Raw genomic sequence first — 72,089 nt, 5'->3', positions numbered from 1 at the left:
TGTGTTGTGTGCTGGAGTAGGCGCATTGTGTTGTGGTGCTGGAGGAGACACATTGTGTTGTGTGCTGGAGTAGGCACATTGTGTTGTGTGCTGGAGTAGGCACATTGTGTTGTGGTGCTGGAGGAGACACATTGTGTTGTGTGCTGGAGTAGGCACATTGTGTTGTGTGCTGGAGTAGGCGCATTGTGTTGTGGTGCTGGAGTAGGCACATTGTGTTGTGTGCTGGAGTAGGCACATTGTGTTTTGGTGCTGGAGTAGGCACATTGTGTTGTGTGCTGGAGTAGGCACATTGTGTTGTGGTGCTGGAGGAGACACATTGTGTTGTGTGCTGGAGTAGGCACATTGTGTTGTGTGCTGGGGTAGGCACGTTGTGTTGTGGTGCTGGAGGAGACACATTGTGTTGTGTGCTGGAGTAGGCACATTGTGTTGTGTGCTGGAGTAGGCGCATTGTGTTGTGGTGCTGGAGTAGGCACATTGTGTTGTGTGCTGGAGTAGGCACATTGTGTTGTGGTGCTGGAGTAGGCACATTGTGTTGTGTGCTGGAGTAGGCGCATTGTGTTGTGGTGCTGGAGTAGGCACATTGTGTTGTGTGCTGGAGTAGGCACATTGTGTTGTGGTGCTGGAGTAGGCACATTGTGTTGTGTGCTGGAGTAGGCGCATTGTGTTGTGGTGCTGGAGTAGGCACATTGTGTTGTGTGCTGGAGTAGGCACATTGTGTTGTGGTGCTGGAGTAGGCACATTGTGTTGTGTGCTGGAGTAGGCACATTGTGTTGTGTGCTGGAGTAGGCACATTGTGTTGTGTGCTGGAGTAGACACATTGTGTTGTGTGCTGGAGTAGACACATTGTGTTGTGTGCTGGAGGAGACACTGTGTGCTGTTCTTAAATTAAGATATCTTCACCAATATCAAGGCAACCTTGAATTAAGAGGAACATGACGCATGTAAGAACACATGGTTTAATAAGAGGAAGATGATACATGTAAGAACACATGGTTTAATAACAGGAAGATGATACATGTAAGAACACATGGTTTAATAACAGGAAGATGATACATGTAAGAACACATGGTTTAATAACAGGAAGATGATACATGTAAGAACACATGGTTTAATAAGAGGAAGATGATACATGTAAGAACACATGGTTTAATAACAGGAAGATGATACATGTAAGAACACATGGTTTAATAACAGGAAGATGATACATGTAAGAACACATGGTTTAATAACAGGAAGATGATACATGTAAGAACACATGGTTTAATAACAGGAAGATGATACATGTAAGAACACATGGTTTAATAACAGGAAGATGATACATGTAAGAACACATGGTTTAATAACAGGAAGATGATACATGTAAGAACACATGGTTTAATAACAGGAAGATGATACATGTAAGAACACATGGTTTAATAACAGGAAGATGATACATGTAAGAACACATGGTTTAATAACAGGAAGATGATACATGTAAGAACACATGGTTTAATAAGAGGAAGATGATACATGTAAGAACACATGGTTTAATAAGAGGAAGATGATACATGTAAGAACACATGGTTTAATAAGAGGAAGATGATACATGTAAGAACACATGGTTTAATAAGAGGAAGATGATACATGTAAGAACACATGGTTTAATAAGAGGAAGATGATACATGTAAGAACACATGGTTTAATAAGAGGAAGATGATACATGTAAGAACACGTGGTTTAATAAGAGGAAGATGATACATGTAAGAACACGTGGTTTAATAAGAGGAAGATGATACATGTAAGAACACATGGTTTAATAAGAGGAAGATGATACATGTAAGAACACGTGGTTTAATAAGAGGAAGATGATACATGTAAGAACACGTGGTTTAATAAGAGGAAGATGATACATGTAAGAACACATGGTTTAATAAGAGGAAGATGATACATGTAAGAACACATGGTTTAATAAGAGGAAGATGATACATGTAAGAACACATGGTTTAATAACAGGAAGATGATACATGTAAGAACACATGGTTTAATAAGAGGAAGATGATACATGTAAGAACACATGGTTTAATAAGAGGAAGATGATGCATGTAAGAACACATGGTTTAATAACAGGAAGATGATACATGTAAGAACACATGGTTTAATAAGAGGAAGATGATACATGTAAGAACACATGGTTTAATAAGAGGAAGATGATACATGTAAGAACACATGGTTTAATAAGAGGAAGATGATGCATGTAAGAACACATGGTTTAATAACAGGAAGATGATACATGTAAGAACACATGGTTTAATAAGAGGAAGATGATACATGTAAGAACACATGTTTTAATAACAGGAAGATGACTAATGTAAAAACACATGGTTTAATTTGAGGAATATTTTGATAAATGATCCTAATCAAGAAATTAAATGGCGGGAAATTCATTATCATACATAAGCTTGTCTTAATCTGATGAAAAGCTTAAAGTTTGATTAATAAGGAAGTTTTAATTGTGTATGTTGCATCCTGTGAACTCCGGCGCGCGCGCACACAACGAATGTCCACACTGTCAATAAATAAACATAGTTAGCTAATTCTTGCCCGAGTATCTGGCCTTCTGGTGTTTATTTCCTCCGCTCTGAGAGTTCTAATGTTTATTTTCTTGGCTCTGAGTCAACACTAGAGACAGGGCTACCACTGGCGGCCATAATGTTTATTATTATATTTTGCCCAATGAAAATATTGAAATGGTAAACTACGTCTTCTCTTCATCCCACAAAATGGAACAATTTAGTCTATAATTTTTGAAGTATGTGACGTCCACTGTAGTATACTGTAATATTGTGCAACATGCTGCTATATTTTGCATCGTGAGACATTTTCTAGCAATATAATGTGACATCTCAGCATACATTATCATGCATATTAAAAGATGCAATATTCTGCATCTGTTAATATTCATGGTAATATATGCTGAAACTCTTCATATATTGCAATATTTACTTTCGTATGTTTCAGTATTTTACAGTAAGATTTTATTTAAGCCTCACACATAAGCTGAAACCTGTACAGTGGCTTTATAAATTATGTAAAATTTTAGCTAGAATAACCAAGTAAAGTCAAACAATGTTGCTTATTTTATTGGTGATCACTGATGCAACGTACTAATATGTTGCCTACTTACATACATATGGTTTAACAAAAAGTCTGTTTTTTTGGTTTTCATTTAGTCATCAAAAATTTCACTTACGAGAAAATAGAGAAAACATTTTGAAACCTTGGCTCATAGATGTGTGTACAGTATCTTTAACATTTAGGTCAATGATATATCTTTGTTACAGATGCAAGCATAAAATAAGCAGTTTCTTCCGAGCAGGAGAGCATCGTGCACAGTATTATTAGCCACTCACATAACATTATTTATAGCTTTCCATTTTTTAAGAAGTATCCTGGTGTTGTTGTGCTAACTTTATTACTGTTTCCCCAGGATCGCTTGTGTTGTGGTGTTGTTGTACTAACTTTATTACTGTTTCCCCAGGATCGCTTGTGTTGTGGTGTTGTTTTACTAACTTTATTACTGTTTCCCCAGGATCGCTTGTGTTGTGGCATCTCTTTCCTCGACACTCACGTGTAAAAACTCATCCAAAAAAGGAACGGGAAAATTCCTGAAGTTCTGATATTCTATATCTTTTTTTTTTTTGGAACATTGGTTGTAGTTCTATTGGCTTCTTTTTCTAGCTTCCCGACATGCTTGACAGCTTCATCACTTGTCACGACTATACGCAAAAAAATTATGCGTTAATTTTTCGATTTTGATATTCAAAGACGTCGCCTAGAAAAAAGATCTTGGAAGCCAGAACTTTTTTTTAAATTATTTGTGTCATAATAGCAGGAAAATTTAAGACACTCGAGTTACTTCTCCAATTTCTAAATACAACAATGTCCAACAGAGGACTCAACCTGTGATGAGTTTCTAAGTGTTTTGGGTTATCTATAATATAGTGGTGTAACAGTGCAATGGATAAGAATAAATATGAAAAACCAAATAAGGCAATGGAAGCTCATGAACCATATTGTTTATTTACGTTTTTGTAGCATGATGCTGCTCTTAGAAGATCAGCCTTACATGTTTATGTGTGAGCAGTATAAAATAATTGTGCATATTACTTAGTGTTATCTTTTCTGTAAGCTTCAATAATAAAAAAAGAAAAAGATGGAAGCTTGCATTTTTCAGTATTTTTGATAAGCACAAATGAAAGTCATATAAACTAAAAAATGACTATTCAGTAACACCTAAGCAAGGCTGGCAGAGGGCGTGTATTCATGCAATACCGTCATGGACCCCAACATACTGACAGAGATTGACACCACGCCCTTCAAGACCAACAGCACTAGCAAATTGGGGCTCTCACATGGCGTCTACCCAAAGTATGTGCCGCCTTCTGCTGTGGTTGATACTGTGTCAGACACAACAGTACACAATGGTGGCCATTTTGACTCAAAGATATGCAATCTAAGTGTAGATTACACAGACGGCCTGGCCACCACCCTTGACACCTCCAGCGTTGTGTCCTCGGCCTCTTGGGAATTTAGTGTGGCCCAAACATGGAACCTCAGCACCTGGAACCTCACTCAGGCAGAGTTGGAGTTAAACTTGACAACGGAGAAAGAAGAAGTGCCTGGGTGGCAGAATTCTGGAGGCTGGCGTCCCCAGGTGGGGCAGTGGAGCCCCGGACTGCTGGCAATGACGGGATTGGCGCTCTACACTCTGGCACTCTGCACTGCTGTCGGCAATGCCCTAGTTATTCATGCTATCAGGACAGAGAAGCGTCTGCAAACGGTATGTCAAGCTTGTTTACTACCTGTTTTGTTAATTTTTCACTTTTCAACATGTAAAAAACAAGAATGGAAGTAGATACAGAGAGGTAGAATTCTACAAAATATTAATTACCCAGTTTTGCAACTTTAAGAATGTCACATAATTTTTTTTACTAAGACAATTAACAAGTACAAAATTAGACATGAAACTAAATGTCATTTAGATATAGCCACAACTCTAACCTCTCATAGTACGGATCCCTTAACTCTGGGACCAGTGCTTTATCAGATGCGAGTTCCATACTGGCGCTGCATTCTCCAAGACGAGTTTGATATACGCTCTTTATAAGGCGGTGAATAACTCCTTTTTTCACATTTCTGAAAGTTACCTTAAATATGCCAATCTCATGTTTACAATGGAGCTTATTGGTTGACGTATACCTCGTGCGAAATACTTTTGGATGCCTTCCCATGGTTGATGCATGGCCCTTGGATGTTACAGTGAGGTGGCGCTAGAAGTAATGAAAATGTTATGTTTGAGATCAAAGTCTGGTTTGCATATTATATAAAAAAATAAGGAGTAAAAAATTATAAGTGGTAATGGTAAGAGAGAGAGAGAGAAAGGAGGGGCTGAGATGGTTTGATCATGTTGAGCAGGATAGGTTAACAGAGAGGGTATATAAATCCAGTGCAGATGGAAGGTATATGAGACATTCCAGGAAGGGTTGGAGGGACAATGTGACGGAGGTTTTGAGTGATAGGCTGTGTATTCTGGTAGTTCCTGCTCTCTGAAAAAGAGGTAGAGACATTGCAGTTCTGAGGAACTGTGATGTATGAGCACTTGTGGCAAAACACCTATTGAATGAGTGATGGTAAATGTGTTTCCTTCTTTGGATCACCTCAGTTTTGTAGGGAACAATCAGTGGTAAAAAACAAGTACCATTCATTGTTGCTTCTTTACCTTGTAATGAAGCTACATCACATTTCCTTAATATTACTATTTTATCAAAACTCTGTTAATGTAATGAGTTGAGATAATGCTTTTCTCATGTAATTAATCTTAAACGGGGTTATACTATTTCCATTATTTGAAATAATTAACAGTTTCATGTTCTCCGAAAGATACCCAAATTTGTTCTGAAAGAATCCAGAGCATATGCTCAGAATATAAAGAAAGGTGTAAATGAATGTTGGGTGCTCGTGTTATTGCAGGTGCCCAAAGAACACAGGTGTATTTACAGGTGCGCAGCATTATCAGATTTATATGAATGTTTCATTCCGCAGGTTTCCAACTTGTTCATCATGAGCCTCGCAGCTGCTGACCTTACCGTGGGAGTTATCGTTATGCCCATCAGTGCTGCCTACGCCATGATGGGTAAGTTCAGCCACTGCAAGAATTTCAAATGTTCACGTCGAAATATTCTTAAAAAATCAATTGCTTTATATTCTAAAAGTTAAAACAGTCAAAAACTGTTGTAATATAACTGTTCTGAGGCAAGAAATGAAGGTAAAGGACAGGCTTTTGTTTTTTGAACTCTTTCACTAAGAGAGCCATATAGTGTCCCAGTGAAAGTTCAACAATGTGTCTTTCACTCTGTTAGAGCCATATAGTGTCCCAGTGAAAGTTCAACAATGTGTCTTTCACTCTGTTAGAGCCATATAGTGTCCCAGTGAAAGTTCAACAATGTGTCTTTCACTCTGTTAGAGCCATATAGTGTCCCAGTGAAAGTTCAACAATGTGTCTTTTCTTTAATATTGTCAGCAGTACGCCACTCAGAGCCAAGAAATGAAGTTGCCAATGTCTGAGATTTTAAAGATGTTAAAATAAACCAAATGTTCATATTAAGATTTAGAAAATCTTAGCTTAGCTCCTTTTAGAATTCTTAAGTGTAGAAATACAAAGATTCAAGTTAAGCTTTGACCTAACGAAGAATAAACGTAAATAATACATTAAGTATTCAGTGGTGCTGTAATAATAGCAGTTAATTAATAATATTAATAACATACGTGTAGTAACACATGTATCATCAGTAGTACTATAGTAGTATCAATAGTTCATCAGTGGTAGTGATAAGAATACATGTAGCATTATGCTGTTGTAGAAATTTAGTTTATTGGTAGAAGTAGAAAAAGTAGTAGTAACTGTAAGAGAAGTAAAGGGAGTAACAGTAATAACAGAAGTAATGGTAAGCTAGGTTCCTGGCTACTGCTGTACAGGAGGGTCCCGCTTATACAGCAGGTTAGGTTCCTGGCTACTGCTGTACAGGAGGGTCCCGCTTATACAGCAGGTTAGGTTCTTGGCTACTGCTGTACAGGAGGGCCCCGCTTATACAGCAGGTTAGGTTCCTGGCTACTGCTGTACAGGAGGGTCCCGCTTATACAGCAGGTTAGGTTCCTGGCTACTGCTGTACAGGAGGGTCCCGCTTATACAGCAGGTTAGGTTCCTGGCTACTGCTGTACAGGAGGGCCCCGCTTATACAGCAGGTTAGGTTCCTGGCTACTGCTGTACAGGAGGGTCCCGCTTATACAGAAGGTTAGGTTCCTGGCTACTGCTGTACAGGAGGGTCCTGCTTATACAGCAGGTTAGGTTCCTGGCTACTGCTGTACAGGAGGGTCCCGCTTATACAGCAGGTTAGGTTCCTGGCTACTGCTGTACAGGAGGGCCCCGCTTATACAGCAGGTTAGGTTCCTGGCTACTGCTGTACAGGAGGGTCCCGCTTATACAGCAGGTTAGGTTCCTGGCTACTGCTGTACAGGAGGGTCCCGCTTATACAGCAGGTTAGGTTCCTGGCTACTGCTGTACAGGAGGGTCCCACTTATACAGCAGGTTAGGTTCCTGGCTACTGCTGTACAGGAGGGCCCCGCTTATACAGCAGGTTAGGTTCCTGGCTACTGCTGTACAGGAGGGTCCTGCTTATACAGCAGGTTAGGTTCCTGGCTACTGCTGTACAGGAGGGTCCCGCTTATACAGCAGGTTAGGTTCCTGGCTACTGCTGTACAGGAGGGCCCCGCTTATACAGCAGGTTAGGTTCCTGGCTACTGCTGTACAGGAGGGTCCCGCTTATACAGCAGGTTAGGTTCCTGGCTACTGCTGTACAGGAGGGTCCCGCTTATACAGCAGGTTAGGTTCCTGGCTACTGCTGTACAGGAGGGTCCCGCTTATACAGCAGGTTAGGTTCCTGGCTACTGCTGTACAGGAGGGCCCCGCTTATACAGCAGGTTAGGTTCCTGGCTACTGCTGTACAGGAGGGTCCCGCTTATACAGCAGGTTAGGTTCCTGGCTACTGCTGTACAGGAGGGTCCCACTTATACAGCAGGTTAGGTTCCTGGCTACTGCTGTACAGGAGGGTCCCGCTTATACAGCAGGTTAGGTTCCTGGCTACTGCTGTACAGGAGGGTCCCGCTTATACAGCAGGTTAGGTTCCTGGCTACTGCTGTACAGGAGGGTCCCGCTTATACAGCAGGTTAGGTTCCTGGCTACTGCTGTACAGGAGGGCCCCGCTTATACAGCAGGTTATGTTCCTGGCTACTGCTGTACAGGAGGGTCCCGCTTATACAGCAGGTTAGGTTCCTGGCTACTGCTGTACAGGAGGGTCCCGCTTATACAGCAGGTTAGGTTCCTAGCTACTGCTGTACAGGAGGGCCCCGCTTATACAGCAGGTTAGGTTCCTGGCTACTGCTGTACAGGAGGGCCCCGATTATACAGCAGGTTAGGTTCCTGGCTACTGTTGTACAGGAGGGTCCCACTTATACAGCAGGTTAGGTTCCTGGCTACTGCTGTACAGGAGGGTCCCGCTTATACAGCAGGTTAGGTTCCTAGCTACTGCTGTACAGGAGGGCCCTGCTTATACAGCAGGTTAGGTTCCTGGCTACTGCTGTACAGGAGGGCCCCGATTATACAGCAGGTTAAGTTAGTAACAGAAATAATGGTAGTAATAGAAGTTAACCTTGATTTAATAAATTTCTGAAATATGTGGCAAAATATGCTGGGTCATTTGATACGGTAACAACACGGTACGTTTATTACAGAATTGTCAGTTATTGTTACTGTTTTAACAAATCAGTCTCATTATGCACCTCAATCACCATTACCAGCCTACCTCTCCCTTTCGTCATTTGTCCGTTAAATCAAGAGTTTACTACTACTACTAGTAGTAATGGTGGTAGTAAGAGCAATAATAATGATAGTGACCAGATATGGTTAAGATTAGTCGGTATCAATAAATGGAAACTTCAAGTAAGGATCTGTCTAGAAGGACATGTAAAAGTGTTTCATAAGAGGAGAAAGTTGTTCGTGTATATTTGAAATGCATGATGATATTTGAAGGTCACTACCAGAGGCTGAATTTTCATTCTATACGTGAATTCTCATTCATTTTTTTCAGATTCAGTTGTATTTATGGGCAAAGCAAATGTGTACACCACCTGGAGTTTCACAAACGACACTCACATTTACCTCAGTAGCAGACAAAAAGTTCTTTTTTCAGTTAGTGTTATTTATTGTTTATATGTGACAAGGCAGTAAACCTGTGAGAGTGTTGCAGTGGTGAACAACACCGTCAACAATACCTACAATAAAGCAAATGTAATGCAAGGGTGAGTGATACAATAATGCAATATATTCTTATAACAAAACAAAAAGGTCAAAATAAAACAAAGTTGATACAATATGGCAATGATGTGAAAAAAGTTATGGTGTAATTACCAAAGTTATTAGCAAGCAATGCCCCTAATAAATAATTTACACAATTTATTTAAAATTTGTTCCAGGTAAAAGCCTACAAATCAGTGAAAAATATATGATTTAAAAAATGGAGGTGATCCTACAAGGTGCAGTCCATGATACAAAAATAAAATTCACCCCATGCCAAAATTTACTTATAATTCAAAGTTTGTGTATTAAGAGTCCCTCACTACCATTATCAATGCACCTTTTTCTTGAAGGATCGAAGTATTCAGCAAGAGTGAATTATAATTTCCCCATGGAACATGTGACACGAACACCTTCATGTACAATGATCTACCTTTTCTCACTAATAATGTCTGTGGGCAATTTACACAGTAAATTATTGCTGCTCTGTGGTGCAAGCGACCTTAATTAGCGACCAACAGATGTTTGAATCGAACATTTCAAGCATGAATATAAAACAATGCAGGCATTAACGGATGTTTACTTCTGATGCACTGATAATCGAAATTCATTTCGCAGGTACGGTATTATCAGTATAATGCATTAAATAAATTAGCATTACATGGACTAATCAAATAATGAATGAATAATTACTCATATCAGTCTTTTGATACAAGCTGTAAATGTGAGTAGAACAATATTACATGGCAACCGCTTGAGTGAGGAACAGTGTGGATGTAGGACAAGTACCAAGTGAGGTACATAGTGTGTGGATGTAGGACAACTACTCATGTATATCAGGTGTTGATGTTTACTTTCCCTACAGGAGAGTGGAGGCTAGGGCTGGCAGTGTGTCAGTTCTGGTTGGCTGCAGATTATACTGCTTCCACTGCTTCCATCTTCAATCTGGTGATCTTGTCATTGGATCGCTACTGGTCTATTACTGCCCCGTTGCGCTATCTGCGGCGACGCACACGACGGCGGGCTTGGGTCATGATCGGTGCCTCGTGGACGGCAGCCACAGCCTGGCTAGTGCCAGTATTGGCATGGCACCACCTGGCACTGGGTGGCCTCAGACATCATCCACCTTTTGTGTGCGAGACTGAATTCTCTAACAGTGCTGCCTTCAAAGCTGTTACTGCAGCACTCAATTTCTATTTACCAACGGCTCTTATGGTGTACCTGTACTGCCGTATATTTCGCGAGGTGCAGTCTCGGCAGGTGCTAGGGCGAGTGGCCTTCACTAGTCACGAGCTGCTAACAGACTCTTGCAGTGAGGCAGAGCAGCGACTGCCCCGCCCCACAACACAACCCCGCAACACGCAGACAACCATGCACCACCTCCCAACCATCACAAACTTTAACCAGTGCACTCAGTTTGGCAGCTTGACTCTGGTGTCTCCAGGAAGGCACGACTGTTCATACTATGCAGGTGTAACAGTGAGTGTGGAATATCTACCTGATGACTCTGCCCACACCTCTCCAACACATAATCACTTCAATCACCAGCAGCCACAGCAGGAACAAGAGCAACAGCTGCCACATCAAAATCAACTGCATCAACAACGACGACAAGCCGGAACAAAGCGATTGGGGCCTCATCACAACCACATTCATTGTTATCAGAGCAGCACACGTCCGCACTCTTGGAACCCCTTAACACCTTCCCCAAACAGAGTGAGGAAACAAAAGTGGGGCAGTAGCTGGCGAGTGAGCACGGTGTCACAGATGCAGAGGTCTAACAACAGCTCTAACAGCACATCATCTACCATCACAACGGCTACTAATGGCACTAAGAAGAAACGGACTATAGCGTGCAACAACAATGGAGGAAGTGGAGGAGGGAGGCGAGTAGAAGGTGTCAACTTAGCCAAAGAGAGAAAAGCAGCACGGCAACTGGGAGTGATTGTGGGGGCATTCATGGCTTGCTGGGTGCCATATTTCACTCTCTTCCCCATTATGGCACTATGTGACACGTGTGTTCCTGCCCATGCCCATACTGCAACCATCTGGCTTGGTTACCTTAACTCTGCCCTAAATCCTGTCCTCTACCCTCTTTGCAACCATAACTTTCGTAGAGCCTTTGCCAGGATGCTGAGGCTGCCAACCCGCAAACCCAACAATTATGCAAGTGCCCAGAGGATGGCCACCATAACAGTTAGACACTGACCTTTAGTGTGTAGGCCACTCATACGACTCGACTCACTGCCTCTGACAAGTTTAAGAATAACTTAAAGCATACACTCAAACAACACAAACTTCAACTGTATTATAATGCTACTGGATAAATTATAATTTAAGAACAAAGTATTCTGTCAACAATGATAGGCATTCATATACTTTCAATAATGATTTACTTTAAAATACACTGAACTTTCTAAACTACAGTGCATATATATGAATGAACATTTCTCTACATTTTGAATTTATAATAGATAATTCTTCCAGCCTAAAATGCCATGGAAAATTATGAAAGTAAGATTGTTGAAAATTATTGTTCTGATTTCTACATATTTTGTATGTTGTAGCAATTAATGTTTACTGTTCTTGTAGAAGAGACCATTTATGTAAATCCACTGTCTTGTAATTAAAAAAAGGACAATTTTTCACATTTCCCATCTTAAATGTATCTGTTGTGAATAGCGATATCTACCGGGCGCTATATTTTCAGTAAGAAGGCTGAGTTTACACCACAGTGTTACTGCCAAACAGGAGGTGGAAATCTAGCAAACAAATTTTGTTGTACATTAGTACAGTTGACGAATTTTGATAATAGAAATGAATGATTTACTATTAATCATTGAGTGTCTTCAGTTGCCTGCCATACAGTGTTTGACATTCCTTAATGATAAGACAGTCATGTAAGTCACTCATTTACAAAATCTGTGAATGATACGATAATTACAATATAAGACATTCTTCTGAGAATATCAATCACTTTCACAAGTTTACATCATCACTGTGTTCTACCACTACAGCATACTGTACAGTATTTAGAATACATTGCTTCTGTAATATAATTTAAAATAAAAGTATCTTCAGAAAAGTATTTTGTTCTTGTTAAAACTGGTCACATGTATGTGTACTCACCTAGTTGTACTCAACTAGTTGTACTCACCTAGTTGTGGTTGCAGGGGTCGATTCATAGCTCCTGACCCCGCCTCTTCACTGGCCGCTACTGGGTCACTCTCCCTGAACCGTGAGCTTCATCATACCTCTGCTTAAAGCTATGAATGGATCCTGCCTCCACCACATCGCTTCCCAAACTATTCCACTTCCTGTCTACTCTGTGACTGAAGAAATACTTCCTAACATCCCTGTGATTCATGTGTGTCTTCAACTTCCAACTGTGTCCCCTTATTGCTGTGTCCCGTCTCTGGCATATTCTGTCTCTGTCTACCTTGTCAGTTCCTCTCAGCATTTTATGTCATTATCATGTCCCCCCTGTCTCTCCTGTCCTGTTTGTGTGAATATAATATATAATGTATGTATGTAGGTATTCAACATGACGGTCGTCTTCCACCGAGGCAGGGTGACCCAAAAAAGAAAGAAACACTTTCACCATCATTCACATAGTATCACTGTCTTTGTAGAGGTGCTCGGTTATGACAGTTTAGATGTCACTTCAAGCAGCCAATATCTCAAACCCTTCCTGTAAAGTAAAAACATTGTACTTCTCGCCTCCAGGACTCAAGTCCTGCTAACCGGTTTCCCTGAATCCCTGCACAAAATATTACTCTGCTCGAACTCCAACAGCTTGTCAAGTCCTTCCCCGAAAACTACTCGTCTCCATTTACTCCTATCTAACGTGCTTACACATGCCTGCTGTATGTCCATGTCCATTGCACACAAAACCTCTTTCACCCTTTCCATCCATCTTTTTTAGGACTATACCTACCCCTCCTCCCCTCTACTACAGATTTATACATCCTGCGAGTCATCCTATTTTGCTCCATCCTCTCTAAATGACCAAACCACCTCATCAACCCCTCTTTAGCACTCTGACTAATACTTTTGGTAACTTCACATCTCCTAATTTCCACACTACGAATTCTCTGCATAATATTTACACCACACATTGCTCTTAGACACGACATCTCCACTGCCTCCAGCCTCCATCTTGCTGCAGCATTTACAACCCATTCTTCACACCCATATAAGATTTAGATTTTGCCACCGAAGTGGCTAGTTTATTGTGTACCCCATATCCATCCTGTGAACGGTAGCGCAAGAGCATATGGATACACATAAGGCCTAGGAACTAGGCCCCAAAAGGGTTAACGGGTGTACATATGGGTTTATATCTACATATCTACAGTTCACTTATCTGTTACAAGCAAATTTAGGAAATTTGCTTAGTATATCTGGTATCTTATTTTCATTAATAAGATATCTTGACATGTCACATAGGTTATTATACTGTCTGTCTCTGTATTTCTCAATAAGTGGACAATTAAGCACATAGTGTTCAAGACAGTGACCATATGCCTGATCACATCATTTTCATTTAGTTTGAGCATCATCTGTGTGTCTCCCAAACTGCCAGAAGTACTTGTAACCAAGCCTAAGCCTTGGCCACTACAACATCAGTCAGTCTGTTCACATTGCAAGTTGCTCCATAAACATACTTATCTACGTTCATGTTATCATAGTGGGTTATAGATCTACTCAGGCTTCTAACTGCATTCCTATAACAATCATTTTCATTATTTACTTGTCTCCTAATATTATTCCTAATGCTAGACACAGTTATACCAAAGTTATATTCTACATTCTCCTTCTGTGTACTCTTCTTGGCTAACATATCAACTTTATCATGAAGGAGTAATCCAATGTGTGATGGGATCCATAGCAATTGGACATTAATCCCTTTGCCCCTGATTTTTTAATATCTATACCTGGCTTCTCCAATGAGCATGTTGGAGCCATTATATGAGTCAAGAACCTTCAATGATGACATAGAATCAGTAATGATGATAGAGTCAAGCTCAGTGTCATTAGAGTCAAGCTCAGTGTCATAAGTTAGCTTTAGCGCCAATAGGATTGCAAATAATTCAGTTTGCAATGTAGACGCCCAGTGCCTGATAAGTGGAAAATGGCAAATGTAATACCTATTTACAAGTCAGGTGACAGGTCCTTGGCTTCGAATTATAGACCAATAAGCCTTATCTCCATAGTGGGAAAATTTATGGAATCAATAATTGCCGAAGCAATTCTTGATAGGCACAGATTGATTAATGAATCTCAACACAGTTTTACGAAGGGGCGTTCCTGTCTTTCGAATTTACTAACTTTTTTCACTAAGGTATTTGAGGAGGTAGATCATGGTAATGAATATGATATTGCGTATTTGGACTTCAGTAAGGCTTTCGATAGAGTTCCACATCAGAGGCTATTGAGGAAACTTAAGGCACACGGAATAGGAGGAGAAATTTTTTCCTGGGTAGAGGCATGGCTGACAAATAGGCAGCAGAGAGTTTGCATAAATGGGGAGAAATCAGAGTGGGGAAGCGTCACGAGCGGTGTTCCACAGGGGTCAGTGTTGGGCTCGTTGTTCACAATTTACATAAACGACATAGATGAGGGAATAAATAGCGACATAAGCAAATTTGCTGATGACACCAAAATAGGCCGTCCAATTCATTCTAATGAGGACACTAGAGCACTCCAGGATGATTTGAATAGACTGATGCAATGGTCGGAGAAGTGGCAGATGCAGTTTAATATAGACAAATGCAAGTTCTAAATGTTGGACAGGAAAATAACCATGCGACATATAAACTAAATAATGTAGATCTTAATACTACTGATTGTGAAAAGGATGTAGGAGTTCTGGTTAGCAGTAATCTAAAACCAAGACAACAGTGCATTAGTGTTAGCAATAAAGCTAACAAAATTCTTGGCTTCATATCTAGAAGTATAAATAATAGAAGTCTTCAGGCTGTTCTTCAACTCTATATATCCTTGGTTAGGCCTCATTTAGACTATGCTGCTCAGTTCTGGTCACCGTATTACATAATGGATATAAATGCTCTGGAAAACGTACAGAGGAGGATGACAAAGATGATCCCATGTATCAGAAATCTTCCCTATGAGGATAGACTAAGGGCCCTGAATCTGCACTCTCGAAAGGCGTAGAATTAGGGGGGATATGATCGAGGTGTATAAATGGAAAACAGGAATAAATAAAGGGGATGTAAATAGCGTGCTGAAAATTTACAGCCAAGACAAGACTCGCAGCAATGGTTTCAAGCTGGAAAAATTCAGATTCAAGAAGGATATAGGAAAGCACTGGTTTGGTAATAAAGTTGTGGATGAGTGGAACAAACTCCCGAGTACAGTTATTGAGGTTAAAACGTTGTGTAGCTTTAAAAATAGGTTAGATAAATACATGAGTAGGTGTGAGTTGGACCTGACTAGCTTGTGCTGCTGGGTCTGGTGCCGTGCTCCTTCCTTGAGTGGAGGCGACCAGACTGGGTGGGTCATTGGGCTAATCCGGGGGGTTGGGGGACATGGACCTGCTCTGCATGGGTCAGTAGGCCGGTTGCAGTGTTCCTTCTTTCTTATGTTCTTATGCGTAACTCAACAAATTTATTATCGTTCTTAACTAGGGAGGTAGCAACAAGAGCAGATGCAGCCCTGCCAGAAAACTCTTGTTTAGATCCATCAGCGTATATAACTAGTGATAACTTATTACTACCAGCTAAGCGAGAAATTTCTTCTTGAGCAGTTGCTTTAACAAGTGATTTAAGGAAGGGATTACTAGCAATGAGCTTCTTGGGAGGGACTTGCAGGTATGTGATATTAAATGAACACATCTTCCATGAAGGGGTGAAATGCTCTTGTTGCCTACAGTGATACAGTTCATGCAGGTTATAAAACTTAATGCAATTGCACGTTTTCACAATCCATTTAGATCTGTATGTATTTACCTCTAGACCCTTGGTAAGATTCATTGTGACAGTGTCTGGTTCATTTCTTAACATTTTAATACCGAGTACAGTGTTAATCTCAACAATCCTATCACTGATACTAGAAATACCAAACTTCTTAAATAACAAAAAAAGGCACAATACCGTGACTGGAACGATACACAAATAACCCGCACATAAAAGAGAGAAGCTTACGACGACGTTTCGGTCCGACTTGGACCAAGTCGGACCGAAACGTCGTCGTAAGCTTCTCTCTTTTATGTGCGGGTTATTTGTGTACCAAGCTCCTTCCTCATATTAAGAACCTTTGTAGATTTGGGATACCCAAGAATAATTCTGAGAGCTTCATTTTGCATTAACTCCAAGGGTCGGAGAGAACTTTCTCTAGCTAATGTCAGCATGGGAGCAGCATAATCAATTAAGGACCTAACATAGGCTATGTACATCATTCTCACGATTTTCACATTAGCACCATAGTTGGGGTTGTAGCCAGCAACAGCTTTGAGAGCATTTAACCTATCTTTGCATTTCTTGTTTAGTTGTGGTATAGTGGATTTGTTAAAGGGTACATCTACACCAAGATATCTGTAAGTTTTAACGTAGCTAATGTTTTCACCCTGCAAATAGATGGGTGGGGGATGTCGTTTGCTTGTTAATATCTTTGTTTTAGAGGAGGATATTATGAGGCCTAGTCAGTTACAAATTGCTTGAACTTCATTAAGAGTGGTACTCATCATCTTATGCCCTGTTGTATGGATCATGATGTCATCAGCATAGCTTATAGCTATATGTTTAGGTGAGGCAGGTAGAGCATTTAGGAGAGCATTAATCAGAATATTAAATAACATGGGACTGAGAACTCCTCCGTGCAGTGTACCTAAAGACATTTCTTTAGACTCGCTTCTAAAGCCTTGGTAGAGGACAGAGGATACTCTATTTGACAGGTATCCTATTATCCAGCAGAGTAAGCTGCCACCAATATTCATTTTGGCTAGTTCATGTAGTATATCTGTTCGCAATATCAAATGCAGATTTTAGATCAAGAAAAGTGGTAAAACTAGTAGAGGTGTGTGCAGTGAGAAAGATGGAAATACAGTTCTGCACACTTTTACCTTTCATGAACCTATAGAGGTTGGGGAAAAGTTGGTGTCTGATTCTGTAGTACAGTCTGTTAAGTATCATTCTTTCAAAAGTTTTACAAAGACAACTAGTTAAGGAGATCGGTCTAAATGTATCAGGCTGTTGGGGCTTAGGGATAGGCACAATGAGACTATTGGTCCAGGAAGTAGGAAGAACTCACTCAATGTAACTGGTATTGTACAGTGCCAACAAAGGGTTATCAGGCACGTGCCTTAAAGTTTTGAGAAGTTTTATAGGTTATACCATCCTCCCCAGGAGCAGTTGATCGACCTTCAGTTAGTGCATTATCTAATTCATACTCGGTGAAGAGGCAATCACTCTCATCAACATTTTGGCTCATAAAATTAATCAGTTTCAACATTTCTTCAGAAGCACTCTCTAAATTTTTTCTAATATGAGATGGAAGGTTTTCATGCCTGGATGTTTTGGACCAGTCATTTATGAGGTCATTTGCTTTTTCGAGAGGAAAGGGATGAGCAACATTGCCAGTCTTTTTCCTGGTTATTTTACTTGTACCTTTCCAAGCCAAACTTAAAGGGGTGGACCTATTTAATACACTAACAAATTGTTCCCATTCCTGTTGCCTAAGTTCTTGCTTTCTATTCCTTGCATTTTTTAGTGCAGCTTGGAATGTTCTGAACAGGTCTGGGGTTCTACCTTCATGGTATGCTTTACCAATCCTCCTAGCTGCATGTGTTAGATTACACCACTACACAGCCTCTCCTCACTTAGCAATGAATTTGTTTACCGTCGGTAAACGAATTCGTTGCTGAACGAGGAGCATACTATAATGGTAGTGGATTTGCATAAACGGTCTTTGATATTGTTTTAATGTCACCTTTACACCATTTATAACATTTCTGGTATACAGTGGTACCTCGAGTTTCAAACAGCTCCCAACTCGAAGAATTATGTAAATGTGATGAATGGTTTAGAAAACTGACAAGTTGAAGAATTGAGACACTTATGCAACACATGGGAATCTTTATTGAAGAAACGTTTTGCCACACAGTGGCTTCATCAGTCCAATACAAAGTAGAAATGGGTAAGGAGAGGAAAAGTTTGAGGTAATCAGTCCCTCAACCTGGAATCGATGTGATCGACTGAACACATCGATTCCAAGTTGAGGGACTGATTACCAAGACTGTAGGCATACTATCGAAGATACGGTACTATGTTCCACAGTCAGCCCTCCTGGCCCTTTATCACTCTCTTATTTACCCCTATCTCACCTATGGAATTTGTGCATGGGGCTCAACAACAATTAACCATCTCAGACCACTAATTACCCAACAAAAGGCTGCAGTTAGAATGATAACAAATTCTCACTACAGGCAGCACACTCCACCAATATTCAAAACACTCAACCTACTCACCATACAAAACATCCATACTTATTACTGCACCTATTACATACATAGAACACTTAACTCTGATATTAACCCTCCCCTCAAACATCTCCTTGCCAACCTCAACAGAACACATGACCATAACACAAGGCACAGATCACTCTTGGTGGCCCGGTGGCCTGGTGGCTAAAGCTCCCGCTTCACACACGGAGGGCCCGGGTTCGATTCCCGGCGGGTAGAAACATTTCGACACGTTTCCTTACACCTGTTGTCCTGTTCACCTAGCAGCAAATAGGTACCTGGGTGTTAGTCGACTGGTGTGGGTCGCATCCTGGGGGACAAGATTAAGGACCCCAATGGAAATAAGTTAGACAGTCCTCGATGACGCACTGACTTTCATGGGTTATCCTGGGTGGCTAACCCCCCGGGGTTAAAAATCCGAACAGAGTGAACAGGCAAAAGGGGGGGGTTGGCCTGTACATTGCAGAGTCACTTGTTTGCACAGAACTGCTTAATGCCTCAAATGATGTAGTGGAAGTTTTAGCAGTAAAGGTCGAGAACCAAAACCTAGTCATTGTGGTAGTCTACAAGCCTCCGGATGCAACATCCCAGCAATTCCAGGAACAGCTGTTAAAAATTGACCACTGTCTGGAAAATCTTCCAGCTCCTGCACCCAACATCTTGCTCCTGGGGGACTTCAACTTAAGGCACCTAAAATGGAGGAATATAGCAAATAATATTGTTGCAGTAATAACACCAGGAGGCAGCTCTGATGAAAACTCACACTCACACGAGCTTTTAAATCTCTGCACAAAATTCAATTTAAACCAGCAAATAATAGAGCCTACTAGACTGGAGAATACACTAGACCTCATCTTCACTAACAATGATGATCTGATAAGAAATGTCACCATATCAAAAACAATATACTCAGATCACAACATAATTGAGGTTCAGACATGTATGCGTGGAGCCCCAGACCGACAAAATGAGACTAGTCACGAGGGAGCATTCACCAGATTCAACTTCAATAACAAAAACATAAAGTGGGACCAAGTAAACCAAGTCCTAACCGATATAAGCTGGGAAGATATACTAAGCAACACAGACCCCAACTTATGCCTAGAACAGATTAACTCGGTGGCACTCGATGTATGCACAAGGCTTATTCCTCTAAGAAAAAGGAGGAGTAGATGTAAAATAGAAAGAGACAGGCGCTCCCTTTACAGGCGACGGAAAAGAATAACAGAGCGGCTAAAAGAGGTCAATATATCTGAAATGCGCAGGGAGACACTGGTCAGAGAAATAGCAAGCATCGAACTTAAGCTAAAAGAATCCTTTAGGAGTCAGGAATCGCGGGAAGAACTAAAAGCCATAAATGAAATCGAAAGAAACCCAAAGTATTTCTTCTCCTATGCCAAATCAAAATCGAGAACAACGTCCAGTATTGGGCCCCTACTTAAACAAGATGGGTCCTACACAGATGACAGCAAGGAAATGAGTGAGCTACTCAAGTCCCAATATGACTCAGTTTTTAGCAAGCCGCTAACCAGACTGAGAGTCGAAGATCAAAATTAATTTTTTATGAGAGAGCCACAAAATTTGATTAACACAAGCCTATCCGATGTTATCCTGACGCCAAATGACTTCGAACAGGCGATAAATGACATGCCCATGCACTCTGCCCCAGGGCCAGACTCATGGAACTCTGTGTTCATCAAGAACTGCAAGAAGCCCCTATCACGAGCCTTTTCCATCCTATGGAGAGGGAGCATGGACACGGGGGTCGTCCCTCAGTTACTAAAAACAACAGACATAGCCCCACTCCACAAAGGGGACAGTGAAGCAACAGCAAAGAACTACAGACCAATAGCACTAACATCCCATATCATAAAAATCTTTGAAAGGGTCCTAAGAAGCAAGATCACCACCCATCTAGAAACCCATCAGTTACACAACCCAGGGCAACATGGGTTTAGAACAGGTTGCTCCTGTCTGTCTCAACTACTGGATCACTACGACAAGGTCCTAAATGCACTAGAAGACAAAAAGAATGCAGATGTAATATATACAGACTTTGCAAAAGCCTTCGACAAGTGTGACCATGGCGTAATAGCGCACAAAATGCGCGCTAAAGGAATAACAGGAAAAGTCGGTCGATGGATCTATAATTTCCTCACTAACAGAACACAGAGAGTAGTCGTCAACAGAGTAAAGTCCGAGGCAGCTACGGTGAAAAGCTCTGTTCCACAAGGCACAGTACTAGCTCCCATCTTGTTCCTCATCCTCATATCCGACATAGACAAGGATGTCAGCCACAGCACCGTGTCTTCCTTTGCAGATGACACCCGAATCTGCATGACAGTGTCTTCCATTGCAGACACTGCAAGGCTCCAGGCGGACATCAACCAAATCTTTCAGTGGGCTGCAGAAAACAATATGAAGTTCAACGATGAGAAATTTCAATTACTCAGATATGGTAAACATGAGGAAATTAAATCTTCATCAGAGTACAAAACAAATTCTGGCCACAAAATAGAGCGAAACACCAACGTCAAAGACCTGGGAGTGATTATGTCGGAGGATCTCACCTTCAAGGACCATAACATTGTATCAATCGCATCTGCTAGAAAAATGACAGGATGGATAATGAGAACCTTCAAAACTAGGGAGGCCAAGCCCATGATGACACTCTTCAGGTCACTTGTTCTATCTAGGCTGGAATATTGCTGCACTCTAACAGCACCTTTCAAGGCAGGTGAAATTGCCGACCTAGAAAATGTACAGAGAACTTTCACGGCGCGCATAACGGAGATAAAACACCTCAATTACTGGGAGCGCTTGAGGTTTCTAAACCTGTATTCCCTGGAACGCAGGAGGGAGAGATACATGATTATATACACCTGGAAAATCCTAGAGGGACTAGTACCGAACTTGCACACGAAAATCACTCACTACGGAAGCAAAAGACTTGGCAGACGATGCACCATCCCCCCAATGAAAAGCAGGGGTGTCACTAGCACGTTAAGAGACCATACAATAAGTGTCAGGGGCCCGAGACTGTTCAACTGCCTCCCAGCACACATAAGGGGGATTACCAACAGACCCCTGGCAGTCTTCAAGCTGGCACTGGACAAGCACCTAAAGTCAGTTCCTGATCAGCCGGGCTGTGGCTCGTACGTTGGTTTGCGTGCAGCCAGCAGCAACAGCCTGGTTGATCAGGCGCTGATCCACCAGGAGGCCTGGTCAGAGACCGGGCCGCGGGGGCGTTGACCCCCGAAACTCTCTCCAGGTAAACTCCAGGTTATCTTATCTTCCTCGTGTCCATCTCACGCTATGCAAAAACTCAATGCACATAAAAGGCCCTAAAATCTGGAATTCATTACCTGTAAATATAAAAGAAACACTACCTGTTTATAAATTCAAGTCTCTTCTCAAAGATCACTTACTCACTCAAAACCAAATAAATACTGAATAACTGAACCTTATAAATTGTATATGCTATATGTTACTCACAATTATATCACACAAATGTTAAACCTAGGACCCAATCTAACTTTGTTATTTTTCTAAATACACTACCTAACAGAATACTCCATTTGACTGAATGTACAGCAATGCATGCAACCATATGACCTGTCTTTGTAATACTCATTTGTGCTTTATAGTTATCTGTTTACAATAATGTTTTATCACTGATTTCATCATTGCTTAGTTAATCTTAAGTTAATTTTAAGCCAGCCTGTAATGCTATGCATATAAGTGGCTTTGGCATGCTGCTCTTACCTGTATTTTTTTGTACCTCTGTATGTATGCTAAAATTACTAAATAAATAAATAAATAAATAAATAAGTATTTATGTAAGTGCTTTTGTAAGTGTATTTTTGGGGGTCTGAAATGGACTAATCTAATTTACATTATTCCTTATGGGAACAAATTCATTTGGTATTGGCACTCGAACAGCCTTCTGGAACAAATTAAGTTCGTAACTCAAGGTTCCACTGCATTTTTAAATGTTTATACAGCGGTGTACTGTACATTGTAATAAACAGAATTGAAGAAATACTGGTCAGAGAGCTCGTCATAAGTCCAAGGCATTGGTAAGCAAGTTTGTCGCTAAGTGAGGAGAGGCTGGCTGTACTCTCATATATTCCCTTCTTTGCCTCCTTGGATAACATTCTCTGTCTCCACAGATACTTCAGTGCACCACCCACCCTTTTTCCTTCATTAGTTATATGGTTTACCTCATCCTTCATAAACCCATCTGCTGACAAGTCTGTTCCCAAATATCTGAACACATTCACGTCTTCCATACTCCCTGCATCCAATGTAATATCCAATTTTTCTTTACCTAACTTGTTTGATACCTTCATCATATTTGTATTATACATCATATCTGTATTATTCATCATATTTGTATTACACATATATTTCAGAAAAGAGCATGCATTAAACAGCATTCCTCAGTTGCAGAGTTGCAGACCAGAGCAGTGCAAGCAAGGTTAAGACATTTTCTGCTGTCTTCACTGTGTCCAGCTCAAGACAAACTTTGCCACCAAGTATGATACAGAGTTAAAAAGAAAAATCATGAAGAGGTATATTAAATTAATTAGAACTGTATAAGCAATGCACGTCCTTTCTGTACATGGTTGGCAATGCTCTTGCCTCATACACTGGGTGTCTGTGGTTCAGTAACCAGTCGGCCTGGGTGGAAACATTGGGCAAGTTTCTTTACACCTGCTGTCCCTCTTCACCTACCATTAAGTAGGTACCTGGGTGTTAGTCGACTAGTGGGGGTTGCATCCTGGGGGACAAGATTCAAGGACCACACTGGAAATAACACAAAGTCATCGATGAAGCACTGACTTAATTGGGTTATCCTGGGTGGCTAACCCTGCGCTAGGTTAAAAATCAAAATGAATCTTATATTACTCAAACCAGTAGTAGTATGTTAACTGAATTTGAGGCTTGAAGATTTGGGAGAATTGCTTTGCCAAACTTGAGTCCTGCAAGCAAGATGCAGGGTGAAAGAAAGGTGTGGGCATTGCAGTTTGCAGGGTGATCCGAACATTGATGCCAGCATCCTGACAAGACAAACATTGATTAATAATGGAGGAAGAGAATACAATGGAAAAGTTAATGGATAACATTATGGTCATTTTCCCAGTAAACTGCATGTCTACAGATGCTCCATGCTTTACGATGGCTCAACTTAGAATATTTCAAAATATCACCATCCTACAGTACTGTACATTTATCGATAGGATTAACTTGTATTGATGGGCTGTTGGAGTGTGAGCAAGGTAACATTTATGAAGGATTCAGGGAAACTGGCAGGCCGGACTTAAGTTCTAGAGGTGGGACGTAAAGTGCCTGTTGATAATTTGCAGTTTTATAACTGTAGTATAGGCACTCCTCTGGCAAGACAGTGATGGAGTTAATGATAATGAAAGTGTTTTTTCTATAACAGGTCGCCCTACCTTGGTGGGAAACAGCTGATGTGTTAAGAAAAAACTTGTTTTGATTTAATTACTTATCAGTACTGGTATTTAGATAGTTACAATACATGTAATTATTTGTATATTTACTTATTTAGTGACAGTAGTTATTTATTTACTTTTATAATTATTATATCACATTTATATTTGACTTATGATATTTTCAAGTTATGATGAGTTCATTGGAACGTAACCCCATCGTAAGTCCAGGAACACCGTATGTGGTCATGCGTGACTTAAGTGTTTGCAGCAGTCGCTAAAGTGCCGACCACTGTATTATTCTACCTGTGAGTTTTTGGCTTGTGAATAAAAACAATATTTTTTACTGTGTCTGTTCCTAATGTTTTGTGTTATTTATCATATTTCTTATGTACCTATGGCATTTATAGTAAATTGATTACATGTATATACCACAGACATGTATTATATATGTACACTATTTCTAATGTACATTTACACATTACTGTTGTACATAACAAGATTTGTTGTGTTTTGAGATATTGTTGTTAACACACTGGCTGTCTCCTACTGTAGTAGGGTGACCCCAGAAATGAGAAACACTTTCACCATCACTCACACCATCTCTGTCTTGCCAGAGGGACACTGATGTTCTACAGTTTAAAAATGCAAATGTCCTCACCTCTCCTTCAGAGGAAAACATAAATCATTGTTTAAGTAAATGCCCCTGTAGATAGATTTGAGGTTACTGTTATAAATGTTAAATATTTCTCACTGCCTTGTACCTAAGTAACAATGCTATTATGAAACAAATTAGGTAATGTTTAATATCAGTGTGTGATAGAAACCATTAATGAACATTCAGTAATTAAATGGGTATATAATCTGATATAATCTGGTTAGGGTATGTAATACTACTACTACTACCAATAATAATAATAATAAGAATAATAATAATAATATAATATCTTTATTTACTACAAGTACATGTACATGGTATACAGTCCTAGCTGATGTCAGTGACATACTACTACATAGAAAGCCACTTGTTATGCTGTGCATTTCGGGCAGATTTGGTCAGTTTTGTCCTAGGATGCAACCCACACCAGTCGACTAACACCCAGGTACCCATTTTACACTGATGGGTGAACAGAGACAGCAAGTGTCTTATGGAAACACGTCCCTAATGTTTTCCAGCCATACTGGAAGAGAGAGAAAGATTATTATGCAGTAAAAGTAGGTTTCAGAGAGGGATGCATGATGTCACCATGATTAACATAGTATTTGTAGATGGTGTTGTAAGAGAAGTGAATGCTTGGGTGTTGGGGAGAAGTGTAGCATTAAAATATATAGAATCAAATGCAAACTGGGATTTGCCACAGTTTTTTTTTTTTCCCAATGACACCGCTTTTGGGAGATTGTGGAGAGAATTTGCAAAGGTTGGTGGATGAATTTGTGAGTATAAGTACTGATGGGATTTCACATTGGCAGGAGGGAGTATGAAGGAAGTGAATGTCTTGACATATCTGGGAGTATTGGCAGGAGGGAGTATGAAGAAAGTGAATGTCTTGACATATCTGGGAGTATTGGCAGGAGGAAGTATGAAGGAAGTGAATGTCTTGACATATCTGGGAGTATGAAGAAAGTGAATGTCTTGACATATCTGGGAGTATGAAGGAAGTGAATGTCTTGACATATCTGGGAGTATGAAGAAAGTAAATGTCTTGACATATCTGGGAGTATTGGCAGGAGGAAGTATGAAGGAAGTGAATGTCTTGACATATCTGGGAGTATTGGCAGGAGGAAGTATGAAGGAAGTGAATGTCTTGACATATCTGGGAGTATTGGCAGGAGGAAGTATGAAGGAAGTGAATGTCTTGACATATCTGTGAGTATTGGCAGGAGGAAGTATGAAGGAAGTGAATGTTTTGACATATCTGGGAGTATGAAGAAAGTGAATGTCTTGACATATCTGGGAGTATGAAGAAAGTGAATGTCTAGACATATCTGGGAGTATTGGCAGGAGGGAGTTTGAAAGAAGTGAATGTCTTCACATATCCTAGAGGGATTAGTACCAAACTTGCACATGAAAATCACTCCCTATGAAGGCAAAAGACTCGGCAGTAAATGCAACATTCTCCCAATGAGAGACAACGCAATAGGTGTCAGGGGCCCAAGACTGTCCAACTGCCTCCCAGTATATATATAAGGGGGATTACCAATAGACCCCTGGCAGTCTTGAAGAAGGCACTGAACAGGCACCTAAAGTCAGTACATACCTGACCAGCCGGGCTGTGGTTTGTACTTCAGTTTGTGTGACCAGCAGTAACAGCCTGGTTGATCGTGCTCTGACCCACCATGAGGGCTGGTCTCGGACCGAGCCATGGGGGCATTGACCCCCAAAACCCTCTACAGGTATACTCCAGGTAAGCTCTCCAACCAGTATGCAAACGTAATACTCATTTGTGCTAAATTGTTATCTGTTTACAATAATGTTTTACCACTGAATATATCATTGCTTAGTTAATCTTCAGTTAATTTTAAGCTGCCCATAATGCTCTGCATACAAGGGGCTTTGGCATGCTGCACTTTAATAACTGTATTCCTTTGTACTTCTCTGTATCATGTTCAAATTAATAAATAAGTAATTTATATTAAGAGCTGATTTCCTCTATTCTGTTTATTACAGTATACAGTACACTACTTTTCAAACATTTAAAAATATACTAATTATTAAATAAATGGTGCAAAGGTAACATTAAAAAAATATCTAGATGGTTGACACAAACTCACTACCAGTATAGTATGCTCCTCTCTTAACGACCAATTCACTTACCTGCTCTTAGGAATGCAACCCCATCGTTAAGGGAGAAGTGCCTGTATTACTCCTGACAGGATAGTATTCAAAGTTATGAATCATTATTACTGAACTCTGGAGACTAAAAGTTAAAATATCAATATTTGAAGACATTAATAACTGTGACTTAGGACAGAAACTTCTTACAAGAGGTGCCTTGATGCCAGTGAGGGGTTTTTGATGCAAGGAACTGGATCTTACCTGAATGGCTCCCATTCTCCCATTCTGGGTTTAGTTCTTATCCATGAATGCAGTGGTAATAAAATTTCCTTCCTCATATTGAGCTATGTTTGTGCACCTAGTGAGGTGTTTTAATGACGAAAAGTTTTGATCCAAGGAGGTGAACATATCCTTTTCTTGTATTGAACGAGAGCCTCCCATTACCCATGTGCTGTATGACCCCTTTGGACTTTAGCACTTCCCCTTATTTTAATAAAGCAGATTACCAGTGATATTAATAAAGATACTGACTTGGGAAGATAATCTATGATGTTGGGGCTTTTACAAGATGTTGAAATGTATCATCCTTTTGCTGATGGAACTATTACCTGACTAAACTCTTGCCTTGTTCCATTCCTCGAGTCACTATGACCCCAGTGGGTTTAGTGCTCCCCATCAATGTAATAATAGTGTACCAACATACTACTTATGTCTCCAGTTTAAAAAAAATAGTTGAATGTGTAGGAAGTTTTGAAGGCTGGGCAGTGGTGCACCACCCATACGGGTTTACCACTTAAAATCATTATCTTGAAGACTGGTACCTTGATGTTATTAAAGGGTTCTTAATCCAAGGAATAAGATGCTATATGACTGTGGCATGCAAAGAGTACGTAACCTTTATTCGGCGCATGGACACACCCTCATTTACAGGCTATCTCCCCCAACCAGCGAACCAGGTTGCTAAGAGTTGATGATGGGGCCCCATCGTTCAACTAGTGACCAGGTTCTAGCCAATAAGAAGGTGGGATTGACAATCGCAGAGGTTATGTGGATACCGCTCTCCTGTCTGCCCTTGTCATTCCCACTCTAGAGCTGGTTGAAGCACGGTCTGCTATCTTGTGGCTTCTATTTCTGCCTTGCTTACCGTGGAGTGCACTATATTTATCACTGTACATAGTGTACATATTGCTGTTATAATTGGTGAAGGATAATATAAGTCTAAACTTTTTCTACTGTGTTTATTTGCTCCCATTACACCTGGGATAACAGGCCATTTGAAATCCTAGGTTGTAATAATGACCTCCTATGGGGTTTGCATTTTCTCCTGATTAATAGAATTCAAGACAGCGCTGTATGACCCTTGTGGGTTTAGCGCTTGTTTTTTATTAGAATAATATTCCAGTTACCCCCCCTTCTTCAAGGGAGGTTCCTTGATGTGAGGGGCTCTTGATCTAAGGAATTGGGCCTATGCTTCAGTGCCTTGAATCAAGCCTGACTGTTTTCCATTTTATGAAGTGTATGACCCATGACCCCTACCAGTATATGACCCCTATCAGTGTATGACCCCGTACCAGTGTATGACCCCCTACCAGTGTATAACCCATGACCCCTACCAGTATATGACCCCATACCAGTGTATGACTCCCTACCAGTGTATGATCCATGACCCCTACCAGTGTCTGACCTATGATCCCTACCAGTGTATGACCCCCACCAGTGTATGACCCCATACCAGTGTATGACCCCATAAAGGTGTATGACCCCGTAAAAGTGTATGACCCCCTACCAGTGTATGACCCCCTATCAGTGTATGACCCCCTACCAGTGTATGACCCCCTACCAGTGTATGACCCCCTACCAGTGTATGACCCCCGTATCTGTATGACGCATGACCCCAACCAGTGTATGACTCCGCACCAGTGTATGACCCCCTACCAGTGTATGACATCCCTACCAATGTATGACCCCCTACCAGTGTATGATCCCATATCAGTGTATGACCCATGACCCCTACCAGTGACATTGCCGGGGTCTTGGTAGAGGGGCTTTACAGGGCTCTATGACCCCTACCAGGAACATAGTTAGGATTTTGGTAGAGGGCCTTTACAGGGGTCTATGACCCCTACCAGAGACATAGCTGGGATCTTGGTAGAGGGGCTTCACAGGGGTCTATGACCCCTACCAGTGACATAGCCGCGTTCTTAGTAGAGGGGCTTCACAGGGGTCTATGACCTCTACCAGGGACATAGCTGGGATCTTGGTAGAGGGGCTTTACAGGGGTCTATGACCTCGTATCAGTGACATAGCCGGGATCTTGGTAGGGGGCTTCACAGGGGTGCTTGACCCTACCAGATGCACAGCTGGGATCCTGGTAGGATAGAGGGCTCTACCAAAGGTGTACGGAGGTGACAGCTGGGATCCTGGTAGGATAGAGGGCTCTACCAAGGGTGTATACAGGCGATGTAGCTGGGATCCTGGCAGGATAGAGGGCTCTACCAAGGGTGTACACAGGTGATATAGCTGGGATCCTGGTAGGATAGAGGGCTCTACTGAGGGTGTACACAGATGACATAGCTGGGATCCTGGTAGGATAGAGGGCTCTACCAAGGGTGTACACAGATGACATAGCTGGGATCCTGGTAGGATAGAGGGCTCTACTGAGGGTGTACACAAGTGACATAGCTGGGATCCTGGTAGGAGAGAGGACTCTAATAAGGCTGTAAACTGGTAACATAGTTGGGATCCTAGTAGGATACAGGGCTCTTCTGAGGGTGTACACAAGCTCCTGAGAGAAAGGTTTTACAGACTAGAGGCCTCCATAGGTTAACCTGAACTAATCCCTGACTTGGGTTTTCTTAGAGGGCTGATAGGAATTACGCAGCTCTGTATGACCCTAGTAGGTTTAGCACTTGATTTTGTTATAATAATAATACTGGTAAGAATTACGTCTGCAAGCATTATCATGAAACTGCTTGTGATTGACCTTAATACCAGCAGGGATAGGTATATTTAGCCCTGTTTCTGTTTGCTCAAAACTTTCCATGGTAACCTATTTATTATTATTTCAATTAAAAGACAACAAGGGTCATACAGCGCTGTCTGGAAGCCCAAGCTGCTTATCTAAACTGTTTTATCTGTACCTATCTTATTGAGTCTCCTCCATGAATGTAATACTGACCCATAGGCTAGCAGAAACACCTCTCAATAGACCTATTTCTACTGGCTTAACTCCCTATAGTACTGACCCATAGGTTAGCAGGAACACCTATAAATAGGCCTATCCCTACTGGCTTAACTCTCTCCATAATACTGACCCATAAGCTATCAGAAACACCCCTAAATAGACCTTTTCCTAATGGCTTAAATTTCCCACATGAATTTAACTCTGACCCATAAGCTAACAGAAACAGCCCTAAATAGGTTTATTCCCACCGGATTAACTCTCCTCATGAATATAATACTGTATATGATGAAAAATGAGTACGACTCATAGGCCAATTTATTATTACTATAACCCGTACGGGCTTAGCACTTCCTTGAATGTTAAAATAATCTGCCCTTCATGTAGAGTACTAGTGGTACAACAATTTGCGCTTTATGTAGAGTACTAGTGGTACAATAATCTTCCCTTTATGTAGAGTATTAGTGGTAAAATAATCTTCCTTTCATGTAGAATACTAATGGTAAAATCTACCCTTTATGTAGAGTGCTTGTGGTAAAATAATCTACCTTTCATGTAGAGTACTAGTGGTACAATAGTCTTCCCTTCATGTAGAGTACTAATGGTACAATAATCTACCCTTCATGTAGAGTACTTGTGGTAAAACAGTCTGGCTTTCATGTAGAGTACTAGTGGTACAATAGTCTTCCCTTCATGTAGAGTACTAATGGTACAATAATCTACCCTTCATGTAGAGTACTTGTGGTAAAACAGTCTGGCTTTCATGTAGAGTACTAGTGGTACAATAGTCTTCCCTTCATGTAGAGTACTAATGGTACAATAATCTACCCTTCATGTAGAGTACTTGTGGTAAAACAGTCTGGCTTTCATGTAGAGTACTAGTGGTACAATAATCTGGCCTTAATATAGAGTACTAATGGTACAATAATCTGCCCTTCATGTAGAGTACTAGTGGTACAATAACCTGCCCTTCATATAGAATACTAGTGGTACAATAATCTGCCCTTCATGAGGAGTACTAGTGGTACAATAGTACCACTAGTACTCTGGTGGTAAGAGTGTTGGCCTGGAGAGAGGTTCCTTGAAGGTGGTGGTGAGGGACTCCTGATCAAAGGAATGTGATCTATACCACCTGGGAGTGAACTTGTCCTCCCAGGCGGTGCATGACCCCCACGGGTTGGGCGCTTCACCATGAGTAATACTGATAGAGATGGTGTAGTAGTGCCATCTAGTGGAGGTAGTGGTGGTGTAGTAGTGCCAGCTAGTGGTGGTAGTCAAAGTTAGTCAGGTTATCAGTGATAGTGTTACAGTGAAGTTCAGGACAGTGACTAACCTCATGGTCACTAAAGGTCAGTTAACCTTCCATGGTCGTACAAGAGAGACGTGTTGCTCCCCTTCCTGGCCCCCTCCGGCTTTACCGCTTCCTCAGCCTCTTAATACACCTAAATAATGTAAATATTGTCTATTGACGTTTTTTTAAGTACAACAGCAAAGTTAACCTGCAGCTCCTGGTCCCCGCCACCAGTTTGGTCACTAAATTATTTAAGTTTTAATTTTCTTTGGGGTCTTGAAGGGAGGGTGAGGGAGGGAGGTGATTGAATTTAGTGAAGGGGTTTTGATGCGAGGAACTGGAGCTCCTCCCCTTCCTCTGATCAAACAATAACTCTCGCACTAGGCGTTACGTAACCCATAAAGGTGTATGCAGTTCTGGGCTATTTTTTTCCGTTTTTGAAAAAAAACTTAGGGAAGGTCTCTTGATCCAAGTAACTTGTGCCATGTGATCCAGATAGATTTCCATGTAAACAAATTGTTAGTCATCATGTTAATATGTAAGAAATATTGATTAAAGAAAATAAAGATAGTTTTACTATGTTAAACATTAATGGTTATCAGACAGGCAGTAATTACCTGGAGAGAGTTCCGGGGGTCAACGCCCCCGCGGCCCGGTCTGTGACCAGGCGGCCTGGTGGACCAGAGCCTAATCAACCAGGCTGTTGCTGCTGGCTGCACGCAAACCAACGTACGAGCCACAGCCCGGCTGGTCAGGAACTGACTTTAGGTGCTTGTCCAGTGCCAGCTTGAAGACTGCCAGGGGTCTGTTGGTAATCCCCCTTATGTATGCTGGGAGGCAGTTGAACAGTCTCGGGCCCCTGACACTTATTGTATGGTCTCTTAACGTGCTAGTGACACCCCTGCTTTTCATTGGGGGGATGTTGCATCGTCTGCCAAGTCTTTTGCTTTCGTAGTGAGAGATTTTCGTGTGCAAGTTCGGTACTAGTCCCTCTAGGATTTTCCAGGTGTATATAATCATGTATCTCTCCCGCCTGCGTTCCAGGGAATACAGTTTTAGGAACCTCAAGCGCTCCCAGTAATTGAGGTGTTTTATCTCCGTTATGCGCGCCGTGAAGGTTCTCTGTACATTTTCTAGGTCAGCAATTTCACCTGCCTTGAAAGGTGCTGTTAGAGTGCAGCAATATTCCAGCCTAGATAGAACAAGTGACCTGACGAGTGTCATCATGGGCTTGGCCTCCCTAGTTTTGGAGGTGGGAGTCCCGGTATCATAGGTTATGTTGATGACACAACTGTCCTAGTGAGTGGGAGGGAGGGCTTGGAGGGTCTGAAGAGAGTTATAGATGTTTTTGGGATGGCAACAGGTATGGCTGTGAATGTGCATAAATCAAAACTCATGAGATTGGGTGATTGGGATGGGCGGGAGGGCGGGGGTGGGGGGATGAGGTGGTGTGTCGTGGACCGGGTGAAAATTTGTGGAGTTGTGTATATGGGTAATGCTCAGATGGCGAGGGAGAATAATTCAAAGGGTGTGGTAGTTAGGGTATTGGGAAGATTGTCAGGATTACGGCCGACACATCTTACGCTACACCAGAGGGTCATTGTGGTCAATGTGCTTTTGTACAGCAAAATATGGCATGTAGCAGCTTTGTACCCTTTGGTGTATGGGGATGTCCGGAGATTGTTGAGCAGAGTTTTCCGTTTTATCTGGGGTTCGGGATGTGATTGGTTGAAAAGAGAGGTGGTAACACTTCCGGTGGCCTTGGGAGGGCTGGGGTTAATTCATTTGGAAAGAAGGTTGAAGTGTGTATATGTGAAACATGGGTTGCTAAGGGCTCGGGGGGAGGGGAGTGGAGGGTTGGGGATGCTGCAGGGAGATCTTGGGAGATGGTGGAAGGGACAGGATTTGAGAGATGGTGAGGAGTTGTTGTGTCTATTGATGATGGTCAGAGATCCGAGAAACATGCGGGTAGGGTTCATGGAGAGGAAGTTATGGCCTAGGGTGGCAGTGGCAACGGAAGGAGTGTACCCGATGTACGCATGGGAAGACATTTGGGGTCGATTAAAAGGGTTACGCATCCGGCCACGCGTGAGGGAGGTAATGTATAGGTTTCTTCATGGAATATTGCCGTCTGGGGTTTTACGAAATAGGCGAATAAGGGAGGGTGGGGAGTGTCAGGTTTGTTGGGTAGATGAATCAGCTTTTCATGTAGTTTATTTTTGTGAAAGCCTAGGGGTTGTGCGGGAATGGTTAGGAAAAGTAATCCGGTATGTGGGGGGGGGAAAAGGTTAGTTAGTTAGTTTAATATGTTTATTATGCACCCCATACCCATCCTGTGGGCGGTAGTCAAAAGATTACAGAGGTACATAATTGGTCCAGGGACTGGACTCCAAAGTTTTGATAGCTGAGCAAGTTACAGAGGTAATGAACTCACAATTTACAAAGGTAATGAACTCACAATTTACAAAGGTAATGAACTCACAATTTACAAAGGTAATGAACTCACAATTTACAAAGGTAATGAACTCCAGGTAAGTCTGGTCACAATCATGACAAGTTACAAAGGTATTTACAGATTACAGAGGTACGTAATGGGTCCAGGGACTGGGCCCCCAAAGTTTTGATAGCTGAACTAGGTACAAAGGTAATGAGCTCACAAGTTACAAAGGTAATGAATTCTGTAGAATGGTTACTTACGTTTATACTTTGGCTACAATCATGAACAAATTATAGAGTAATGAGCAATTCACACTTCCATACGCGGTCACAACTGTAATGAGTTATTGGTGCAAATATTGATTGTTGAGACAGACAGACAGACAGACACACACACACACACACACACACACACACACACACACACACACACACACACACACACACACACACACACACACACACACACACACACACACACACACACACACACACACACACACACACACACACACACACACACACACACACACACACACACACACACACACACACACACACACACACACACACACACACACACACACACACACACACACACACACACACACACACACACTCACTCACTCACTCACTCACTTTAGTTTAATATCTTTATGCACCCCATACCCATCCTGTGGGCGGTAGTCAAAAGATTACAAAGGTACATAATGGGTCCAGTGACTGGACCCCAAAGTTATGATAGCTGAACTAGTTACAAAGGTAAGGGTTGTCGGTTTTGAGAGCGCTCAGTTTAGATGTAGGGGTAAAGGTTCAAAGGGCAGTGGCTTACTTAGTGGTTAATTTCGTGTATATATATCATGGGCAATGAGAGACAAAGGGGCGGAGGAACGTAGGATGGCCATAGCAGCATCCTTTTATAGAACAAAGTGTCGCAACAGGGAAATATATGGTAGGAGGTGGGAGAGGGATTTCTCGGAGGGCTACAGGGACTTTCTTTTGAGGGATTAATGGTCTTTATAAGCGGTCAGGGGCATGAACGGGCTGGCCTTCCCATGGGGGGGGGTGTTGCAGAGGTCGATTGTGTGAGTGTGTGGAATTGTGTGAGGAAAGGATGTTGAGGTGATATTCAATGTGATATTCAATGTAATGTCTTGGTGTTATTGTGAACACCGATGATTATAATTTATCTAAGGATTCCTTCATGTTTTGTAAGGATGTACATAAGCATGTTAGTATATAAGCATATTTTAACCTGTAATTATACATGTCTACCTATATATGAGCAATGTAACTTGTCATAATAATGAGGCATTCATACCTGTTTTTTAACTAGTGGAACGTTTTGGTATTGTATATAATGTAAGATCTTGCCTGGGGTGTTCTTGCTTATATATTGTGACAGATGTTTTTTCACATTTTCATTATATATGTTCAAGTGAATGAGTTTTTGATCTTGTGTATAGCCAGGTGAAACTGGTCAGTTTTCATTTTGGTAGGAGTGTAAGTAATCTCTGCAATAGCAGGTCATGCGAAACACATGTCATATTATTTTAGATGTCTAATGTTGTCCATTCTCTGTAGGATGTGATGTATAGATTATCTCCGGCAGTGTAAATAATCTGTCTGCAGGAGTTTACCTGGAGAGAGTTCCGGGGGTCAACGCCCCCGCGGCCCGGTCTGTGACCAGGCCTCCTGGTGGATCAGAGCCTGATCAACCAGGCTGTTGCTGCTGGCTGCACTGCACTGCACTGCAATGTGTAAATTTATTTATTATTGTGGTAGGTTTATGTATATAGCGTGTTTTTTTAGGGTGATATATATTATAAGACGCTAATTACCATCAGTGACTGTTTATTGATTATTACCATAGGGTATATGAGGGTTAGTGTGGGTTGTGTTGTATGGTGGATGTGAGCCGTCATGTTAAGACATTCCTTGTATTATAGTGTCAGCCGTTTAGCTGGCTGGATTGTGTTTATATATTTTGTCATTGAAGTTTTTAATGCTTTATAAATGTATAAGTATAAGAGATTTGTCACTGTATGCTAAGGTGAAAGTGGCACGTTTTCATGGGGGAAGAGTGTAAGCATTACTGGGTAGGTTCTATCGTTTTTTATATGACCATCTTTTCATGTGAAGCACAGTACGTACAAGCGGTGTTTGATTTGAGTGCAGCAGCCAGTTCTGTCATTATATATGTGCTTCTTCAGTATTTATGTAATTACAGTTGATTATTGTTCACTGCCTGTATCTTGTTACATATTGATTATGTACCCATATATTTTTGTACCCGAGTTTTAAATAAAATATAAAAGAAAAATTCTAATGAACAGTGTCCATGGACTCGTTGAAAACACTCCTGGATGTTGGGCTTGCGTATTTGACATCTCTTGTGGGTTTAGTGCTTAATTTTTATATGGTGTGACCTGATAGATGGCATGAGCTGCCTTTAGTGCCTCATGCAGGATGATATAGTTTAACAAAGGAAATACAAAGACCGCAATGGAAATGAGTCACTGACTTTTTTTTTTTTGTGGGGGTTATCCTAGGTAATCGACACATGCTGCTATGCATGATAATTTATGTATACCTGAATGAACTTATTCACCAGTCTTAATTCTTAGTAAGCAAGTATATTTAGGTACAGGTACGCATTATCATACATAGCCTGGAGTGTTTACCTAGAGAGAGTTCCGGGGGTCAACGCCCCTGCGGCTCGGTCTGTGACCAGGCCTCATGGTGGATCAGGGCCTGATCAACCAGGCTGTTACTGCTGGCTGCACGCAATCCAACGTACGAGCCACAGCCCGGCTGGTCAGGTACCGACTTTAGGTGCTTGTCCAGTGCCAGCTTGAAGACAGCCAGGGGTCTATTGGTAATCCCCCTTATGTATGCTGGGAGGCAATTGAACAGTCTTGGGCCCCTGACGCTTATTGTTTTCTCTTAATGTGCTAGTGACACCCCGGCTTTTCATTGGGGGGATGTTGCATCGTCTGCCGAGTGTAAATTACCTAGGATAACCCAAAGTTGAAGTGCCTTAGTTCAGTTTTAATTATCCCGAAATGCATTGCATACCAGTGGCTCCCTTTTGTGCCTACCAGTGTCTTATTACATGTAAACTATATTGCTTTCCTAGAGTATGAAGATAAATGTAAATATCTGAATGTGAATTTGACCTGTTAGTTTAATATCTTCATTGCCATCCTAACATACCTAGTGGGAGAGTTCATACCAGGTAAACTCCAGGTAAACTCCACTATCCGTCGTGGCAATTAAATCCAAGAAAATGTTGGGTAAATAGACACAAACGACACTAATGTGACATATTGTGGCACAAATCTTCTACGACCAATCACCTAAACCAATAATAACCCAACAAAATGCTGCTGTGTGTTGATCAGTTCCTGCACCTGATATGAAATCCAAGTTCAGGGGGATGGGAGGGGGGTAGTAAACTCTAGTTACATCACTACTGCATGACCACTAACTAATGTTTAGCAATGAGAACATTTAAGGGCCATAAACCGAACAGGAGAATACTTCTCAACTTTATTAATGATAAAATTTATAATTGTAGCAATATTGAGGAAAGATACTCACATACCACTTTGAGTATAGGCAACAGATCCTACATTTATTCATCTTCAACAATGCAATAGAAAAAAAAATTAAAAAATAAAGAAAAACATTGCAATATCAGGAACGCTAGTTCCGATTTGACCTTGAGTACAGGTAACATTTCAGTGATTGTGATCTTACATTTCCTGGCTTTCAATCCTGCACGCGCTCGTGTGGGTGTATGACCCACTTAATATTTGTATTTATAAATCATTACAATTGTGACCAGGTGTGGACGTATCAGTGGCTCATTACTTTGTAATTTGTTCATGACTGTAACCATGTATAGGAGTGAGGCTGATTCATTACCTTTGTAACTTGCCATGATTGTGATCATATCTACGTGGAGTTCATTACCTTTGTAACTAGTTCAGCTATCATAACTTTGGGGTTCAGTCCCTGGACCCATTATGTACCTTTGTAATCTTTTGACTACCGCCCACAGGATGGGTATGGGGTGCATAATAAAGATATTAAACTAACTAAACTCAATCCTGCAAAATCATCTATCACGTCAAAATCAATGATTTTCCCTATCTAGACCTATTTATACTCTGTAATCATATAGTCTATAGAGAAACGAAGGATTTTCTCTTGCATTGCTGCAGCACTGTTTTGGTCATTAGTGTCACCTTTAGAGGCTCTATGGCAGTGGTTCCCAAACTGGGGGTAAATTACCCCCTGGGGGTAATTTAACCATTTTTTGGGGGTAATGGAGGGGTGACAGAAAAAAAGTTATGAATTCTGAAAATCAAGAAAACAATGCGGTACCCGGTATGAGGATTATTGTTAACTTTGTCTTAGTATATAAAGTTGTAAAGTAAACCTATTATAAGTAAGTAATAAAGTTAAACCAAATAACAATAACATCAAAAACTAATATACAGTATTAGAAAAGAAGAAATATATAGCTAAGTGTGTGTGGAAACCCAAAAGTATTTTGACAAGTATGCTTCAGGACAAAAGTCACTCAGTAGCCCAGATCGACCTGTCCAGTATGCGTCACTCACTTCCTGAGGCTGCCTCTATTTCACACTGTCAGTTTATCTGTGAGCATCAGCCGAGGTAGACATAAGCTGGTATGAAGCCAAGAATTCCTAAACTAGCTTCAAGTATGCAACTCCATCCATCCCACTGATGTTCTTGACATCTTTGGTAATAGTCATTAGAGATGCACAATGTTCAAATACAATAAATAAAAGAAAATATCTCAAGTGTTTTAATTTAGCCATATATATCAATAATAACAACATTTTGTGAAAGGGGTAACATGCTTTATGTGGCATGTTAAATTGGGTAACAAGCTGAAAAAGTTTGGGAACCACTGCTCTATGGTGTCACCCCGGGCGCCACCCCCCCCCCTTTTACGACGCCACTGGCTGGTGTCACATATGGTCTGTATAAGTTGTATCACGTACTTCTAGAAATAGATTTATTATTATTTAACAAACATAGGGAAATAGCAGCAGCAGCAGCAGCAGCAGGAACATGTAACAATATTTCAAAATATTTGGTAATGTGGCTACTCATTACTTGACACAAATCATTATGATGGAAAATGGAGGCGATAGTTACCATCTGTGATGTTTAACTTAACATTCTGTTAGTTGTAATTTCCACGGCGTGCCCTTCACAACACTAAAGTCTAAGGCGCATTTATATTGCATACTTGAGGCAGACATATCGGCTGAGAAGTGATCACCCCAACCTGCACTACCACACTGCTACATACAATTATCATACATAGTGTAAATTACCCACCATAACCCAAAAAATCAGTGACTTGTTTAATAAATTTATTCAGGTATACACAAATAGTTACATAGATTATCATACATAGCAGCATACGTGTAGAGAACCTAGGATAACCCAAGAAAGTCAGTGACTTATTTCCATCGGGGTCCTTTTAATACCTTGTTATAATATAAAGGAGATGTGCTAAGAATAAGGTAAAATGAGTTATTTATATTTACATGTGTGTTAGCTAAAAAAAAATTCAACCTTTGTCACTACGCTCATTAGGTACCTTTTGACTTCTTGAACTGGTTCATGCTATGACTGGCTTCCTCTTCAAGGGGGGCTCCTTGGCGTGGTGAAGAGGCTCTTGGTCTGAGGAATTAGACCTGTCGGTCTCCTTCCTCAGACCGAACCTAATTACCCCCCAATCCCCCATTCCCTATCCCATCTTCCCCATCCTCCCCTTTTTCTTTTCCTCCTCCTCCTCCCCACCCCTCCCTTTTGCCCTTCCTTTTTGGCCTTTGGGATTTTTTTTTCCCACAGGCACGCTAGTTCCTAGGTTGAGGAAAGGGTACCGGGGTCCATCCCATTCCGTTGAGGTTCTTCGCGGTGGCATAGTTTGCTGTGGAATCTGGATCGCCTGGGGATGTCCTGATCCCTCTCCGGTATCCCGGAGGTTGGCTTTTGGGTGTGTCTCGGGCGACGGGTGTGTCTCTGGAAGCCACTTTTCGGATTCCGGGGGTGGTGGTCGAAGGAGGTATGCTTTGTGGCAGATTTCCGGCCGCCCTCTCTTTTGTCCATCGAGGTAGCTCGGCAGATGTGAGGTTGCTATCCTGGATTGCCGGTTTACTGGCATGATGGGTAGGGTATGGCACGGGTTCCATGCTGCATCTGCGCTACTTGCGGTGCTGAGGTCCTCTTGGGCACGGAGGGAGATTTCTGGCCCTTTCATTCCTCCTAGGAACTATCCCTCCCCGATCCCCCCCTTTTTTTATTCTTTTTTATTTTTATTTTTATTTTTTTTTCTTAAAAACAAAAAGAAAGAAGTAACCTAACCATGGCAGCCCTAGTCCATGAACCTGCTACCCCCAGGCCCCTTCTTGATACCGCACCCCATTCTGACCCCGCCTCATCTTTGGACCACTCTTCGGACACTCCTCATGCCTCTGTACCTCTTGCCGGTGCTGTTTCCTCACCCGCTTCAGGTACTGAGGCCTCGACTGACTCCTTCGATTTATCTGACCTTCGCTCTCCTCTGACTATGCTTCCGGCCTCTCCCTCTACGGTGCGGCAATTTTTGAATCGCCGGCCCGTTCCATGTCGGACCAATTCTGGTCCCACGCCTAAATGCCAACGACAATTACCTGCTGATGATACTTCTCCACCTTCTCATTCTTCTCAGAAAAGATCGACACTTCCTTCACTACCTTTCCACGCTCAGTTTCAGACTGCACAATGGACTAAATTCTTCACTTTACGACCGACTTCCTCTACTGCCTATCTTTCTGACCACAGTATTGGCAAGGCACTCCTACGTCTTTTCGTGCTCTTAAGAGCGGTACGTGCATCATCACTGTACAGAATGCTACCCAGGCTCATGAGCTTTCTCGTCTTTCCCATATCAATACTGTTCCTGTCACTATTGAAAAACATCATTCCCTCAATTCTTGTAGTGGTACCGTCATTCTGCCCCATACCATAGTTCAACAAAATTTCCAGACATGTGGCACTGACATTTTTGAACAGCTGGAACTCCAAGATCTCCCAATCCTCAAGGTAGACACTTATGTTCTTCCTGCCCACGGGCGAAGACGATACCCTAGCAATGTGGCTCGTTTAACTTTTGACAGCCATGAACTCCCATCCTCAGTTTATGTAGCAGGACATCGGTTACAAGTTCGAAACGTGTCTCCCTACACCGCAACAGTGTAGAAATTGCTGGCGATTTGGCCATCCAGCGAAATATTGCAGATCTATCGCCGAATGCCCGGTCTGTGGTGCCGATGACCATTCTAATATGTCTTGTAATCGACCTCCCTCTTGCCTTAATTGTCATGAGGCTCACCCTTCATACTCTCGCCATTGTCAAGTCTACTTAAACGAGCGGGAAATCCGTTACCTCAAAGAGGCAGGTCTCCCTTATGCCATGTCAGTTTCTCATCTCCGCCTCCAAGGGAGACTACCTCGTGTTTCTTATTCCCATGTTTCAAAACGTCCCCCCACTTCTGGGATCCCATCTTCTGCAACCACCTCTGGTTACCTCTCCCATAGTCACTCCTGTATCTAATTCTTTTGCTGTCCTAGGCTCAGACGTCCCTACTTCAACACCTCAGTCTGATCTCGCTTCTTCGTGTTCTCCCTCACAAGCCTCGGTAGCGACGAGATCTCGTATGACACCTCCTCCTAACCGTCTCTCTACTTCTCAAAAGTCAAAAAAAGGTCCGTTAACACCTTCCCTTCTTCCTCCTCATTTTACCTTCCCTGTCTCTGTACCTGGTTCTTCCCCTCTCACTGGCTCTGTTACAAGTGTAGAGGTTCACCCTCCTCATACTGTACCTTCCTCCCCTGTTCCCTCCCAAGTTTCTTCCTCTTCTGCCACCTCCCAGGTTTCTGCCTCTTCTGTCCCCCTCCACGCTTCTCCAGTTCCCTCCACCCTTTCGCCCCCCCCCTACCTTGGTACAGTCCATTACAGTTCCAATCTTTACTCATCCTCCCCCTACCATTTCCAATATTGTCTCCCATACAATGTCTCTGAATTCCGAAACACTTGAAGCAATCTCTGAATATATTGCAGAGACCAAACCATCAATGGACACTGATCCACCCTCCGTTCCTTCTCTCTCCTCTGCTCCATCTGCGCAACTCCTTTCTTCACACCGCACCATTCCTTCACTGCTTGAACGTTTTCCCCTGCCTCCGCATGTGGACTTTTCTAAACCCTCTAGTCCATAGGAACCCTTACCTGCGGATTTCAGGTATCTTTATCATTGCCAATCATGGCCTATTTACAGTGGAATATACGCGGCCTCAGGGGTAATCGGGGTGAGCTTCAGATGTTACTCTCCCAGTTTTCCCCTGTTGGTGTTTGCTTACAGGAACCAAAATTACACTCTGCTGTTATCTCTCCCATCTCAGGCTATAATTTGTATTCTTCAGATCATTAAAGGTCCCATCAGGGACCTTTAATGAAAGTGCCCTTCTTCTATGCACTGATATTCCGTACCATCAGCTATTTGTTCGTACTTCACTGCATTACACAGCAGCCCGTATCCACTTGCATAGGTGGTATACGCTCTGTTCTTTATATCTCTCTCCTCGGGCATTATCTATTCCGGATATTGCCTTTCTTGTTTCGTCATTACTGCCACCGATTCTGTTACTTGGAGATTTTAATGCCCACCATTTCCTCTGGGGGGGATATCTCACTGTGATTCCCGTGGCATTCAGTTAGAGGCTTTTCTTGCCACCCACCCCCTCCATGTTTTAAATACAGGTACTCGCACCCATTTTGATCCTCGGACTCACACACTCTCTTGCACCGATCTCTCAGTCTGCTCTTCCTCTGCCGCATTAGACTTCACTTAGTCTGTTCTCCCGGACTTACATGACAGCGATCATTTCCCAATCATTCTTACTTACCCTTCATATTCACCACCTCTTCGCATCCCACGTTGGCAATTTGATCAGGCAAATTGGAACCTTTACTCACACCTTTACTCAGCACCTTTCAAGGCAGGTGAAATTGCCGACCTAGAAAATGTACAGAGAACTTTCACGGCGCGCATAACGGAGATAAAACACCTCAATTATTGGGAGCGCATGAGGTTCCTAAACCTGTATTCCCTGGAACGCAGGAGGGAGAGATACATGATTATATACACCTGGAAAATCCTAGAGGGACTAGTACCGAACTTGCACACGAAAATCACTCACTACGAAAGCAAAAGACTTGGCAGACGATGCACCATCCCCCCAATGAAAAGCAGGGGTGTCACTAGCACGTTAAGAGACCATACAATAAGTGTCAGGGGCCCGAGACTGTTCAACTGCCTCCCAGCACACATAAGGGGGATTACCAACAGACCCCTGGCAGTCTTCAAGCTGGCACTGGACAAGCACATAAAGTCAGTTCCTGATCAGCCGGGCTGTGGCTCGTACGTTGGTTTGCGTGCAGCCAGCAGCAACAGCCTGGTTGATCAGGCTCTGATCCACCAGGAGGCCTGGTCACAGACCGGGCCGCGGGGGCGTTGACCCCCGGAACTCTCTCCAGGTAAACTCCAGGTAAACACCTAACTGTTTTTAGAGAGGTTCCTTCTTCGTCCTCCATCGATGAGCTTTTACACCTCTTCTCATCCTCCATTTTAACCGCAGCTTCTAATTGTATACCCCAAACTTCGGGCAGGCATTCTCAGAAATGCGTGCCTTGGTGGTCTCCTGCTTGTGCTTGTGCAGTACGTTTGAAACGCGCTGCATGGGGCAGGTACCGGTACAATAGAACCACAGAGAGACTTCTTGATTTTAAGCAGAAGCGTGCGATCGCTCGCCGTGTCATCCGTGACGCTAAATGCACTTGCTGGCGAGATTATGTCTCCTCCATCACCTCTGCTTCCTCTATGAGTGCAGTCTGGAAAAAAGTACGAAAACTGAGTGGTAAATATTCTCCTGACCTGGCTCCTGTTCTGCGGGTTGCCGGTGTTGATATAGCAAACCCACTAGATGTTGCCAATGAAATTGGCAATCATCTGGTCCGTATTTCTCAGGGACTCCATCTATGCCCCTCATTTCTTTCCTCAAAGTCTGCCAGAGAGTTAGCACCCTTGGACTTTTTTTCTCTCAGAGAAGAACAGTATAATGTGCCTTTTACACTTCAAGAACTGGAGGCAACACACTCAGCTTGCCAATCATCGGCAGCTGGGCCCGACGACATTCATAGTGGCATTCTAGTGGCCCGGTGGTCTGGCTAGTGGCCCGGTGGTCTGGTGGCTAAAGCTCCCGCTTCACACACGGAGGGCCCGGGTTCGATTCCCGGCGGGTGGAAACATTTGACACGTTTCCTTACACCTGTTGTCCTGTTCACCTAGCAGCAAATAGGTACCTGGGTGTTAGTCGACTGGTGTGGGTCGCATCCTGGGGGACAAGATTAAGGACCCCAATGGAAATAAGTTAGACAGTCCTCGATGACGCACTGACTTTCTTGGGTTATCCTGGGTGGCTAACCCTCCGGGGTTAAAAATCCGAACGAAATCTCTTCATATTCGTATGCTACAACATTTACATCAGTCAGCCCTTGCAGTCCTATTATGCCTTTACAATCTTATTTGCTCACAAGGAGTTCTTCCACTGCTGTGGAAATCCGCCATTGTTCTCCCTTTCCGCAAACCAGGCACTATGGGACATGAAGCCTCCCACTATCGTCCCATTGCTCTTACCAGTGCAGTTTGCAAAGTGATGGAACGCCTAGTAAATAGACGTTTAGTGCGGTTTTTAGAGAGACAACAGTCTCTCCACTCGTCAATATGGCTTTCGTAAGGGACGTTCTACCATAGACCCCTTACTACGCTTGGATACGTATGTTCGTAATGCCTTTGCGAATAACCACTCATTTATTGCCATATTTTTTGACCTTGAGAAGGCATATGACACAACTTGGAGGTATAATATTTTAGCCCAAGCCCACTCCTTAGGCCTTCGAGGCAATCCACCATCCTTCCTTAAGAGCTTTTTAACTGACAGGCATTTCCGTGTTTGGGTTAATAATGTGCTCTCCCCGGACTTGATCCAAGCTGAAGGTGTCCCCCAGGGATGTGTTCTGAGCACAACACTTTTTCTCCTTTCTATTAATGATTTGGCCTCTAGTCTTCCATCAAATATTTGGTCATCACTCTATGTTGATGGCTTCGCTATTGCCTGTGCAGGCGCTGACTGTCACCTCATTACAGTTTCTCTCCAGCATGCAGTCGACCATGTTCCAATTGGGCCACCACACATGGGTTTAAATTTTCCAGCACTAAAACCCACCAAATTACTTTCACTAGACGCTCTGTCATCTCCGATCATCCTTTGTACCTCTATGGCTCCCGTATCCCTGAACGTGATACAGTCAAGTTTCTGGGCCTCCTCTTTGACCGTAGGTTATCCTGGAAACCTCACATTACCTCTCTGAAGGCAACTTGTCACAGCCGGCTGAACCTTCTTAAAACCCTTGCTCATCTTTCATGGGGAGCTGATCGTCGAACCCTCCTTCGCCTACATTCCACCCTCATTTTATCGAAACTTGATTATGGTGACCAGATCTATTCAGCAGCATCTCCTGCTACTCTCTCTAGCCTTAACCCCATTCATCACCAAGGATTACGTTTATGCCTTGGTGCTTTTTGCTCTTCCCCTGTCGAGAGCCTCTATGCAAAAGTGAACATTCCATTCTTATCTGATCGCCGTGATGCCCATTGCCTTCGCTACTATGTACGCTCTCATGATCTCCGCAATCCTTCCATTTATAGAATGGTCACTGATATTAGTAGACATTCTTTATTTGTTCACCGCCCTTGTTTACTTCGTCCCTTCTCTCTTCGCCTTCATTCGCTCTTGTCTTCTCTTCAATTACCACCTTTCTATGTTCATGTAGCATCTCACTTTTCCCAACCCCCCTGGGAAGTTCCAGCTGTTTGAGTCTGTTCTTTCTCTCTCCCTTGCTCGAAAGCCCAACTGTCTACGGTCGCTTCCCGCTCTCCTTTTCTTGACCACTTTCACTCTCATTCTCATGCCATTGCTGTGTACACAGATGGCTCTAAGTCTTCTGACGGCATAGGATTCGCAGCAATGTTTCCGGACAGCATCGTACGAGGGCATTTACTATCTTCGGCTAGCATTTTTACTGCTGAATTGTATGCCATCCTTGCAGCACTTATCTGTATTGCATCTATGCCTGTGTCATCATTTGTGGTTGTCTTAGACTCCCTTAGTGCTTTACAGGCTATACAGAAATTTGATACACCTCACCCCTTAGTCCTCCGTATCCAACTTTGGCTATGCCGCATCTTTACCAAGCGTAAATATATTGTTTTTTTGTTGGGTCCCTGGTCATGTTGACGTACAGGGCAATGAACAGGCAGACACTGCTGCGCGGTCAGCAGTACACGACCTACCAGTTTCATATAGAGGTATTCCATTTACGGACTATTTTGCTGCAATATCTTCCCACCTTCACACCCGTTGGCAACAACGTTGGTCTACTATGCTCGGTAACAAACTTCAATCTATTAAACTGAGTTTAGGTTACTGGCCGTCTTCTTATCACCAGTGTCGAGGTTGGGAGACTACTCTCTCCCGTCTTCGCATTGGCCATACTCGTCTTACTCATGGATATCTCATGGAGAGGCACCCTGCTCCTCTCTGTGAGAATTGCCAAGCTCCATTATCAGTCAGCCACATTCTGAATGTTAAAATGGTATAAAATACCGACAGGTTGTTAGGTAAGACACATATGCAACAGTTAGGTATCTTTATTTCGAAACGTTTCGCCTACACAGTAGGCTTCTTCAGTCGAGTACAGAAAAGCTGATAGAAGCAGAAGAGACGATGTAATCAGTCCATCACCCATCATCGTCTTCAAGTCTCTTCTGCTTCTATCAGCTTTTCTGTACTCAACTGAAGAAGCCTACTGTGTAGGCGAAACGTTTCGAAATAAAGATACCTAACTGTTGCATATTTGTCTTACCTAACAGCCACATCCTGTTGGACTGCCCACTTTATCAACGAGCACGCAGAATTTACCTCCGTCGTCGTCTACACTCCGCTGCTCTCTCTTTACCTTCCCTTCTTGCTGATGGACCCATCTTTCATCCGGACTCTCTCATTGACTTTTTGACAACAACTGACTTTCTTCACAAATTCTGATACCTTCAGCGCTTTCTACTTCAATCTCTTGCTACCCTCTACCCCCGTACTATCTCCTGCCCCGCTGTTTTCTGTAACCTACTGATCATCCCTCCTCCCTTCTGCCATCCAATACCCTCGCTTCCTTCCCTACCCTGCAGCGCTGTATTGCCCTTGTGGCTTAGCGCTTCTTTTTGATTATAATTATAATTATATGACTGGCTTGGACATGTACAGGCAGTCTGTTCCATTCCTTTATTGCTGTACAGTAAAATATGTTTGAAGCCCGGCCTCTGACTATGGGTACCTGGAGTTTACCTGGAGAGAGTTCCGGGGGTCAACGCCCCCGCGGCCCGGTCTGTGACCAGGCCTCCTGGTGGATCAGAGCCTGATCAACCAGGCTGTTGCTGCTGGCTGCACGCAAACCAACGTACGAGCCACAGCCCGGCTGATCCGGAACTGACTTTAGGTGCTTGTCCAGTGCCAGCTTGAAGACTGCCAGGGGTCTGTTGGTAATCCCCTGTATAGATTACAATGTGTGGTTTATAAAATAGTTATAAAATACAATACTTATTACAAAGAAGGCCAATCGCATGCCTAGGCATTTCGGGCAGACTAATACTATTTCTTACTCTATATTGACAAAAATAGGCAGAAGATATTCTGGACACTGTGAGCAATCCTATAAACTTGATTTAACTTCAGTTGTTTTACTCTGTCTTCAACATTCACCATATCCAGTTGTAATTCATCCTGGCCTACATGCTTTCTTGGACCCAAGTCCAGAATGAATCTCGCCATTTTGTTCTGGATGATTTGTAGCTTATCTTTCAGTTTATTTGTTAAGGCAGAGTACCATGAAGAGCAAGCGTAATCCATATGACACTATAAGAGCTAGACATAGGGTCCTGTGAGCCTCAGTAGGTAGACATTGTGCTTGTCTGTAGGAGGAATTTTAGTCTGGTATTCGCTTTCTTTACTATACTGTTCCCTATCAGTTCTCTTGACATGCATTAAAGGGGATTCCCAGCTACTTTACTGAGGAAACTGAAGTGATGGGTTGTCCATTACACCGGCCCCTCACGGAAGGTTCCTTGATGTTGGCGAGGGGCCCTTGATTTAGTGAATTGGATCTGTGCTCCAATTAATTAAGCCTGAATGCCTTCCACATCCCCCCCTAGGCGCTGTATAATCCTACGGGTTTAGCTCTTCCCCTTGATTATAATAATAAATCCATTACACCGGACATTACAATTATTTACCCTTCTCAGTTTTCGTGCCAGAGTATGGCTTCCGTTTTCTCGAGGTGTAACGATAGTTTGTTGTCTGCAGGACTCCAGTTCCAGTGTAATTACATTAGCTATATCTTGTGGGTCTTTACCTGACACTAACGGAGTACTGTCATACGCATACAGTAGGAGTTTACACTTGACACTGATAGGCATATAGTTTACCTAACATAGGAATAATGTGGTCTTTGTTTTCCTTTAGGATCCTTGATTCCCATGGTATACAGGCCTAGTTGACATCAGTGGATGCCTGGAACAATCTTCAGAGTAGGGGTGATAGAGGGTAGGACCTTGGGTAGCTTTAAAAAAAGATTGGACAATATACGAGTGGGAGGGGCTGGGTTTGATTGATATCATTGGGTACGGGAGTAAATTCTTGGGTAGCTTAGGATAGGGGTGGTTTTGATAAGGACCTGTCTTTTATGGGCCTATAGGACTTCTGCAGTGTTCCTCCATTCATATGTATTTGTTTACTACTATATAGAAAGCCGCTTGTTATGCTGAGTATTTCAGGTAAATTAGGTCAGTTTTGTCCCAGGATGCGACCCACACCAGTGCACTAACACCCAGGTACCCATTTTATACTGATGGGAGTGGAGGGACAGCAGACGTCTTATGGAAACACGCCCCTAATGTTTTCCAGCCGTACCGGGGATTCGAACTCCGGACTTCAGTGTGTGAGAGCTGAGTGCGCTGAACCATACCACAGGCGGAATTGAACCCGCGATCAGAGAGTCTCAAAACTCAGTCCCGCCCCTGGTATAGTTTGTTTGCAATCGTGTCATTACGATTTCGTGTCATGTTGAGTGCGCTAATGATCGAGCTACGGGACACCTCGATCCTGGATTCCCATTGTGGTCTTTGTTTTCTATTAGGATCCTTGATTCCCATTGGGTTCTTGATTTTTTATTATAGACCTTTATTTACATTGGGGTCTTTGATTTCTATTAGGGTGAATTTGAGAGGTTATGGTCCAAGAGGCCTATGTGATAGGGAATCCACAAAATATTAACTGTAATCCCTGAAATATTTTGCGTGGTTTCCTACACAGTCTTGCAATATTAAGATCTCTGGGTATTTATATCAAGTATAATAAACTTGAACATTACATTGATGAACTAACAATACAGTACTTACCTTCGATATACCTTTGAATTCCGATTTTCTTTTTATATTCCCAGTGTGTGTGACCTTCGGCCAGTTTTGTCTGGTGTTTGATGGACCAGGCAGTTGCTTGCTGGTGAATATATAATTTTTTTTTGACTTTCAAAAGCCATCTTCAGTCATGACTTTGCCACCTGAATATCCCCTTCACAACAGGAAACTATTTATGTGGAGTAATCTATCTAATACTTAAGTATTAACTCAGTGGAAGTCAGTCACTTTGACATTACTTTGTTATTCAAGTAAATTTCTTCATATGTTAGTATGTAAGACAATTGTCATCAGCCAAAACTTATGTAATATTAGTAATTGTATAATTTCTGACAAAATGTTAGGTGAATAGACAGTTGCAACTAAAGTGACATTTATTGTTGCAATGTTGACCTCTCCAGGAGCCAAGTGTTGCTACAATAAAATGTTACATCAGTTGCAACTGTGTCCATTTACTTAACATTGTATAATGGCTAATAAAAATTTAGAACCCATGTAATGACGATTCCCTAAATACCATCAATAACACAGTAAATCATTCGGCAGAGTCAAGAGGAACACTATGTTGATTACCACAAGCAACTGCATTGACAACAAACATCAACCTACTAGTCACTGTACATCACTACTGATGTAGTCACTGACAGGAGAAAAAAACCTGCTAACTTGTTGACAGAATTTATCTTGAAGGTGAAGAACAACAGCAACACACACAGGGTAAGTAATAATAATATCTGTTTACTACAAGTACATGTACAAGGTGTACATATAAAGTAAAAGGACACAAGTGCAACTAATGTGACATTTTATTGTGGCAACGTTTCGCTCTGCAGAAGCTTTATCAAGCCGTTGTAACGGCTTGATAAAGCTCTTGGAGAGCGAAACGTTGCCACAGTAAAATGTCACATTAGTTGCACTTGTGTCCTTTTACTTTACGTATTGTTGGTAAATCTACCAACTTTATTACAAGGTATACATAGCTGACATCAGTGACATAACTACTACATATAGAAAGTCCCTTGTTATGTAGAGCATTTCAGGCAAATTAAAGTCAGTTTTGTCCCAGGATGCGACCCACACCAGTCGACTAACACCCAGGTACCCATTTTATTGATGGGTAGCTGTATAGCCCTTGTGGCTTAGCGGCGCTTTTTGATTATAATAATAATATTGATGGGTAAGCATAGACAACCGGTGTAAAGAAACAAGCCCAATGTTTCTACCCTCACTGGGAATTGAACCCGGGACTCGCCGTGTGAAGCGAGTTTTAGCCACCAGGCCATGGTCCGTATAGCACAGAATAATGAACACAGTTGACTGTGGCATAATATGGTCATGTGATAAATACAAAATGATGACATAATGAGACTAGTCACGAGGGAGCATTCACCAAATTCAACTTCAATAACAAAAACATAAAGTGGGACCAAGTAAACCAAGTCCTAACCGATATAAGCTGGGAAGATATACTAAGCAACACAGACCCCAACTTATGCCTAGAACAGATTAACTCGGTGGCACTCGATGTATGCACAAGGCTTATTCCTCTAAGAAAAAGGAGGAGTAGATGTAAAATAGAAAGAGACAGGCGTTCCCTTTACAGGCGACGGAAAAGAATAACAGAGCGGCTAAAAGAGGTCAATATATCTGAAATACGTAGGGAGACACTGGTCAGAGAAATAGCAAGCATCGAACTTAAGCTAAAAGAATCCTTTAGGAGTCAGGAATCGCGGGAAGAACTAAAAGCCATAAATGAAATCGAAAGAAACCCAAAGTATTTCTTCTCCTATGCCAAATCAAAATCGAGAACAACGTCCAGTATTGGGCCCCTACTTAAACAAGATGGGTCCTACACAGATGACAGCAAGGAAATGAGTGAGCTACTCAAGTCCCAATATGACTCAGTTTTTAGCAAGCCGCTGATCAGCCGGGCTGTGGCTCGTACGTTGGTTTGCGTGCAGCCAGCAGCAACAGCCTGGTTGATCAGGCTCTGATCCACCAGGAGGCCTGGTCACAGACCGGGCCGCGGGGGCGTTGACCCCCGGAACTCTCTCCAGGTAAACTCCAGGTAACCAGAGTCGAAGATCAAAATGAATTTTTTATGAGAGAGCCACAAAATTTGATTAACACAAGCCTATCCGATGTTATCCTGACGCCAAATGACTTTGAACAGGCGATAAATGACATGCCCATGCACTCTGCCCCAGGGCCAGACTCATGGAACTCTGTGTTCATCAAGAACTGCAAGAAGCCCCTATCACGAGCCTTTTCCATCCTATGGAGAGGGAGCATGGACACGGGGGTCGTCCCACAGTTACTAAAAACAACAGACATAGCCCCACTCCACAAAGGGGGCAGTAAAGCAACAGCAAAGAACTACAGACCAATAGCACTAACATCCCATATCATAAAAATCTTTGAAAGGGTCCTAAGAAGCAAGATCACCACCCATCTAGAAACCCATCAGTTACACAACCCAGGGCAACATGGGTTTAGGACAGGTCGCTCCTGTCTGTCTCAACTATTGGATCACTACGACAAGGTCCTAAATGCACTAGAAGACAAAAAGAATGCAGATGTAATATATACAGACTTTGCAAAAGCCTTCGACAAGTGTGACCATGGCGTAATAGCGCACAAAATGCGTGCTAAAGGAATAACAGGAAAAGTCGGTCGATGGATCTATAATTTCCTCACTAACAGAACACAGAGAGTAGTCGTCAACAGAGTAAAGTCCAAGGCAGCTACGGTGAAAAGCTCTGTTCCACAAGGCACAGTACTCGCTCCCATCTTGTTCCTCATCCTCATATCCAACATAGACAAGGATGTCAGCCACAGCACCGTGTCTTCCTTTGCAGATGACACCCGAATCTGCATGACAGTGTCTTCCATTGCAGACACTGCAAGGCTCCAGGCGGACATCAACCAAATCTTTCAGTGGGCTGCAGAAAACAATATGAAGTTCAACGATGAGAAATTTCAATTACTCAGATATGGTAAACATGAGGAAATTAAATCTTCAGAGTACAAAACAAATTCTGGCCACAAAATAGAGCGAAACACCAACGTCAAAGACCTGGGAGTGATCATGTCGGAGGATCTCACCTTCAAGGACCATAACATTGTATCAATCGCATCTGCTAGAAAAATGACAGGATGGATAATGAGAACCTTCAAAACTAGGGAGGCCAAGCCCATGATGACACTCGTCAGGTCACTTGTTCTATCTAGGCTGGAATATTGCTGCACTCTAACAGCACCTTTCAAGGCAGGTGAAATTGCCGACCTAGAAAATGTACAGAGAACTTTCACGGCGCGCATAACGGAGATAAAACACCTCAATTACTGGGAGCGCTTGAGGTTTCTAAACCTGTATTCCCTGGAACGCAGGAGGGAGAGATACATGATTATATACACCTGGAAAATCCTAGAGGGACTAGTACCGAACTTGCACACGAAAATCACTCGCTACGAAAGCAAAAGACTTGGCAGACGATGCACCATCCCCCCAATGAAAAGCAGGGGTGTCACTAGCACGTTAAGAGACCATACAATAAGTGTCAGGGGCCCGAGACTGTTCAACTGCCTCCCAGCACACATAAGGGGGATTACCAATAGACCCCTGGCAGTCTTCAAGCTGGCACTGGACAAGCACCTAAAGTCAGTTCCTGATCAGCCGGGCTGTGGCTCGTACGTTGGTTTGCGTGCAGCCAGCAGCAACAGCCTGGTTGATCAGGCGCTGATCCACCAGGAGGCCTGGTCACAGACCGGGCCGCGGGGGCGTTGACCCCCGGAACTCTCTCCAGGTAAACTCCAGGAACGGATTAATGTCGTAAGTTGGGGGTCCACTGTATATTGGTATTTGAAAGTTTTTTATGATCCACCTAATAGTGTTCAGCATAAACAAATATTGCATTACAATGACATTTATCACGTAATATCAAAAACCCAAAGAATGTAGGACTGGAGAAAGGAGAGTCAGGGACATCTGTATTAGTATAGGAGGAGCTTCATGGTGGCAAGCTGGTTGAAAGAAAGGGTTACAGGGTTAGTGGTTATTATGATTTGATGTGCTGTTGGTATGTGAGCAAGGCAACATTTACAAAGGGATTCAGGGAAAGTGGTTATCAGGACTTGAGTCCTGGAAGTGGGAAGTGCAGTGCTTGCACTCTGAAGGATGTGTGGGGATAATACAGTCTAGAGGGTCATCCGAGGTGTACTATTAGCATGCTTCTTCCAAGACAGTAATAGTGAGTGATGTTGGAAATGTTTAGCTTCATGGTCATCCTACCTCATTGTTAGATGGGCAGTGTTAAAAAAAAAAAAATGGTGAGTTACTAGAAATTTTGGTTGGCTTGGGCCTGGCCTGTCAGGCACCCTAGAGTTAAACTCATGTTATGAGTTATCCAATTAGAGGCCTACCCCAATATTTGTGTTATACAGTATCGTAGAAGCATAGAGACTGAGTCAGATATGGGAATCTGTGAAATTACCTATAATCATTAATAACTTAAAGTTGTTGTGCAGACAATTACCCATTCCAATGGCAGACAACACACACTCCCAAAACTTGAGCTTGTTTAATAAACAAAGCATGTATGCACTCATACTACTGTGCCTACAGTATATAGGACAGTCGTTTTCAATATAAGCCTTTCTCTGAAACTTTCCCTTTGAATAGGTGCAACAAGACACAAAAAGCTGACATCAGCCCATGTCCAACTCAACCTGTGTGAAAATTCAATGTTCATAAAAGGCCTTAAGATATGGAACTCAGTCTGAAGCATTGAAAGGTTCCCTATCTGCCAACCAATTCTCCAGTTCTCCTTAGCATAATTGAAACAGCAGTCTGCTATGTTTAAAAACCAGCTTTCATCCATTTCTGTCCCTGTTCTTCCTTCAACATCCATACATAATTTGACACATATTTTGTCCCATTTAATTTACATTGTAATCTAAAGTAACTTACTGTATCTTCACCATTTCTATATTCAGTCACTATAAAACTGAGGATTTTTGAATTAGTTCAAAATAATGTCACACTTTCGTGATGGACCATTTATCATTAGCTGCCTTAATTGTAGTTTTAACTGCATAAGAATTCTTATTTAATATTATGTATATTAAGTAACATGGTTTACAATTAGTTGGTCAAAATGCATTACATATTTAGTGGCCATCTTTTGTGCCTACCATTGTATTAATTCATGTAAATTACATTATGTGGTTTAAAGACAAAAAAGTATGTCAAAAATATTAATTGTAGTTTGTGGTGTTGCTTGACTGCTGAATAGTGGATATTGTGTGTTGCTGTATCAACATGTGAGGACCAAGACTGTTCAACATGTAACCAGAAACACTGCTGGGACAAGTGTAGAAGTCTTCAAGAGGAAACTAGACAAGTATCTTCACCAGGCTGTGATGGAGTGGATCAGTGGGTCACCAGCAGCAACATCCTGATTGAGCAGACAAGTGCCAGATGAGCCTGACCTATGGATGGGCTCAAGGGGTAGAAAAACTCAAATTCATCAGAGGTTAAGGTTAGTTTGTCAGTAATGTGTATGGAGTTTATGGCATTTTATTGAGCAGATCTTTAATCCTTGTCAGTATAGTTTATTAAATCCATCTTGTGTAGTAACTGGGTTGATTGATGCCATCCAGATTAGATCCTTCCAATGATTCTTGAGTAATGAGTGGTATATAAACACTATAAATTTTGTTTGCAGAAACTGTCCATCTCCCACCGAGGTAGAGTGACCCAAAGAAGTGCTTTTACCATCAGTCTTACCAGAGTGGCGCTGATATTACACCTCAAAACTACAAATGTCTCCACCTCTCCTTCAGAATTCAAGTACAGTGGAACCTCTACTTGCGAGTTTAATCCGTTCCATGACCTTGCCTGCAACTGGATTTGCTTATTTGCAGAGTCAGTTTTCCTCATTTAAATTAACTGAAATGCAATTAATCCATTCCAGTGGAATTCTGTACTCTAAAATGAATAAAATGTGTCATTCATGTAGTGATATTCGCAGTGTCGGCGGTGGACAAGAGTTTGCCTGGAGACCGGACAAAATACTTCTTGAATATTTCGCTATCATCAACTCTACGGCTTATTTATCTATCACAGTTCATCTAATATGAAATAATAAACAATATAAATAACATAGAAACCTGATATATATACTCTAGAATGAATAAAATGTGTCATTATGTAATGGGTGGAGACGGCCATAACCACTTCCTCTTTGTTGTGGTAAACACTGCCATCTAGTGATGGCTTTTTGAAGCCATCTGTTGTTATAATTATTATTATGTAGTACATTATTATGATATTATTATTATTGTATTATATTATTATACGTATTTTTTTTTTTATCACACTGGCCGATTCCCACCAAGGCAGGGTGGCCCGAAAAAGAAAAACTTTCACCATCATTCACTTCATCACTGTCTTGCCAGAAGGGTGCTTTACACTACAGTTTTTAAACTGCAACTTTAACACCCCTCCTTCAGAGTGCAGGCACTGTACTTCCCATCTCCAGGACTCAAGTCCGGCCTGCCGGTTTCCCTGAATCCCTTCATAAATGTTACTTTGCTCACACTCCAACAGCACGTCAAGTATTAAAAACCATTTGTCTCCATTCACTCCTATCAAACACGCTCACGCATACCTGCTGGAAGTCCAAGCCCCTCGCACACAAAACCTCCTTTACCCCCTCTCTCCAACCTTTCCTAGGCCGACCCCTACCCCGCTTTCCTTCCACTACAGACTGATACACTCTTGAAGTCATTCTGTTTCGCTCCATTCTCTCTACATGTCCGAACCACCTCAACAACCCTTCCTCAGCCCTCTGGACAACAGTTTTGGTAATCCCGCACCTCCTCCTAACTTCCAAACTACGAATTCTCTGCATTATATTCACACCACACATTGCCCTCAGACATGACATCTCCACTGCCTCCAGCCTTCTCCTCGCTGCAACATTCATCACCCATGCTTCACACCCATATAAGAGTGTTGGTAAAACTATACTCTCATACATTCCCCTCTTTGCCTCCAAGGACAAAGTTCTTTGTCTCCACAGACTCATAAGTGCACCACTCACCCTTTTCCCCTCATCAATTCTATGATTCACCTCATCCTTCATAGACCCATCCGCTGACACGTCCACTCCCAAATATCTGAATACATTCACCTCCTCCATACTCTCTCCCTCCAATCTGATATCCAATCTTTCATGACCTAATATTTTTGTTATCCTCATAACCTTACTCTTTCCTGTATTCACTTTTAATTTTCTTCTCTTGCACACCCTACCAAATTCATCCACCAATCTCTGCAACTTCTCTTCAGAATCTCCCAAGAGCACAGTGTCATCAGCAAAGAGCAACTGTGACAACTCCCACTTTATGTGTGATTCTTTATCTTTTAACTCCACGCCTCTTGTCAAGACCCTCGGATTTACTTCTCTTACAACCCCATCTATAAATATATTAAACAACCACGGTGACATCACACATCCTTGCCTAAGGCCTACTTTTACTGGGAAATAATTTCCCTCTTTCCTATGTACTCTAACTTGAGCCTCACTATCCTCGTAAAAACTCTTCACTGCTTTCAGTAACCTACCTCCTACACCATACACCTGCAACATCTGCCACATTGCCCCCCTATCCACCCTGTCATACGCCTTTTCCAAATCCATAAATGCCACAAAGACCTCTTTAGCCTTATCTAAATACTGTTCACTTATATGTTTCACTGTGAACACCTGGTCCACACACCCCCTACCTTTCCTAAAGCCTCCTTGTTCATCTGCTATCCTATTCTCCGTCTTACTTTTAATTCTTTCAATAATAACTCTACCATACACTTTACCAGGTATACTCAACAGACTTATCCCCCTATAATTTTTGCACTCTCTTTTGTCCCCTTTGCCTTTATACAAAGGAACTATGCATGCTCTCTGCCAATCCCTAGGTACCTTACCCTCTTCCATACATTTATTAAATAATTGCACCAACCACTCCAAAACTATATCCCCACCTGCTTTTAACATTTCTATCTTTATCCCATCAATCCTGGCTGCCTTACCCCCTTTCATTTTACCTACTGCCTCACGAACTTCCCCCACACTCATAACTGGCTCTTCCTCACTCCTACAAGATGTTATTCCTCCTTGCCCTATACACGAAATCACAGCTTCCCTATCTTCATCAACATTTAACAATTCCTCAAAATATTCCCTCCATCTTCCCAATACCTTTAACTCTCCATTTAATAACTCTCCTCTACTATTTTTAACTGACAAATCCATTGTTCTCTAGGCTTCCTTAACTTGTTAATCTCACTCCAAAACTGTTTCTTATTTTCAACAAAATTTGTTGATAACATCTCACCCACTCTCTCATTTGGTTCACCACTCTCTTAACCTCTCTCTTTCGAATGTATTCAGATATTTGGGAGTGGATGTGTCAGCGGATGGGAAAATCCTAGTTAGGAAAACTGTACACAATCACGAATGTGAATGATCTATCACGATTTCTCAGGGATACTAATCTTACCGAGAATAACTAAACAATGTCCAACCTAAAAGCTTACGTAGTGTAGTGTATGTTTTGCTCCATTATTGTTCAAATTTCATAGTACAATCTCTTAGTAATTAAATAATCAACTACCTCATTTTGTGATTTTACTAGTAAGCATAAGTCACCTTATGTAATTTTCTTATTTACTATTGTTTGCTTAAATATTAGCTGAATTGATACTTTCTCTGTCCATATTACTACCTCATATTTTTTTTAAATACTATTAATTGATATTACTTACTAAAAATTAATAATTAATTAACATTTTTACTATCAGTACAATTTACTCTTAACATTTTTGACCTCATTTAATTACCATTACTTGTCTAATTACCATAACCTGTTTTAATGCCACATTTACTATCTTAGAGTGCTCTTAATTACCTTGTACTGCCAAATAACCTCTAGTATAACTACCAGTGCAATATTGAATGAAATCAACATTTCTTTTTCACTTTTTTTGTAATCATTATTACTTACTAAAATTTTATTAAACACCATATTTACTACCAGTCAGTTTTACTTTTGTACATTAATCATTATTTTATACTTTTCATAACATTTTGTTGCCAAATTTTAAAGTTTGTATATTCAGGAAACATAAATACATATGCAGTTTAATGTGATCCTTTATTGACAACGTTTCACCCACACAGTGGGCTTTTTCAAGTCACAAACAGATCTGTGTGTGACTTGAAAAAGCCCACTGTGTGGGTGAAACATTGTCAATAAAGGATCACATTAAACTGCATATGTGTTTGTTTCCATATTGTCGGTATTTTATACCATTTATTTTCTTCGTATATTCAACTCTAACCTTTATATTATCCTTTGTACCTGTGTACCTATGTACCTGTGTACCTGTCTACCATCTTACTATCATATTATAACCAAGTCATTGCCACTGTTATTTTTTACTTGTACCAACTACCTCATATTTTTTTTTTTTTACTTTTTATAGGTGAAATTGCCGACTTAGAAAATGTGCAGAGAACCTTAACGGCGCGCATAACGGAGATAAAACACCTCAATTACTGGGAGCGCTTGAGGTTCCTAAATCTGTATTCCCTGGAACGCAGGCGGGAGAGATACATGATTATATACACCTGGAAAATCCTAGAGGGACTAGTACCGAACTTGCACACGAAAATCACTCACTACGAAAGCAAAAGACTTGGCAGACGATGCAACATCCCCCCAATGAAAAGCAGAGGTCTCACTAGCACGTTAAGAGACCATACAATAAGTGTCAGGGGCCCGAGACTGTTCAACTGCCTCCCAGCATACATAAGGGGGATTACCAACAGACCCCTGGCAGTCTTCAAGCTGGCACTGGACAAGCACCTAAAGTCGGTTCCTGACCAGCCGGGCTGTGGCTCGTACGTTGGTTTGCGTGCAGCCAGCAGCAACAGCCTGGTTGATCAGGGGCTGATCCACCAGGAGGCTTGGTCACAGACCGGGCCGCAGGGGCGTTGACCCCCGAAACTCTCTCCAGGTAAACTCCAGGTAAATACCATTCATGTACAACATGGTATTGTATACCATTCATGTACAACATGGTATTGTATACCATTCATGTACAACATGGTATTGTATACCATTCATGTACAACATGGTGTTGTATACCATTCATGTACAACATGGTATTGTATACCATTCATGTACAACATGGTATTGTATACCATTCATGTACAACATGGTATTGTATACCATTCATGTACAATATGGTATTGTATACCATTCATGTACAACATGGTATTGTATACCATTCATGTACAACATGGTATTGTATACCATTCATGTACAACATGGTATTGTATACCATTCATGTACAATATGGTATTGTATACCATTCATGTACAACATGGTATTGTATACCATTCATTTACAACATGGTATTGTATACCATTCATGTACAACATGGTATTGTATACCATTTATTTACAACATGGTATTGTATACCATTCATGTACAACATGGTGTTGTATACCATTCATGTACAACATGGTATTGTATACCATTCATGTACAACATGGTATTGTATACCATTCATGTACAATATGGTATTGTATACCATTCATGTACAACATGGTATTGTATACCATTCATGCACAATATGGTATTGTATACCATTCATGTACAACATGGTATTGTATACCATTCATTTACAACATGGTATTGTATACCATTCATGTACAACATGGTATTGTATACCATTCATGTACAACATGGTATTGTATACCATTCATTTACAACATGGCTGCCTCTCTTACAGATTTTGCATGTCTGTGACTAAAATATTGTGGTTTTTATGAGTGATGGGGTTGGTAGAAGGAAATAAATGGCCCAGGATGAGAATACAGCAGGTTCTCAAATAACATCGTTTTCTTATAACGATGTGATAATAAAATTGAATGAATATAATTATAAATTATTGTAACCCTAGAATTCATAATGTATGTGATAATCATACGATAATTGTTTTGCTTAAAGTTAGTCTCCAGGAACCTATCGATGACGTTAAGTGAGGATTTACTGTATGGGTCACGGACTGGGTCGCAGGGATGTTGACCCCTGAAGCCTCCTCCAGGTATAAGGAAAATGATAAGTGCTTGGAGTTAGTCACTACACTGCATTCAGGGTGCCACCTAGTGCAGGGAGACAATGCTGTATGACCCAGGTGGGTTTAGCACTTAGTTTTGATAATGGCACAAAGTTAATGAAAATGGCACTAGGTTGCCATCTATTAGAGAGAGATTTTGTTCGGATTTTTAACCCCGGAAGGTTAGCCACCCAGGATAACCCAAGAAAGTCAGTGCGTCATCGAGGACTGTCTAACTTATTTCCATTGGGGTCCTTAATCTTGTCCCCCAGGATGCGACCCACACCAGTCGACTAACACCCAGGTACCTATTTGCTGCTAGGTGAACAGGACAACAGGTGTAAGGAAACGTGTCGAAATGTTTCCACCCGCTGGGAATCGAACCCGGGCCCTCCGTGTGTGAAGCGGGAGCTTTAGCCACCAGGCCTGATGTAATTATTTACTAAATCTAGTTCAGTTTCTGCATAATAGATGGCACTGTAAGTTAATGAAAATGGGAAGATAAATGGTAGATTAAACTAAATATTTTTTTAGTTCACTTTTTGCTCATTAGATGGCAAAAAAAAATAGAAAATGGGAAGATAAAGTAGGGTAGACTAAACTAAATTTTTTTTTAGTTCACTTTTTGCTCAATAGATGGCGAAAAAAAAATAAAAAATGGGAAGATAAACTAGGGGAGACTAAAGAAAATATTTTTAGTTTATTTTTTGCACAATAGATGGCGCTGAAAATTACTAATGGAAATGGCACTTGACTGCCATCTATTGTAAGAATTATGAACTAAAAATATTTTGTCTAATCTTCCCATTTTCAATTTTTTTTTTCGCCATCTATTGAGCAAAAAGTGAACTAAAAAAATATTTAGTTTAGTCTACCCTTTGTCTTCCCATTTTCATTAACTTAAAGCACCATCTATTATGCAAAAACTGAACTAGATTTAGTAAATAATTACAATAATAGATGGCATCCAAGTGCCATTTTCAATTTTTAGTGCCATCTATTGTGCAAAAAATTAACTAATTTATTCTCCCTACAGTAGATGACAGCCTGGTGCCATTTTCATTAACTTTTACTTTGATACCTATTGCAGCAAGTGATGCTAACTCGTTCTGTTACCGAGGGTGAAGCACAAAACCTACAGTCATAATGTGCCTGGGAAATGGGAGGCAATTATAACCATAACTTTTTTTTTTTATATTTTATTTAAAAACTTTACAGCTTACTATTAAATAAAAAGATACAAAATGGGTACAGTAGGATCCTCAATCCTAAAACTAACAATGTGTTGTTAAAACTAACAAGTTTTAACAACACATTGTCATTGACATAAAAGAGGTTACCCATATACACTCACAAATTTTTCCATATAACATACTATAATATAAACAATATAAACTATATAACTATATAAACTATATAAAATATAAACTATATAAACCTTTCAGATTTGTATAGTTAACATACTATGACTGACATATGACAAAGGTTCACAACCTTCACAGTAGATAATCAGAGGAATGACCTACATCACAATCTCAGTTAAAAAAAAATAAAATACATGCACTTCCCAAAATTAACCCCTATACAATAAGAATTACCTAAAAACATACATACGTGCCTCACTACAATCCCACTTTAAGCACTGGAAATACTAAATAAATATTAATATTACTAAATATTAATACAGCCTCTTCCACCGGCTGAGCAAATTATATAAAGTAAGAGACTAAACCATACTCTCCCATTACAAATTTTTAACGAGGCATTACAAATTTATGGAAGTCATTAGCATTCCATCTCTCATCAACTGGATGAGCACATTATATAATGCTAGAATAAAGTCAGTACACTCGCTAAAAAACCCCAACACTAAACACAAACAACATAATTTTAATCTCTCATTGCGATACGATTATCGCACATGAAATATGCCCAATAAAGGCTATAAACGCACACTCTACAGAAGCCCAAAAGCTCTTCAAGGTCTTACACCTATAATCTTGACACCATTCACACTTAATACATGAAGGTCATGACGACCCTGACACATCAAACACAGAATTCTTCATTCGTTACTACGTAATTACTTGATATCACCTTTGTTTTCTGTGCCCACTTGCATGCTACATACACGTATGCCACACATCTACACCTTCTATACCCACATACACCTCACTCTCACCCCTCCCCAGGAGGCGACCCCGCTGTGTCCCCCTGAATTCCCCCTTCTCGTATGTAATCCCCAAACCCCCCCCCCCTTACTCACTCAGCCCAAGTTGTAGATTCATGAGAAACCCTAACTTTAACATTCTAAACCCTTCCGAAAAACCCTTCTCCCACCTCCTCCCATACAGTTCTCTATTACGACACATCGTACGATAAACCGTTACCGCTAGTACCCGCCTCCGCACCTCACAATCCCCCCTCCCCCTCATCACCCACGATATATATATATAATCCACTATTATATAATCCAAAGCTCTTATAACACTCTCATTGAACCCTCCCACATCTAGGCTTAGTGCACGCAGAACCGACACCCCTCGGCCCCCCACCCCCTGTACAACCCTACTTAACCAATACCTAACACCCTCCAGTCCCCCACAAAAGTATACTGCATGGAACGTCGTCTCATCCTCCCCACAGATTCCACACCTTCCGCCCACAATTACCCCTCTGGTTCTTAGTACCTCCCCCGACGGTAGTATGCCATGCAGAAAACGATACGTTACCTCCCTTACCCTAGGATTTAACTTCAACTTGCTAAACCTATACCAAATACTCTTCCATTCGTACATGGGGAACAATCCCTCAACTGGTACAACAATCCTTTCTTCAAGCAGCCTACACAAAACCCCTACTCGAATTTTCCTGGGTTCTCTAACCAACATCAAAGCCCTCAAAACAGTTTCACATTCCCTCAACTCCACACCACCATACAACTTACCCAATCTATCATGCTGCCCTCCACTCATACCTTCGCGCAAAACCTCCCATTTAAGAAACACACATTTAATCCTCCTTCTCAGATCCATCAACCCCAACCCACCCTGGCGCACAGGTAACATTACAACCTCTCTCCTCAGCCAATCGCACCTTGAACCCCACAAAAAGTTGAACACTCGTCTCAGAATTCCCACAATCGCCGTCCCTGTTAATGGGAACACGGCTGCTACGTGCCAAACCTTACTATACAATAATACATTTATAACAATCACTCGTTGTACGAGAGTCAGATGCACCCAGACGCCCCTGATCCTTTCCATTAATCTATTCGAGTTTTCCTCTCGAGCAGCATCCAAGTCATCCTTATAGGTGATACCACAAATTTTTAAAGACACCGTTTGTTTCCTCACAACGTTACATCTCCCCCCCCCTCCACCCCATCACCCAACCCCATGATCATTGACTTCTCTCTATTTACCTGCATCCCTGTTGCATTTCCGAACTGTTGCACAACATCATCCAAAACACCCAACGCCATCCCCTCTCGAACCAGGACTGTTGTATCGTCTACATATCCTATTATTCCAGGCCACACTTTCCCGACCTCCCCCACACTTCCATTCGTGTCACATACAAAACGTTCAACCATTCTATAGAAGGGGTCCTGAATGCACACAAACAACATTTGTGACATGGGACACCCCTGCCTAAGTCCCCTACCCATTACAATCTCCTCCCCCAAGCATCCATTAATCTGTACCCTCATCTTAGCTCCATTGTACAACGTGGTTACCCAATTAACTATTTCTTCCCCATAACCCTGCCTCCTAAGTATAGCTTCCAATGCTCCCCTTTCCACCCTGTCATAGGCCCCCTGCCAGTCTAAGGCCAACAACGCCGCCCTTCCTCCCCCCCCCCTTTTGACTCCACAAAACTTCTCAGTATTCCATGACCCTCAATCATCAACCTTCCAGGCAAACCATACTGCGTTTTCGAAACCACTCTCCCTACCACACATTTAAACCGATTACCCAAGACTTTAGCGAACAACTTATAATCAGCACATAACAGAGATATGGCACGGTACTCCTTGAGGGTGTGCTGCCCCTTACCCTTCTGGACCAGCACTACAACTGCTGTTGCTTGCTTGTCCCCCATCACACCCTTCTCCTTCATCTGATTAAATAACCTACCCATGAATCCCCTTATCACCTCCCAATGTTGGAGGTAAAATTCAGCCGGGAGACCGTCTATTCCCGGTGCTTTGCCCTTCCTCATTCCCCTTAAAGCCAACTCTATTTCCTCTTCCGTTATTACCCCCCCTAAAGCCTTTCTTTCACTATTCCCTAAATTACACGTCACATACTCACACACCTCTAAATCCACATTCTCCACCTTCCCACTTGTCCAATACCCTTCATACCATTTATCCGCATACACACACATTCCTTTCGTAGTTAGTATCTCCTGACCCATTCTATAACCCCCCGCCATCTCATGTACCTCTAACCTCGGAATAGCTGTAACCCGCTGTCTTTGTTTTTGACGTCGCAACACACATGCCGATGGCTTGTCTCCCCAAAGCACCTCCTCTACCCCTGCCTGCACCCTTACCGCTTGAAACCTTTCATTTTGTAACTCCCTCAGTCTCCCCTTGACCTCGACAATTTCATCCATAGGATAGTTGCCCCCCACAGCCCCCTTCCCATAACAGCCCCTTAACCTGTCCTCTAAATAGTTTGAAAGGCCATATTTTAAATCATTTATACGTTTGCCCACCCCCACATAATATTTCCTAATCCTTTCCTTGGCTACACAATCCCACCATTGTACGACATCTACCACTCCGTGCCTCCTCGCTAAGCTCCTTCCATAGGACAGAAAATCCCACTAACCCCTCCTCATCACTCAATGCACATGCATTTAATTTCCAGTAACTCCTGTATATTTCCGCAAGCTCCTCCCACCCAACCTCCACCAACACTGCTCTATGATCCGACCATGCTACTTCAACAGTTTTGAAAAGTCTCACTACAACCCCGTGAGAAAGATACACTCTATCTAACCTCGCTGCATACCCTCTCCTAACAAATGTATGCTCTGTCTCCCACGCCCCCCCTCAAATGTGTCCCTTAACCTAATATCCCTCAATAAATCTCTTAGGGCCACCGACACATAACCTGCCCCTTTCGGTTCCACATCAGCCCTCCTAATGACGCAGTTCCAATCACCTCCTACTATTGCCACCTCCGGTAATGCACGGAAAAAAAAACACAAGGTCCTCACACACAAACTCCTGCTTCACCTGTACGTTATTCTCTGCAGGCGCATATACGCTAATAAAGGCCACAAGTTTTCCCATCCACAAACCATCTACGCGCAACACCCTTCCCCCTCCACCCCCTCACTTCTCAGCAAAACAAATGGGCTCGCCTCCCTGATTAATATACCCACCCCTCCTTTCAAACGGGCAGATGGCAGGGTTACCACTCGAAACCCCTCCATCTCCAACACCCTACCCTCCTTAAAATTATGCTCCTGAAGGAACACAACATCCACTCTAAATTTATTCAGAAACATTCTAAACCATTCTCTCTTTACACTATTACACAAACCATTAACGTTTACTGTCATACACCGGAGGCCTATTAAAGCTTCCACCCCTGCCTCCTCTCTTCACTCTTCCTATGGGCACCAGAACGTGTGGGGCCACTTGTCACCTGCACACTTCCCTCTCTCCCCCCCCCCCCTTCTTTCGGTGCCTCCTGTCATGGCCACCACTACCTTCACTTTCTGCCCATATTTGCTTCCCAGTCCGCTGCGCTGGTGTTAGGACGTCATCTGAATCCGACGCAGCGGCTCTCTTTCTTGTGACAGGCGCAGTCTCCATGGCTTGGTCTGGGGATGCCTCACAATGTACCTCAACCTCCACTGTACACAGTGGCAATGATCTCGGTGACACCTCAGTCACGCTGTCACTTCCGTCGTCCGAATAGTTCTGTTGTTGATGCACCACAGCCTTCAACTCGTCTTCTACCACCTTTCCAGAAGCAGCCACCTCCTCAGGCGGTGACAAGGACTTCAGAACCTCGGCTAATTCCTCCTCAATTTCCAACACTTCCTCCTGTACTTTTTGCACAACCCGATCCACTGGAAGTGTCTCTGGGCCAGGAAACTGGTAAAGGGCCTCACCCTCTCCCCCAGCCTTATGCGCCTCATCCACTATCTCGCTCCATAGACGACCACGCCCTCCTTCACGTCGTTGATCATCACCTGCTCCCTCTGGTGTAGAAGCTGATGTCTCCGCCCATGGGCCAGGAGCTCGGTGCCGCTTCCCACACTCCACCGCTATGTGATCATATTCCCCACATAGTCGGCATGTACGCCTTTGCCCGGCATATGACACCATGACCTGTGTCCTGAATTCCTTTAGGTACACGTAAGACAGTATGGGGTGTCGCAATGTCATTTTTAGGTTAAAAGTGCCCTCTGGCATACCTGTGTAGGCACCCGTCACCCACTTACCATGCTGGGCCAAATGAACAGTTCCGTATTCCTCAAAAACTTTTCTGATATCTGTCTCATCAGCCTCAAAGGGGACATTACGCAGTTTAATCCATGTATAATGTCTGGATACATCGATCATCCTCACACGCACAGCTGGTGTTGCATCAAGACTTACGTCCTGAAAACGGTTGACCAACGACTCGTAAACCGTTGCTGAGAGCAGTTTCACAAAAAATCTACGTGCTCCGTTCAATGCTACTCCGTACAACTCGCCATCCTGAATGCCATACGTGTCTCTGATGATTTTAGGTAGTAAAACCTGGGCTGAAGCTGGCGTTATTGCCCCACTGAGAAGTTCAACACCGACAGTGTTAATCCTGCGTCTGTAACTGAACGCCATGTTGACTAATGGTAGTTTTCCTGGGCTGACGACAGAGGCACGACAAGCACCACCTCACACTACTGCAGTCAGGGAACTGAAGTGCGTTTGCGCAGGAGGTCTACACGGCCCAAGAGCGATGCAGACAATGAAATAGAGGAATCAAATTCCCTTCAAAATTACAATAAATACTACGAAAATACATTATAACCATAACTAAGAGCTAAACCCACAAGGGTCAATGATAGGCAGGCCAATTCAATCCAAGAGAGGATTATTACAATCAAGGGACCCTCTACCCTGCACTATCCCCTGCCCCGCTGTTTTCTGTAACCTACCGATTGCCCCTCCCCCCTTCTGCCGCCCAATACCCTTGCTTCCTTTCCTACCCTGCAGCACTGTATAGCCCTTGTGGCTTAGTGCTTCTTTTTGATTATAATAATACAATCAAGGGGGAGCACTAAACCTGTAGAATTATACAGCACACATAGGGGGGAGGATTGAAGGTGTTCAGGCTCAATTCAGGGAACTGGAGCACAGATCCAATTCCCTAAATCAAGAGCCTCTCATCAGTATCAAGGAACCTTCCTTGAGAGGATCCAAGAGAGGAAAAAGTCCAATTCCTTGAATCAAGTGCCCAACACTATCATCAACTTCAGTAGATGCAGGAAAGTGGTTGAGAAAGAGACATGAGCATTATAATAATCAAGGGGCAAGCGCTAAACCCGTAGGATTATACAGCTCCTGGGGAGGATGTGGAAGGTATTCATGTTTAAGTCAGGGAACTGGAGAACAGATCCAATTCCCTAGATCAAGAGCCCCTCACCAGCATCAAGGAACTTTCCTTGAGGGGAGACACACGAGCAAATGTGAATATCTAGAAAATATTTGTGTTCTGGGACTATGATCCTCTCTAATAAACACAGGTTTGAGAACAACACATACTGGCAAGAGTGTAAGGTGATGACCTGACCAGTGAGGTAGGAGACAGCATCAGGTAACCTTTGAAGTTAACTTACAATTAAATCATGTAGTGGACAGGTCTTGGTTGAGTATCAGATGTGTCAGTGTTTTCCATGTGTTATAATAACCAGCTTTTTTGTCCAGTTGCAGAGACTGCAATTAATCCAAGGCTCCAGGCATTTTCAGAATCTAAGGTTGTGTTTGATATAAAGACACAAGTGCAACTAAATTAATATTTTTATTGTAGCAACATTTCACTCTGCAGGAGCTTTGTTAAGACATTACAAACAAGGACACAGGGTATATATAGGTATAGTGTGAGTTGCAAAACATAATACAATCATTGTAGGTAATAGCAGTAGTATCTGTGGTAGTAATAGTACTACAACTACTACCACAACCTACAATGATTATATTATGCTTTGCACCTTATACTCTCTGTGTCCATGTATTGTTTGTAATGGGTTTGACAAAGCTCCTGGAGAGCAAAATGTTGCTACAATAAAATGTCACATTAGTTGCACTTGTGTCCATTTATCTAATATACTGTCGGTAATTCTACCATCAACATAACATCTAAAGTTGTGTCCTGTGATGACTTTCAATGTCAAAAATGCCTGGAAGCCTCATTAATCATTCACTAAAGCTGAATAAAAAAAAAAGTTGGAAATTATATGGTGGTTGTGGGGATTATCTCCCCCTGGGCTCAGTCACAGACCAGGCTTCCTAGGTAGGAAAGGAAATATTACAGGATTAAGAACTACAGTGGACCCTCGAGTTTCGGCAGCCTCGACTTTCGTGAAATTCGACCTTCGGCGAGTTTTTTTTGGCAAAATTTGGCCTCGAGTTTCGTGATTAGACTTGTGTTTCAGCGACTGTCCAGTATCCTTCCGCCCGTCACCACGCACACCAAGCCAGTCTCCCACGCCATTCACGCTCAGTGTACCATTGTTTACCAACACGTGACCATCACCCCGTGGGTTCATACAATACATTTCATAATAATCCATTGTTTTTTGTGCTTGCAACTGCTAAATAAGTCATCATGGACCCAAGGAAAGCTAGTGCAAGCTCTTTGGTAAATAAAGTGAGGAACACGATCCAGAGGGATTTTGAAGGGTTTGAGGCAGACCCTGTCCCTGCCGACCCTCTGCCTGTTGTGGAATATGTGTGGCATTGGGCAAGTCCATGGGGTTGGAGGTGAGTGACAGGGATGTGGAAGAGTTGGTGGAAGACCACAGGGAAGAGCTAACCACTGACGAACTTCAAGAGCTTCAACTGGAACAGCATCAGGCCACAGCCGAGGAACTTGCTTCAGAGGAGGAGGAAAAGAGAGTGAAGGAGGTTCCTTCTTCAGTGATTAAGGACATGTGTGGAATGTGGAATGAGTTGCAAAGTTTTGTTGAAAAGTATCACCCTGACCAAGCTGAAACAAGCCATATCTGCAACATGTACAATGACAGTGTTGTGTCCCACTTCAGGGAAATCTTAAAGAAAAGCCAGAAAAAGACCTCTCTGGACAGATATTTTGTGCGGCAGGGGTCCAGTGACTCTCAAGTTGTTCCCAGTGGCATTAAAAGAAGGGAAGTAACCCCAGATAAGGACTTGCTACCTAAAGTCCTAATGGAAGGAGATTCTCCTTCCAAACAATAGTGTACACCTTCCTCCTATCCCCTCCTCCCATCTTCCATCCACCCAGAAGTCTTCAGTAAAGGTAAGTGTAATGTTATTATTTTTTATATGCATGTACTTGATTTCTCATTGATTTCAGTATATAAATCTTTATTTAATTTGAAAAAAAAAATTTATTTTAATATTTTTGGGTGTCTGGAACGGATTAATTTTATTTCCATTATTTCTTATGGGGAAAACGGTTTCGAGTTTCGTGAATTTCGACTTTCGGCAGGCTTTCTGGAACGGATTAACCACGAAACTCGGGGGTCCACTGTATTACAAAACACAAAGGAAAGTAATATAGGAAAGCCCTGTCTTTTCTGATCCCTTTTTACTGTTCTCACTTTTTCAGCAGTTTTCAATTTAGTTATTCTTTGGTGCTTTTTCCGCTTCTTTGCACAACAGATGTGTCAGGGAAGAGTACCGGCGTCATGTTTTAAGTATTATATTTATTTTACTTTTGTATGTGATTTTTTTATGCCTAGCTGTACTGAGCACTTATTATAGTGTAAGCATGTTATCGGGCATTTTAGACACTTTTGATATTGAAAAAAAAAAAACTTTTCCACTCGCCAACAACTATAACTTATCAGCAGGGTTCAGGAGCATAACAGCTATGAAAACAGGGACCTCCTGTAATAATAACATTGTTAAACTAAGCACTAACCTGGGCCAAGGAAAGTAAAGATGTGCGTGTGTTGTGCATAGTGAATAATTATTATTATTATTATTATAATAAAAAAGAAGCACTAAGCCACAAGGGCTATACAGGAATAGTGAATAAAAGTTGAAGTTTGTAACATTTATGCTGAAAAGATGTCCACCCAGAGATGTCGAGCTTAAATTCAGTGGCGGCTTGTGCGGGGTTCCTGCTGAACTGCAGCACCCCCTATTTTCACTAGATATTATCGATAACATTCAATATAATGATTCTTTTTTTCTTTAAATCTTTCTTTGTACTTGTGCATTATATAATCAAAGAATTAAAGAAAATAGAGGGTGACACTACTGTCAGTTACAGCATACAATATTGTATACCAGGTGAGCAGCATTTACCGCTGTTGCCATATGTGGCTCATTTTCTGCCAACTTTATGCCTCTATATCTCGGCAAGTACTGATTGCAAAAAAAATTTTTAGGCTTAAAACACTCGGCAAAATAATCCTATCATTATTATTATTATTATAATAAAAAAGAAGCGCTAAGCCACAAGGGCTATGCAGCAAAATAATCCTAACATTTTGTTAAAAAAATTTTTTTTTTTTATTTTTCGAATATTTTTTGACAGAATGACAGTTTCAGAAATGGGCTTGGGACGGTCAAAGAGTTAAATACACCTTTGCACCCCTTTACATTCCACTAAAATATTCGTCTCTCTGGATTTCTAATATAACTTTAAACCCTTTAACCGGTTACTGTGTACTCTACACTCATTCTTTTCCTGTTCGCATGTGTGGGTTTTATACCTTACACCTGAGAACTTTCCCCACACCATGTTCAGGTCACAGCAACTTGCCATACAGATTTTCACATGAATTGGCTCCAATGCCAGCACCTTCTCCCCAGCTTCCAGAGTACTACGGTCCACATTACGGTCCCACATCATCATCCTGGTCTGGCTGATGGGCACGTTCACTGGTACCATCCACTTCATATGAGCCAGTGTCTGAAACTGAGAAAAAGCTCCTAGAAGGGAGCATCATCATCCCCCCCCAAGCCAACAGCTCAGAGATTCTAGAGTGC

At 42.1% G+C, this 72,089-nt stretch overlaps 1 protein-coding gene and 1 long non-coding RNA gene across 11 annotated transcripts in view; both read left to right on the top strand.

Annotated features, from left to right (window-relative positions):
- LOC128695180 (histamine H1 receptor-like) overlaps window positions 1-12,463 on the top strand; it is a 275,419-nt gene extending 262,956 nt beyond the window's left edge. For 2 of the 3 annotated variants that reach the window (XM_070091271.1, XM_070091272.1), the window contains exons 4-6: window positions 3,569-4,819; window positions 6,082-6,172; window positions 10,254-12,463. In XM_070091271.1, coding sequence (XP_069947372.1) covers window positions 4,316-4,819; window positions 6,082-6,172; window positions 10,254-11,596 — 1,938 coding nt within the window. In that variant the 5' untranslated portion in view covers window positions 3,569-4,315 and the 3' untranslated portion in view covers window positions 11,597-12,463. Of the gene's footprint in view, window positions 1-3,568; window positions 4,820-6,081; window positions 6,173-10,253 lie in introns of those variants that run through there. The other variant, XR_011392792.1, reaches the window with a different exon arrangement.
- A 19,162-nt stretch (window positions 12,464-31,625) lies between these two features.
- On the top strand, window positions 31,626-60,007 carry LOC128688553 (uncharacterized). Of its 8 annotated transcripts, none has more exons than XR_011392787.1 (7): window positions 31,626-31,733; window positions 35,594-35,790; window positions 49,713-49,771; window positions 50,233-50,403; window positions 54,981-55,226; window positions 55,413-55,612; window positions 59,237-60,007. It is a non-coding gene; the product is annotated as an uncharacterized lncRNA (long non-coding RNA). The 8 variants fall into 8 exon arrangements; XR_011392786.1 differs by having other exon boundaries at window positions 55,413-55,537; window positions 59,237-60,005; XR_011392790.1 differs by lacking the exon at window positions 59,237-60,007 and having other exon boundaries at window positions 54,953-55,226; window positions 55,413-56,107.
- Window positions 60,008-72,089: the final 12,082 nt, after the last annotated feature.

The sequence above is a fragment of the Cherax quadricarinatus genome, chromosome 35, assembly GCF_038502225.1.
Source record: "Cherax quadricarinatus isolate ZL_2023a chromosome 35, ASM3850222v1, whole genome shotgun sequence".
In the NCBI taxonomy this organism is placed as follows: domain Eukaryota; kingdom Metazoa; phylum Arthropoda; class Malacostraca; order Decapoda; family Parastacidae; genus Cherax; species Cherax quadricarinatus.
Note: the sequence above shows the minus strand (reverse complement) of the source record. Positions and strands in the feature narration are given on the sequence as shown.